Source organism: Coffea arabica, chromosome 8e (genome assembly GCF_036785885.1).
Source record: "Coffea arabica cultivar ET-39 chromosome 8e, Coffea Arabica ET-39 HiFi, whole genome shotgun sequence".
Classification (NCBI taxonomy): Eukaryota; Viridiplantae; Streptophyta; class Magnoliopsida; order Gentianales; family Rubiaceae; genus Coffea; species Coffea arabica.
The window spans coordinates 43,991,149-44,062,639 of record NC_092324.1 but is presented as its reverse complement, the minus strand read 5'-3'; the positions used below and the strand labels follow the sequence as shown (position 1 = coordinate 44,062,639).

The 71,491-nt window shown below is 36.1% G+C and overlaps 6 protein-coding genes and 1 long non-coding RNA gene across 9 annotated transcripts; all 7 read left to right on the top strand.

The window, feature by feature from the left end:
- Positions 1–11,481: 11,481 nt before the first annotated feature.
- Positions 11,482–15,423, top strand: LOC113704837 (uncharacterized). 2 transcript variants are annotated; one of them, XR_011819651.1, is made up of 3 exons: positions 11,482–14,286; positions 14,531–14,999; positions 15,147–15,423. XR_011819651.1 is itself a non-coding variant. In XM_072060580.1 (3 exons), exons 1-2 carry the CDS (start codon positions 11,874–11,876, stop codon positions 14,932–14,934), a joined length of 2,817 nt encoding a protein of 938 aa, XP_071916681.1. In that variant the 5' UTR covers positions 11,482–11,873; the 3' UTR covers positions 14,935–14,943; positions 15,147–15,423. The 2 variants fall into 2 exon arrangements, 1 of the variants encoding a protein (XP_071916681.1); XM_072060580.1 differs by having other exon boundaries at positions 14,531–14,943.
- Positions 15,424–17,753: 2,330 nt separating this feature from the next.
- On the top strand, positions 17,754–18,735 carry LOC140012800 (probable LRR receptor-like serine/threonine-protein kinase At3g47570). Its single transcript, XM_072061112.1, has 3 exons — positions 17,754–17,880; positions 17,945–18,152; positions 18,714–18,735. The coding sequence occupies exons 1-3, from the start codon at positions 17,754–17,756 to the stop codon at positions 18,733–18,735; spliced, it is 357 nt and encodes a 118-aa protein (XP_071917213.1).
- Positions 18,736–19,333: 598 nt separating this feature from the next.
- On the top strand, positions 19,334–23,394 carry LOC140012606 (putative receptor-like protein kinase At3g47110). Its single transcript, XM_072060872.1, has 2 exons — positions 19,334–22,250; positions 22,530–23,394. Exons 1-2 carry the CDS (start codon positions 19,532–19,534, stop codon positions 22,931–22,933), a joined length of 3,123 nt encoding a protein of 1,040 aa, XP_071916973.1. The 5' UTR covers positions 19,334–19,531; the 3' UTR covers positions 22,934–23,394.
- A 6,917-nt stretch (positions 23,395–30,311) lies between these two features.
- On the top strand, positions 30,312–33,124 carry LOC113702720 (uncharacterized). Its single transcript, XR_011819744.1, has 2 exons — positions 30,312–30,556; positions 32,856–33,124. It is a non-coding gene; the product is annotated as an uncharacterized lncRNA (long non-coding RNA).
- Positions 33,125–47,199: 14,075 nt separating this feature from the next.
- LOC113704835 (uncharacterized) lies at positions 47,200–48,363 on the top strand. Its single transcript, XM_027226709.2, has one exon. The coding sequence runs from the start codon at positions 47,200–47,202 to the stop codon at positions 48,361–48,363; it is 1,164 nt and encodes a 387-aa protein (XP_027082510.1).
- Positions 48,364–66,695: 18,332 nt separating this feature from the next.
- On the top strand, positions 66,696–67,999 carry LOC113704833 (uncharacterized). Its single transcript, XM_072061111.1, has 2 exons — positions 66,696–67,879; positions 67,936–67,999. The coding sequence occupies exons 1-2, from the start codon at positions 66,696–66,698 to the stop codon at positions 67,997–67,999; spliced, it is 1,248 nt and encodes a 415-aa protein (XP_071917212.1).
- On the top strand, positions 67,908–70,591 carry LOC113704832 (probable LRR receptor-like serine/threonine-protein kinase At3g47570). 2 transcript variants are annotated; one of them, XM_027226705.2, is made up of 3 exons: positions 67,908–69,417; positions 69,699–70,111; positions 70,330–70,591. In XM_027226705.2, the coding sequence occupies exons 1-2, from the start codon at positions 68,106–68,108 to the stop codon at positions 70,100–70,102; spliced, it is 1,716 nt and encodes a 571-aa protein (XP_027082506.2). In that variant the 5' UTR covers positions 67,908–68,105; the 3' UTR covers positions 70,103–70,111; positions 70,330–70,591. The 2 variants fall into 2 exon arrangements, with proteins under 2 accessions (XP_027082506.2, XP_071916825.1); XM_072060724.1 differs by lacking the exon at positions 70,330–70,591 and having other exon boundaries at positions 69,699–69,802; positions 69,891–70,039.
- Positions 70,592–71,491: the final 900 nt, after the last annotated feature.

Genomic DNA, 71,491 nt, shown 5'->3' with positions numbered 1-71,491 from the left:
GGGGGTCAGTTTGGGTGCTAGTATTTTTAATTTTTAGGTTCTAGAGGTTTTTTCCTTTGTTTTAGTTTGATATTTATCTCATTTTTTGTTTATTTTCTTTTCTTTTTTCTAGTGGTCAGTCTTCATATGAATACCAAGTTTGATGCTGGATTGTTGTCTCTAATTCTGCTATTGCCAAGTTTATTAATAAAAAGGTATCGAGCTGATGTGGTTGAGTTCAGGAACATCTCTCTGGTGAATATCAGTAACTGCTTGACTTTTCTAATTTTTGGTTAACTTTTCTAGGCATAGGGAATGATTGTTGGCATTTTTCATGTAAATTGGTCCAGTTATTAATTTTAGTTCTCCATGTTTGGAAATTTGAGACTGGCTGCTATTATTTTTTGTGTTATTTTTAGTTATCGTGCTATATGGTTGTAAATAAGAGTTGACTGTACTCCGCTAGTAGTTACTACTGAGTAACCGGGGATCTTCACCTAAAGTGTTGATTTTCGCGTCAAAAGGTAGTAGTTGCTATGAGTGCGTGGTCCCGTAACAATTAGAGCTGAGTAACCGGGCTCCTCCATCTGGCAAATGTTGGAGTTCGCGTCAAAAGGCTCTAAGGGCTATAGAGTAAGTCTTTTGTTACTCGAACAAAAAAAAAAGTAAAGTAAAGATTGTGTTAGTATGCAAATAAATCAGCTTGCCGGTTTGTGATCTTAATGTCGAGATTTTGGTTAATAGTTGGACCATTTGCTGATAAATGCGAGCAACCATTCCTTTTTCTTAGATTTGTTTGCTTTAAATTGGAGGAGTTGGTGGTTGGGAAGCTAATCGGGGTGATTTTTCTTGGATCTTAACTTGTGAAGCTTGATATATGTTTTTCTGGATATCTTGGCAATACGGTAGTTGGAGCAACAGTCATTGTCAAATTTTGGTGCTCAATTGTTGTTCTCATGCTTCAGGGCAAGCATGGTTCAGGTGTGGGGGGAATTGATAGAGCATAATTTGTTGTTAATTTTATGGTTAATTTTCCTCTTTGTTCTTGCCAAATATTGTTTTAATCGTTGAAATATACTTATATTTGGTATTTGGCCCTAATTACAGGAAGTGGAGCAAACAAGTGCTAAAAAGGAGACTTTATTGAGATAAACACTCCACACATGGGAAGTTCTAAAAGGAAATACAAGCCGGGCTCCACAGGATGCTACAAAAAGGGATTTCCTATCTTTACGCTGAAAAGGGTGGACTTGTACTAGGAGTCTTACGAGTAAGAGGAAACTAAAAACAAAGACTTTGGCAGAGCTCCAATTCTATGGCCCTTGGACTCTCAATTCAGTGGGGACCACTAGATAGATAGCATTGTGTCATGTTTTCTTTTGGCTTTAAAAGGGACAATCGTAAGAAAGGCTGGGGACAGCTTTTAGCATAGTTTTAGTTTTCTTTTCTTTCTTGGCTCTTTTGATGGCCTGGATCTCAGTTAAATTACTTGGAGATTTTCTCATGAGGCGTGGCTAAGTTTTTCTAGTCGAAGGTCAATTTGAGGACTCGGTGTCGAACATCTGTGAGATCTAATTATTTTATTTATTTCTTTTATTTATTGGTATTTGTACGTTTCCTGATTTAATTGTTTATGATTGTTTTGTTATTTGAATATCAGGGGCCCGATATTCGAATTAACCTAATAATCTACTGTCATATTAATTGATTGAATCCGTAATTGTTCTATCGATTAATACCAGTGGCGACTAGCGTGATTGGTTTCATGTTAGGAAAAACGTATGATCTAATTCAAACAAACCCTCGTAGCGTGTTTGTTAGTTAGGGTTGGGCTTTTCTAATTATTAATGCAGTCAAGTAATTAAATCCTATGGTCGTACCTAGGGTTATTTCTTGGTTAGAGAAATAGTTAACGGTCGTACCTTAACTATCGAGAAATTAAGGAAAGGCTGGTTGTTCATCGCGTGTATGGCAACTATAACCAATCTATTAATGAATAATTGAATTATCTTTGCGTCGATGATCAGTTGCATGGACCGTGTCTGAAAAGTTGTACCTTTGGCTAGAGTCATATTGGTTATTGATTAATTTCTATTTATTTCTATTAGTTGTTTTATTAGTTAGTTAATTAGTTATTTTATATTCTCCAAAAACCCCCCATACTTCGGACTCTGAAAGAAATAAATTATCCCCAGTCCCTGTGGATTCGACCCTGCTTATCACTATCTACAGAAACTATATTTTATTTAAGCAGGTATTTATTATTGCACAGACTCGACACCTTGTCACGCCTCTTCAGGCTGAGAGTCATGAACCTCTCAAGTAACGCAATCAGTGGAAAAATCCCAGCAAACCTGAGCTACTGCTCAGAGTTGGTAACTATTAGCCTAAAGAGGAACAAGCTAGAAGGGAAAATTCAGATTGATCAGCTAAGCAATTTGAGGAAGCTTGAAATTTTTTATCTTCTCGGAAACAATTTGACAGGAGAGATTCCCTCCTCAATTGGTAACTTATCATCGCTGACTCAACTCACTTTTGACTTTAACAATCTGGAGGGAAATTTGCCCATGGAAATGGGGCTCTTAAAAAGGTTTGCTGGATTAGGAGCTGCAGAACATAATCTATCTGGTATAATCCCTGCCTCCATCTTTAATAGTCCAGCCATTACTGTCATTTCAGTGGGCGGCAATTCCTTTCATGGCAGTCTCCTAACCAACATAGGTCTCACCCTACCAAATCTGGAAGGATTATATCTTGGGGCAAACGAGTTCTACGGAAACTTTCCAATTTCAATCACCAATGCTTCTGGCCTCAAGATACTTGATCTTTCCCGTAATAAGTTTGAAGGCCAAGTTCCAGCTAATTTAGGAGATCTGACACAACTCGAAATAGTTAATCGTTATTACAATCTCATCGGCAATAATTCGACAGGAGATTTGGATTTTATTGCATCACTGAACAACTGCAGTAATCTAAGATTTCTTTCCTTGAGTGTCAATACATTTGGAGGTAATATACCTAAAGTCATGGCCAATCTCTCAAATCAACTCGCTACATTGTACTTGGGAGGAAACCAACTGTCAGGAGCCATTCCACAAGGATTTGGAAACTTTGTCAACCTAATTCTACTTGGCCTTGAAGAAAACTATCTTTCAGGGATTATTCCAAGAGATTTTGGCAAATTACAAAATTTGCAATTTCTAAGTCTAGACCATAATGACTCGTCAGGACAGATAGTCTCTACCCTATGCAACGCCACCACTCTATACTATATGGACTTATCATTTAACCAGTTTTAAGAGGGCAATATCTTTGACAATGTTCTTATGAACTGTCAAAATTTGCAACATCTGGATATATCTCAAAATAGCTTCATTGGAATTATAGCACCACATTTTTTGCAGACGCACTCATCACTGATGTACATGAAAATAGGTGAGAATTCTTTCACTGGTTCTCTGCCTCTGGAAGTTGGAAAGCTTATACATTTGGTGGATTTCAATGTTTCCCACAACCAATTTGCTGGAGATATACCGATATCACTTGCTGATTGTTCAAATCTGGCGAATCTTTCCATGCAGGCCAATTTTTTCCAAGGAACAATTCCACCAAATTTGGCTTCTTGAAAGAGCATCCAGAAATTAGACCTTTCAAGTAATAACTTGACTGGTCCAATACCTAGAGAACTTGAGAAGCTTTAGTTTTTGAGCTACTTAAATCTTTCCTACAACGACATTGAGGGCGAGATACCAAACACTGGAATTTTCAGTAATGCAAGTCAAATATCATTGACTGGCAACAAAAAACTCTGTGGAGGCATTGCAGAATTGGAGTTCCCACCTTGCCCAGTGATTAAGGGGAAAAACAGAGGAAAGCTGAAGGTTGTCATATTGCTGTTCATTGTTTTACCAGCAACGCTTCTGGTTCTCGGTGCATTGTTGTTATATTTCTTGGTACATCAAAAAAGAGAAAGAAGAATGGTGGCAGGATTCTCTAGCATGCCTACAAGAGTCAATACGCACTTGCAAATTTCTTACCATGAACTTCATCGTGCAACTTCAGGATTTTCTCCAGAAAACTTAATTGGTTCAGGAAATTTTAGAGCTGTCTACACAGGAAGGCTAGAAAAATATGGCAACAAGCTTGTAGCAGTTAAAGTTCTTGATCTTCAAAAGAACGGAGCTTCGAAAAGTTTTAAGGCCGAGTGCAAAGCATTGAGAAATATTCGCCATTGAAACATCGTTTCTATCGTGAGTTATTGCTCCAGTATTGATTCCGAGGGTGATGAATTCAAAGCTCTAGTCTATGAGTTCATGGAAAATGGAAATCTGGACCTGTGGCTGCATCCTTCAGAGACAACTGATCAGGCAACAAGCTCAAGAAGTCTTAATCTTTCTCAGAAGCTGAACATTGCAATTGATGTAGCTTCAGCATTGCAGTATCTTCAGAACAACTGCGAAGCTGAGATTGTTCACTGTGATCTAAAACCAAGTAACATTCTTCTTGACAATGATCTCGTTGCTCATGTGGGTGATTTTGGATTGGCAAGGCTTCTCCCAAAACCCGTCAACACTTCTTCCGAGCAAAGAACCAGCAGTACTATTGCCATAAAAGGATCAATCGGTTATGCAGCTCCAGGTAATTATAATTTACAACCTTTTTATGGGCAAGATGTTACTTAATTGTGCACAGAAATATAGAACTTTTGGGACATTTAATTCTTTTTAATTTTTTTATTATAATTACTATGAGATCTCTAATCACCGATGCATAGTAGCTAATTTTAATTAAGTCATTTTGTTATAAAAGAAGGTCTCTAACATTTGATTAATTTTAATCACTTAGTTTTTTTTATAGTTTTTCTTTTACCACCCAATAATAACATGTCAAGAAACAAAATCTCAGAGTATGGAATGGGTCTTGCGGCATCAACGGCATCAACTCAGGGGGATGTCTACAGCTACGGTATTCTTTTGCTAGAGATGATTACAGGACGGAGGCCAATAGATGATATATTCGTGGGTGACCTTGATCTACATAACTATGTTAACGGGGCTTTACATGAACAAGTTCCTGAGATCGTGGACCCTTTGCTTTTTCTTGAAGGAGATGAAAACGGAAATATGACTCCTGGAGGGAAAAATAGCAATGGTGGAAAGGAGATGGAGTGCATTATTTCCCCGCTGAAAATTGGACTCAAGTGCTCTGCAAGATTACCAAATGATAGGATGCATATGAATGAAGTTGTCAGAAAATTACATCTCATTAAGGATGTTTTCCTTGGTGTCAGGGTGCATCAAGAAAATTTTGAAGCCTAATATCTACAGGTATACTCAAGAATTCAACACAGCCCACAAGTTGAAGTCTATTTTTTCTATATTAGGTAAAGAATTTTATTCTTGACGTAAGCTTGCAAGCTAACTCGTTCTACCGGTCAAAATCTATTCCAGTCCAAACCAAAAAAAAAAAAGGCAAAAGCTATGTGTTGTGCTTACAAGCATGGAAAAAGATGGCTTCTCATACTAATGCATGAATTCTTGATTTGCAGCTGGTTACAGGTCTGAATCTCCAAGCTGAAGTTGTTAATGGGGTGAGCTAATGAAGAAGACACCTTTGGCTTTTTATTTGAAAATAAAAATAAATGGATGATTCAAACATATTCCTGTAGTCTTTCTTTATAAGAATGATAGGTTGTCGAAACCTGTGCAATAATAAAAATAAACCTAATTGCCAATCCGAATAATCAAAACCCGATTCCAAGTACTGGAGCAGGAATTCTAGGTGTACAATGGGTTACTTGATTCACCCTGTTTTCGAAGAGTTTGTTTGATCCAATTTACCCAAATGGGATGGCTTTTTCACAAATAATTATTTATCTGTAAATAGGGCAAGTAGGGTTGTATCCTCAGGGATTTGAGATATTTGTCTCTTTTTGCTGTTCCGAGTAACAATGGAGGATTTTTTTTATAGCAATGACAATAAGTAAATGGTTCGAATAAAAATAAATAGCCAACAAAAGATTAAATGACAAGTTACTAAAATCAGAGTAATAATAACTAAAGGTCTAGCCAAGAAATAACTTCAGCAATGGTTCACCTAATTGATCATCGATGCAAAGGCAATTCCAATTATTTATTAATAAATAGGTTATAATTGTCAAACAAGCGATGACAGTCAACCCCTCCGTACTGTGTCGATGATTAAAGTATGCCTGTTAATCACTGCTCTAATTGAGAAATAATCCTAGATACGCCCGTAAGATTTAATTTCCCAATTGCCTTACGTATTAAAGGAGCCCTATTCTAACCAAATAACGCACTACCAGAGTTATTTTAGATTAGCCCGCGTATTCCCCTAACACAAATCCAATCATGTCAGTTGTCACTATTTCAGAGTAATTAAACAATTACGGATTTAATGCCCTAATTGACAATAGGTTATCAAATCAATTCGACATCCGGATACAAAATAATCAATTAATTAAATAACCATAAGCACTGCAAGCGGAGAATATACAAATACCGATAAATAAGAGAAAAAAATAAAATTAAATCGATCTCATAATTTTTAGGTGAACCAAAGCCTCCATTATTTGTTGACTAGAAAATAGGGATTTAGTTCATCCCGGATGCGAAAAACCCACGCGAGAATTCAGAGGTAATTCTCACAGACATTGTCTCGGATCGAGAAGAGTTAATTCGTTGGGAAATCAAAAAGAAAAGTAACGCTAAGAAAATCGTCTTCCCTTCGTCTGACATCCAAAGAAAGAAAAGCCATTAAGAGCCAAAAGGAAGAAAAGTCAAAGCTCTCCTAATTGCTCCTGACATGCGGAGGAAAACTACTACCAAAATCCACGAAAGGAAAAGTCAAAGTTCTAAAAGCTGAAAAATGTCCCAAATTGTCTCTTCTCTATATCTCCCTATCTGCGGCTGCCCAGAGGAAGAAAAAAAGAGAGTCCAGGTCTTGTTCCATCTCCTCCCGTTTCAGCAATTCCACAAAAGTAGAAAAGTTCCTCCGTTTACGAAAATGCCCCTGGAATGTGGACTGCTACTTGAACTCCTTTTCTTCAAATTGGCACTTATTATGATATTTTTGTTTTACTTCCTGTAATAAATGTAAATTGCAAGAAGTGAGTATTGCCAGAAGTGAGTAGAATCTGACAATTAATCCACATAAGGTCAGGTAATAAGAGAAATTAATTATAAAATAAATGATAAAATTGCAACCTATCAAAGAATTAGATGTTCTGGGAGGCAGTCAATTGTCTCAATTCTGCTTGAACATCTTAATGCTTCCATATTGTGCTTGGATCTAGTGCTTGAATAATATGCAATACATTATACTTACAATGCATAGTCTTGCTCCCAGTTTCTTTGAATTTTGATTTTGCTACTGTATGAAATTTCAGTTACAATGAGAACAACATAAGGGGATAAAAGTTGAGGATCAATTGTCCAATAATAGGGCCTAGTAAGTAACCTAGGCAATATTGGGTTGAAAGAAAAGTTAAAAAAGGAAGTGAAGAGGAAGGAGAAACGAAAAAAAAAAAAGATAAAATGTTAAATAATTGGAGGAACTGCCAAGAAAAAAAAAATCAGAAGGGAAAAGGATTTTTGAGTGAACAATTTATTTATGTGCAAGTCGCGTCCTCTGGCTCTGGCAGCCCAACTTATGGTCAAAATTCGTGAGAAGCACAAATTCGGTATAATATATTATTAACAAGGTATCAATTGGGAACATTCTACCCTTGTAGTGACAACAGACTCCATTATTAGCAGGGAAAAAGGAAAGCGAAAAAGTGTATAGGGGGCAAAGTGTAATATTTTGACAAAGCTTAGTTTTTTTTTTTTTTTGAGGGAATGTTTTGATAAAATTAGTTTATGAAGCAAAGTGAAATACCAACTTATATGAAGGTGCACTTTGTTGCTTTGATAATATCATTAAGTATTAATCTTTTCTACACTATTAACGTATACATTTACGAGTATAGAGGTATGTCACGTTGTCTCAATTTGAATTTAAATATCAAACTTTGCAAGTATCTAAAACCTTGTAACCTATATACCAGCAATGATTTGTTTGTTAAACAATCTCATTTTTAGCTTGTCAGCTTGAATATAAATATCAAACTTTGCAAGTAACTAAAACCTTCTAACCTATATACTAACAATGATTTGTTCGTTAAACAATCATATTTTCAGTTTGTTTGAAATGACATTGCTATTTAAGCTCTTACTTGTGTTAATTCCACTTTGCACTCTTTACTACGACTATCTTTTTCATCCTTAAACTACACTTTACTCTTTAAACTGTAAATTCCGTCCTACTTAAATACAATTCTCAACGGAATGCTCAAAATTAACAGAATAATTCCCATATCCTGTTAACTTATCATTTTAACTAAAATTAACCAGATGTATTGGGACATATATGTCAATTCAGAAACCCTTAAAACTCTTAAAAATTGAACATTATTTTCTTTTTCTTCCTTTGTTCTTGCATTTCTTCTTATTTCCTTTTCTACTACCAGACAGAAGGTACCACCATCGCCAACAACATACAATCAATAGCTTAACTAAGTCTAGCACCGGAATCAATAACGTGCATGTCTCTCCATCATTGAAAACCAATATCCACATAATCATCCGCTGCAAAACGAATCCAAAGGAAATTAAAGACCATCCATGCTCCCAAAAATGCTTCGATCTCACACTCAACATTACCCACAATTAATACAACCCTCCCTTCAAATCTAACGGCACTCTGCTTCCAATTTCCACTTTCAATTTACAGCAGCAAGTCCAAATATTCTGGAAACCCACAAAACCATGGTTAGACCATAGACAATCCTTTAATCACCCCATATTTAAACCCCTATATCCAAAAAAAAAAAAATCCCAACTAAAAGAATTATTCTCAACCAAAACAACAACGATGGTACTAATGTTGAAGAACAAGAGACATTTGCGGTCAATGTCAAAATTGATTAAAAAAGGGTGTGATATGAAAAAAAATCAATTTTTCCTAACTGCATGTGACTTTTAGAATTCCTCGACTAATTTTTTTTTTGTTTAACCAAATTCACGGGTAATCTAGGTTTGAAAATTCTAGCAGTATCGGTTTCGTGGTTGTCATTTGAAGTCTTCAGTACCCTTGAACCTTAGTAACAGCAACTTTCAGCTCTATAAATCGGACATTAAGAAACTCGCCAGAAAATCACTATTCTGTAGTAGTATTAAAATTTAAAATGCTTTATCTTAGAGTCTAGATCTATACTGGTGGGCAAGACATTGCTTGCGGCTTGGATTTCAACAAATTAGAAATTTTCGGCAATTTTTTGGAGATTAAAATTGAGTTAGAAAGGTGAGAGAGTTAGATTATTGAGTAGATTGGTTAGGAATAGAACTAGGAGAAGGGATCATTAAATTAAGATGAACAAGAACAAGCAGACGAAAGTACAACAAAAGAATCATCATTGGATTGAGAGGTTTTTTTTCTTTTTTGGGGTCTCATGAATTTACATTTTTGTCCCCAAATAATTTTGTTTCATTTTAATTACACTCATATAATTCTAGTATTAATTTTCTTTCACGTTCCATCAAGAATTGCATTGAAGTGGGACGAAATTTATAATTTAGAGAGTAAAGTATTTCATTTTTAAAATTGAAGTTTAAAGGGTGCAAAATGAAATTAACCCTTCTTGCTCCCCACGGTCTTGCTTTCCTGCATCCCCAGCTTAACTCATCGTGCTAGTGTAATAATCCCAGCATCGAACTCTCCCTCTCATATTTCATCAACTATTTATTAACCGATCTCAACTCCGCTCCGGCGGTCCCTTTTGGACGGAAACCTAGACGTTTACCGAAGCTGTATGTATGCATCAATAGACGTTAATCTCTCCATAGATTATCCATGGAAGACAAAGAAACAGAGTTCCTCTGTAAACTCACAGCAAACCATCTCTTTTTAGCCCAATTCGGGTGCCTATGAATGAGATAGCAAGAAAATCAGATCTACTCAAAGATCTGGCATTTACTTCAAATCAGATCTCGGGGTCGGATCCTGTTCTGAGAAGTAAGGAAATTTTTCCTTACTAAATTTGACGCCGGATATGATTTGCTTCGAGCCAGATCCCAGGATCGAACTCACTTTTGAGAACTGAGAAGTTTCTTTTGATTTGATCTGACTTTGGAGTTTGGACTTACGGTCAGATCCTTAAAATTCATTAAAATTTTACCACCAAAGGATGCCTCAACTTTAGACAAAATGTTTCTGATCACTTGCACTCTTATGTAAATACCTATTCACATGAAACAAAACCTTGAAAATTTATTTGATCATTGACTATAAGATACAATTCTTGAATCATAACAATTGTAGCTGTGCAAGATCATGTAAAGGATTGATTTACTGTAGAAAATCATTCTTCACATTTAAGAATAGTTTAAAACTACGCTCTATTGTTCTAATCGGTCTGTTATATTAATGTATATTATAGACAAACAAACTTTGTTTTATCCTGAAAGATATTTATCCTTTGTAATAGATATTAATAGTGAGCAAGTATAGCCCAAAGAAAAGTGGTTACTGCAATTTAGGTTTTTTTTTGAGAACTGTAATTTATGATTTGAAACCTTTTCTATCTTTGTCCATCTCCCTAGTGTTTATACCAAGAGACTAAAGTCTTCGGGTCCATGCAGTGTACTAAAATGCAAGCTTAAAATTATAGACTTAAAAAAGGAAGTCAACAGCAAGTGTTTGGTCGTTCCTAACAAGTAGCTGAGGGAAGTGGACAAGTCATTTAGCAGACTCACTGTCATAGACATGAAAGAATAAATTGTGGAAAATTAGGAAAATTGAAATGTAATTTGGAAAATTAGGCTTTTATGTTTGCTCAATCATTTTATTTTCATTTATTTCTCAGCAAACTGGAAGGATTACATGCAAAATTTCCATCATCTCAAGGTGGATTTCTTGAGAAAAAAAAAAAGAAAAAAGAAAAGCAAACAGAGCAAACTGTCACCCTTGGATTTACATCTGTGATCTGATTTCCAAATTCGTAAAACCATTTTTTCTAATTGGTGTATAGGTCATTTTCCAAATTGATAGACGGTGATACGTAAAGGACCAATAACCATTTTCCCAGCTGCGGACCATAAATGATAGTCTTCACCCACTATTTTTCCGTTTCATTAAAAATCTGGGGACCACCAAATTATCCCTCATGTTTTGGAAAAAAAAAAAACTTTTTCTTGTCTATCACACATTCTAAAATGAAGCAAATTAGCTTCAGGATGACAATCTGATAACATTGGAACGTTACTTTAATTTTTTTCTAAATCTAGCAGACTCCTAATATGCGCATGACATTAAGTCAACATAAAAAGAGAAAAAACTAAAAATTATAACATCAAAAACAAACCCTTCCTTTTTAAAAAAAAAATAAAATTTTTTGAGAAAATGGCATTAAAACAACATAAAAAAGGGAAAATTTGGGAACAGATTAAACAGAACTCACCTAAGCCAACCGACAGATTCTAGCATATCAACATTCTTGTGATTTCTGTTAATTGGGAAGATCATCGAACTTCCCAATACCATGTGGGGATTTCGCTCATCAACATTAGCGAGCATTTTTCTCCTACTTTTCAGTAAGCCATGTTTCAGCTTCTAAAAAATTTCAAAATGAGACTGATCGTCTGGCTCTGCTTGAATTCAAGAAGCAGATATATGATGACCCTATTGGAGTGCTGAATTCTTGGAACCATTCACAGCACCATTGCCGGTGGGAAGGAGTCACTTGTGGTGCTCGACACCAAAGGGTCATTGCCTTGATTCTGAGGCATAAGCAGTTGTCTGGAATCATATCTCCTCATGTCGGAAATCTAAGCTTCATGAGGTCCATCCAACTTGCGGAGAATCAATTCCACGGCGAGATTTCCCAAGAATTCGGTCGCCTCTTCAGGCTGAGAGTCTTTAACCTGTCAAGTAACGCAATCGGTAGAAAGATCCCAGCAAACCTGAGCTACTGCGCAGAGATGATAGTTATTGACCTAACCAGTAACAAGCTAGAAGGGAAGATTCCAATTGATCAGCTAAGCAATTTGAAGAAGCTTAAAGGAATAGGTTTTAGCAAAAACAATTTGACGGGAGAGATTCCCTCTTCCATTGGGAACTTATCATCATCATTGATCGGACTCAGCCTTGGCTTCAACAATCTGGAGGGAAGTTTGCCTCTAGAGATGGGGTTCTTGAAAAGGTTGGTTCAATTATTTCTTGCAGAAAATAAACTCTCTGGTATAATCCCTGCCTCCATCTTTAATAGTTCAGCCATTACTTTCTTTTCAGTGGCCGGCAATTCCTTTCATGGCAATCTCCCAACCAACATAGGTCTCACCCTACCAAATCTGGAAGCATTAGCTGTTGCGGGAAACAATTTCTCTGGAAACTTTCCCACTTCAATCACCAATGCTTCTGGGCTTGAGGTACTTGATCTTTCCGAGAATAAGTTCGCAGGCCAAGTTCCAGCTAATTTAGGAGATCTGACAAATCTTCAATTTTTAAATCTTGAAGAAAACCTCTTCGGCGGTAATTCAACTGGAGACTTAGATTTTATTGCATCATTGACCAACTGCAGTGATCTAAGCGCTTTTTCATTGAGTTACAATAATTTTGGAGGCAATATACCTAAAGTCATGGCCAATCTCTCAAATCAACTCACTGCATTGGACTTGGGAGGAAACCAACTGTCAGGAACCATTCCACAAGGATTTGGAAACTTTGTCAACCTAATTCAACTTGGCCTTGAAGAAAACTATCTCTCAGGAGTCATTCCAAGAGATTTTTGCAAATTACAAAATTTGCAATTTCTAAGTCTAGACCATAATGACTTGTCAGGACAGATAGTCTCTACCCTATGCAACGCCACCACTCTATACTATCTGGACTTATCATTTAACCAGTTTGAAGGGGGCAATATATTTGACAATGTTCTTATGAGCTGTCAAAATTTGCAATATCTGGATATATCTCAAAACAACTTCAGTGGAATTATATCACCACATTTTCTGGAGACGCACTCATCACTGATTGCTATGGTATTAAGTGAAAATTCTTTCACTGGTTCTCTGCCTCCTGAAGTTGGAAAGCTTGTACATTTGGTGAATTTCTCGGTTTCCCACAACCAATTTGCTGGCGATATACCCATCTCACTTGCTGATTGTTCAGATCTGGAGAATCTTTATATGGAAGCCAATTTTTTCCAAGGACCAATTCCACCAAATTTGGCTTCTTGGAAGAGCATCCAGCAATTAGACCTTTCAAGTAATAACTTGACTGGTCCAATACCCAGAGAACTTGAGAAGCTTCAGTTTTTGAGCTACTTAAATCTTTCCTACAACGACATTGAGGGCGAGATACCAAACACTGGAATTTTCAGTAATGCAAGTCAAATATCATTGACTGGCAACAAAAAACTCTGTGGAGGCATTGAAGAATTGGAGTTCCCACCTTGCCCAGTGATTAAGGGGAAAAACAGAGGAAAGCTGAAGGTTGTCATATTGCTGTCCATTGTTTTACCAGCAACGCTTCTGGTTCTCGGTGCATTGTTGTTATATTCCTTGGTACATCGGAAAAGAGAAAGAAGAATGGTGGCAGGATTCTCTAGCATGCCTACAAGAGTCAATAAGCTCTTGCGAATTTCTTACCATGAACTTCATCGTGCAACTTCAGGATTTTCTCCAGAAAACTTAATTGGTTCAGGAAATTTTGGAGCTGTCTACAAAGGAAGGCTAGAAAAATATGGCAACAAGCTTGTAGCAGTGAAAGTTCTTGATCTTCAAAAGAACGGAGCTTTGAAAAGTTTTAAGGCCGAGTGCAAAGCATTGAGAAATATTCGCCATAGAAACCTCGTTTCTATCATGAGTTATTGCTCCAGTATTGATTCCAAGAGTGATGAATTCAAAGCTCTAGTCTATGAGTTCATGGAAAAGGGAAATCTGGACCTGTGGCTGCATCCTTCAGAGACAACTGATCAGGCAAGAAGCTCAAGAAGTCTTAATCTTCTTCAGAAGCTAAATATTGCAATTGATGTAGCTTCAGCATTGCAGTATCTTCACGACCACTGCGAAGCTGAGATTGTTCACTGTGATCTAAAACCAAGTAATATTCTTCTTGACAATGATCTTGTTGCTCATGTGGGTGATTTTGGATTGGCAAGGCTTCTCCCAAAACCCGTCAACACTTCTTCCGAGCAAAGAACCAGCAGTACCGTTGCCATAAAAGGAGCAATCGGTTATGCAGCTCCAGGTAATTATAATTTACAACCTTTTATGGTCAAGATGTTCTTTAATTCTTTTTAACTTTTTATTATAATTACTATGAGATCTCTAATCACCGATGCATAGTAGCTAATTTTAATTAAGTCATTTCGTTCTAAAAGAAGGTCCATTATGCCCCAATCTAACATTTGATTAATTTTAATCACTTAGTTTTTTTTTTATAGTTTTTCTTTTACTACCCAATAATAATATGTCTAGAAACAAAATCTCAGAGTATGGAATGGGTCTTGCGGCATCAACTCAGGGGGATGTCTACAGCTACGGTATTCTTTTGCTAGAGATGATTACAGGAAGGAGGCCAACAGATGATATATTCGTGGGTGACCTTGATCTACATAACTATGTTAATGGGGTTTTGCATGAACGAGTTTCTGAGATCGTGGACCCGTTGCTTTTTCTTGAAGGAGATGAAAACAGAAATATGACTCCTGGAGGGAAAAATAGCAATGGTGGAAAAGAGATGGAGTGCATTATTTCCCTGCTGAAAATTGGACTTAAGTGCTCTGCAAGATTACCAAATGATAGGATGCATATGAATGAAGTTGTCAGAAAATTACATCTCATTAAAGATGTTTTCCTTGGTGTCAGGGTGCATCAAGAAAATCTTGAAGCTTAATATCTACAGGTATACACAAGAATTTAACACAGCCCGCAAGTTGAAGTCCATTTTTTCTATATTAGGTAAAGAATTTTATTCTTGACCTAGGCTTGCAAGCCAACTCGTTCTACCAGTCAAAATCTATTCCAGTCCAAACCAAAAAAAAACAAAAATCAAAAGCATGGAAAAAGATGGCTTCTCAAACTAATGCATGAATTCTTGATTTGCAGCTGCTTACAGGTCTGAATCTCCAAGCTGAAGTTGTTAATTGGGAGAGCTAATGAAGAAGACACCTTTGGCTTTTTAGTTGAAAAAAAAAATAAATGGATGATTCAAACATATTCCTATAGTCTTTCTTTATAAGAATTTGATGTTCTTGGATGCAGTCAATTGGCTCAATTCTGCTTGAACATCTTAATGCTTCCATATTATGCTTGGATCTAGTGCTTGAATAATATGCAATACATTATACTTACAATGCATAGTCTTGCTCCCACTTTCTTTGAATTTTGATTTTGCTACTATAGGTGAGGATCAATTGTACAATACATTCATATGTTCCCTTATTGCCATATCCATATATTGCTCAATTAAGTCACCTTACCTCTTAAATCTATGGATCTAGCCATGGTGGGGCTCATACTTTTATGCCATATCTTGATGATTTTGAATGTAAAATGTTAGTAGGGCCTAGTAAGTAACTTTGGCAATATCAGGTTGAAAGAAAAGTTAAAGAAGGAAGTGAAGAGGGAGGAGAAATTTTAAAAAAAAAAAAGAAAAGATAAAATGTTAAATACTTGGAGGAACTGCCAATAAAAAAAAAAATCAGAAGGGAAAACGGTTTTTGACTGAACAATTTATCTATGTGCAAGTCGCGTCCTCTGGCTCTGGGAGCCCAACTTAGGGTCAAAATTCGTGAGAATCACAAATTGGGTAAGGTATCGATTGGGAACATTCCACCATCACAGTAATAACAGACTCTCCATTAGCAGGGAAAAAGGAAAGCAAAAAAGTGTATGGGGGCAAAGTTTTTTTGGAGGGAATGTTTTTACAAAATTAGTTCATGATGCAAAGTGAAATACCGACTTATGTGAAGGTACACTTTGTTACTTTGATAATATCATTAAGGCTTAATCTTTTTTGCACCATTAATGTATATATTTACGAGTTTAGATGTATGCCACGCTATTTCAGTTTAAATTTAAATATCAAACTTTGCAAGCGTCTAAAATCCTGCTTGTCTATATATCAACAATGATTTGTACATTAAACAATCTCATTTCACTTGTGTTAATTGCACTTTGCACTCTTTGCTCCGACTACCATTTTCATCCTTAAACTACACTTTACTCTTTAAACTGTAAATTTTATCCCGCTTAAATATAATTCTTGACGGAATGCTCATAATTAATAGAATAATTCCCATATTCCGTGAACTTATCATTTTAACTAAAACTAACCAGATGTATTGGTACATAAATGTCAATTCAAAAACCCTTAAAACCTCTTAAAAATTAAACACATTTTCTTTTTCTTCCTTTGTTCTTACATTTTTTTTTTCATTTCCTTTTCTACTACCACACAGAAGGTACCACCATCGCTGCACCATACAATCAATAGTTTAGGCCAAGTCTAACACCGGAACAATAATATGCATATCTCTGTATCTCCATCATTGAAGACCAATATCCACATAATCATCCGCTACAAAACGTATCCAAAGGAAATTAAACTCCTATATCCAAAAAAAAAATCCCAACTAAAAGAATTATTCTCAACCAAAACAACAACGATGGTATAGCTAATGTTGCAGTCAACGTCAAAATAGATGAAAAAGGGTGTGATATGAAAAAAAAAACAATTTTTCCTAACTGCATTTGACTTTTTGAATTCATCGATTAATTGTTTTTATTTAACCAATTTCATGGGTAATCTTTTTTTTTTCAACAAACGGATTTCATGGGTAATTTAGGTTTGAAAATTCCAGCATCGTTAAATCAATTTCGTGGCTGTCATTTGAAATCCTAGTACCCTTAAAGGTAAATGATAGCAACTTTTCATCTCTGCAAGTTAGATGTCAAAAAACTGGTCGAAAAAACACTATTCTATAGTAGTACTAAAGTTTAAAATACCATCGTCATTAAGATCTAAGACAACAGGATGACTACGGAGTTTACTTCTTGTACAAGGAGGCCCATAGTCATTAAGATTTAAGACATCAACATTAAAAACAGCAACTATCAACTACGGAGTTCACTTCTTGTACAAGCAGGTCTAAACAATGGCCCATAGTCATTAAGATTTAAGACATTGCACAGTACATCTTTTTTGACTTGGTAAGAAGACCTTTAAACCGGCATTTCAGATTAATCCCATTGGAAAGCGCATAATTCGCGAAATACCCTTTTTTTTTTTGACAGATGGCAACTATCCTTCTAAATCTCTCATACAAGCATATATATATATATATAACGTAATATACATACTCGTAAAGTCTTTAAAATAATTTATGAAACTAATAAGATTTAAAAGAAAATTTTTATTGTGAGTTTGGAACTTACAGGTGCCTAGTTGTCTGTTTGATTGACAGTGACGTCTTCTGCCGGCTCTAGTTCTAAGGAAATGACGATAATGAGAAATAAGAGTATCGTTATTTCTTTAAACCCTTAGACAGATATTTTAGATCCTTAATACTACCCACTACCTGGTGGTTTAGATAAGAGTTTTAATTGGTTGTGAACTCTTATCCCATCTTATCTCCTTCCTAACCTCCAATTAACCCTTTAATCTTTTTACTTTTTTTTATCCGAAGGAAATTACCACTTAAATTTAAAAAAATGAATAAAAAACATGTGTTTTACACCAGTATTGATTCCAAGGGTGATGAATTCAAAGCTCTAGCCTATGAGTTTATGGAAAATGGAAATCTGGACGTGGTTGCATCCTGCATAGACAACCAATCTGGCAACAAACTCAAGACGCCTTAATCTTTCCCAGAAGCTGAACATTGCAATTGATGCGGCTTCAGCATTGCAGTATCTTCACAACCACTGTAAAGCAGAGATTGTTCATTGTGATCTCAAACCATGTAAAATTCTTCTTGACAATGATCTTGTTGCTCGTGTGGGTGATTTTGGATTGGCAATGCTTCTCCCAGAAACCATCAACAGATCTTCCGAGCAAGGAACCAGCAGTAATATTTGCTGTAAAAGGATCAATCAGTTATGCAGCCACAGGTATTTTCAAATTTTTATGGTCAAGATGTTATTGGCAGTTGAACTCACTCTGTTTTTCATTGTGAGGCAGAGTACTCAATTCTGTTTTCCATTGTGAAGCAGAATATAGAACTTTTAGGAGGTACAATCACTGTTGTCTTTTTTTTTTCCCTTCTCAATTTTGTCATGTCACACTTTCTCTCCGCTCATATCATTTAGCGTATTTGGAATAAATTTTTTGAATCACTTTTAACTCATTCTTCAATTATATATATATATATATGCATATATGTATATGTGCGTGTGTGTATATAGATTTATATATATGTATGTATAAGCTGGAAGTTATTGCTTCTATATTTTAGAAAAGCAATTTCATTCTTGATATAGTCTTATAAGCTAACTCATTCTATTATTCAGAATATATTTTAGCCAAAAGAAATAATAAAACAAAACAAAAGTTATGTGTTGTGCTCAGTAGCATGGAAAAGGATGTCTTCTTGCAGGTACTAATGCATGGAAAAGAATGTCAATATGCCTTAATCCTTTTTCCTTAAAAGGATGTCTCCTTTCTTCTTGCAGGTACTATGCTTTATTGTTCTAACCGGTTTGTCATATTAGTAAATATTGTAGATAAAAAAATTTTGTCTTATCGTACAAGATATAGAGTCCACCTAAAAAAAAAAATACCAGCTCTCTCTAAATAGAGTCCACCTATAAAAAAAAAAAAAAAAGACTCCAAATCATGACATTTCTAAACAATAAATAAACTATGAAAATTCCTAAAATTAACATGAAAATTATATGGATGCAAAATGGTAAACCACAAAAATATCGACCTGAGTGCATGAAATACGATGAATTTATCTAATATGAACAGTTGAGTAGCTATTAAGTCATGATTGCTTTGTCATTAACAATGAATAGAAGTTCCCATGGCTAAGGGTCTCCGGTATTGGAAAATGCTTCATCAACAGTACACAATGAATATTTGCACTAATCACGATCATGATGAATATTCAATGAATTTCTAATTTTTATTGAGAAAGAATTTGTGCACGAGGAAGAAAGATGATCGAGCAAATTCTTTCCGTTTCATTAAAGATCTTGGGACCACCAAATTGTTTCATCTCTCATGTTTTGAGAAAAAAAAAAAACTTTTCTGACCATTTCTGTAAATTAGTCATGGTCGATATGCGTAAATTGCAAGTTGGTGGAAGCTTACTGACCATTTCTGTATTAAGTTCTGACAACGAGGTTTAGCTCATTTTCCGCAGAAAATTAGTTCCAATTGTGTGGGCTATACACAAGATTCTATAACAGCTCAAACATTATTGTTCCCATTCCGCAGAAACTTTTATCATTCAATCATCAGTTTGTAGCCAATCCCAACAAAGACCATGTGGGGACTTCGCTCATCGACATTAGCAACCATTTTTCTCCTACTCTCAGTTGCCATGACCTTTTCAGTAAGCCATGTTTCAGCTTCCAAAAAATTTCAAAATGAGACTGATCGCCTGGCTCTGCTTGAATTCAAGAATCAGATATATGATGACCCGTTTGGAGTCCTGAATTCCTGGAACCATTCACAACACCATTGTCAGTGGGAAGGAGTCACCTGCAGTACTCGACATCAAAGGGTGACGGCCTTGACTCTAAGGGATAAGCAGTTGTCTGGAACCATATCTCCTCATGTCGGAAATCTCAGCTTCATGAGGTTCATCCAACTTGGGGAGAATCAATTCCATGGTGGGATTCCCCAAGAATTCGGTCGCCTCTTCAGGCTGAGAGTCTTGAACCTGTCAAGTAACGCAATCAGTGGAAAAATCCCAGCAAACCTGAGCTACTGCTCAGAGTTGATAACACTTAGCCTAAGGGAGAATAAGCTAGAAGGCAAGATTCCTATTGATCAGCTGAGCAATTTGAAGAAGCTTGAAAAGTTAAATCTTTTATCAAACAATTTGACGGGACAGATTCCCTCTTCCATTGGGAACTTATCATCATTGATCCGAATCGGTCTCGACTTGAACAATCTGGAGGGAAATTTGCCCATGGAGATGGGGCTCTTAAGGTTGGTTCTGTTAGCAGCTGCTGAAAATAAACTATCTGGTATAATCCCTGCCTCCATCTTTAATAGTTCAGCCATTACTGTCATTTCAGTGACCGGCAATTCCTTTCATGGCAATCTCCCAACCAACATAGGTCTCACCCTACCAAATCTACAAATGTTGTATGTTGGGGGGAACAACATGTATGGAAACTTTCCAACTTCAATCACTAATGCTTCTGGGCTTGAGGTACTCGATCTTGCTAGAAATAATTTTAAAGGCCAAATCCCAACTAATTTAGGAGATCTTACAAATCTTCAATTATTAAATCTTGCTCTTAATTTCTTTGGGAATAATTCTACCGGAGACTTGGACTTTATTGCATCAGTGACCAACTGCAGTAATCTCAGAAATCTTTCCTTGAGTGGCAATAAATTTGGAGGTAATATACCTAGAGTCATGGCCAATCTCTCAAATCAACTCACAGAACTACTCCTGGGGGGAAATCAACTGTCAGGAACCATTCCAGAAGGGTTTGGAAAATTTGTCAACCTATATCTCCTTGGCCTTGAATTAAACTCTCTTTCAGGGGTCATTCCAAGAGATTTTGACAAATTACAAAATTTGCAATTTCTAAGTCTAGACCAAAATGAGTTGTCAGGACAGATAGTCTCTACCCTATGCAATGCCACAGGTCTATACCGTCTGGACTTATCATTTAACCAGTTTGAAGGGGGCAATATATTTGACAATGTTCTTATGAACTGTCAAAATTTGCAATATCTGGATATGTCTCAAAACAACTTCACTGGAATTATATCACCTCATTTTTTGCAGACGCACTCATCACTGATGTACATGAAAATAGGTGAAAATTCGTTTAGTGGTTCTCTGCCTCCAGAAGTTGGAAAGCTTATACATTTGGTGGATTTCAATGTTTCCCACAACCAACTTGCTGGAGGTATACCCATATCACTTGCTGACTGTTCAGATCTGGAGAATCTTTATATGCAATCCAATTTTTTCCAAGGAACAATTCCACCAAATTTGGCTTCTTTGAAGAGCATCCAGCAAGTAGACCTTTCAAGTAATAACTTGACTGGTCCAATACCAAAAGAACTTGAGAAGCTTCAGTTTTTGAGCTACTTAAATCTTTCCCACAATGACATCGAGGGTGAGATACCAAACACAGGAGTTTTCAGCAATGCGAGTCAAATATCATTGATTGGCAACAAAAAACTCTGTGGAGGCATTCCAGAATTGGAGTTCCCACCTTGCCCAGTGATTAAGGGGAAAAACAGAGGAAAGCTGAAGGTTGTCATATTGCTGTCCATTGTTTTACCAGCAACGCTTCTGGTTCTCGGTGCATTGTTGTTGTATTTCTTCGTTTGTCAAAAAGGAGAAAGAAGAATGGCGGCAGGATTCTCTACCATGCCTACAAGAGTTGATAAGCTCTTACAAATTTCTTACCATGAACTTCTTCGTGCAACTTCTGGATTTTCTCCAGAAAACTTAATTGGTTCAGGAAATTTTGGATCTGTCTACGAAGGAAGGCTAGAAAAACATGGCAACAAGCTTGTAGCAGTTAAAGTTCTTGATCTTCAAAAGAACGGAGCTTCGAAAAGTTTTAAGGCCGAGTGCAAAGCATTGAGAAATATTCGCCATAGAAACCTCGTTTCTATCGTGAGTTATTGCTCCAGTATTGATTCCAAGGGTGATGAATTCAAAGCTCTAGTCTATGAGTTGATGGGAAATGGAAATCTGGACCTGTGGCTGCATCCTTCAGAGACAACTGATCAGGCAACAAGCTCAAGAAGTCTTAATCTTCTTCAGAAGCTAAATATTGCAATTGATGTGGCTTCAGCATTGCAATATCTTCACGACCACTGCGAAGCTGAGATTGTTCACTGTGATCTAAAACCAAGTAACATTCTTCTTGACAATGATCTTGTTGCTCATGTGGGTGATTTTGGATTGGCAAGGCTTCTCCCAAAACCCGTCCACACTTCTTCCGAGCAAAGAACCAGCAGTACCATTGCCATAAAAGGATCAATCGGTTATGCAGCTCCAGGTAATCATAATTTACAACCTTTTTATGGTCAAGATGTTACTTAATTGTGCACAGAAATATAGAACTTTTGGGACATTTAATTCTTTTTAATTTTTTTATTATAATTACGATGAGATCTCTAATCACTGATGCATAGTAGCTAATTTTAGTTAAGTCACTTTGTTATAAAAGAAGGTCCATTATGCCCCAATCTAACATTTGATTAATTTTAATCACTTAGTTTTTTTATAGTTTTTATTTGACTACCCAATAATAACATGTCTAGAAACAAAATCTCAGAGTATGGAATGGGTCTTGCGGCATCCACTCAAGGGGATGTCTACAGCTATGGCATTCTTTTGCTAGAGATTATTACAGGAAAGAGGCCAACAGATGATATATTCGTGGGCGACCTTGATCTACATAACTATGTTAATGGGGCTTTGCATGAACGAGTTCCTGAGATTGTGGACCCGTTGCTTCTTCTTGAAGGAGATGAAAACAGAAATATGACTCCTGGAGGGAAAACTATTAATGTTGGAAGAGAGATTGATTGCATTATTTCCCTATTGAAAATTGGACTCAAGTGCTCTGCACGATTACCAAATGACAGGATGCATATGAATGAAGTTGTCCGAAAATTACATCTCATTAAAGATGTTTTCCTTGGTGTCAGGGTGTATCAAGAAAATTTTGAAGCTTAATATCTACAGGTATACTCAAGAATTTAATACAACCCACAAGTTGAAGTTCATTTTTTCTTTATTAGGTAAAGAATTTTATTCTAGACATAGGCTTGCAAGCTAACTCGTTCTACCAGTCAAAATCTATTCCAGTCCAAAAAAAAGAGAAAAAAAATCAAAAGCTATGGGTCGTGCTCACTAATGCATGGTAAAAGATGGCTTCTCATACTAATGCATGAATTCTTGATTTGCAGCTGCTTACAGGTCCTTTGGCTTTTTATTTGAAAAAATAAAATAAATGGATGATTCAAACATAGTCCTATAGTCTTTCTTTATAAGAATTAGATGTTCTTGGAGGCAGTCAATAGGCTCAATTCTGCTTGAACATCTTAATGCTTCCATATTATGCTTGGATCTAGTGCTTGAATAATATGCAATACATTATACTTACAATGCATAGTCTTGCTCCCACTTTCTTTGAATTTTGATTTTGCTACTATATGAAAATGTCAGTTACTATGAGAACAGCATAAGGGGATAAAAGGAGAGGATCAATTGTACAATAAATTCATATGTTCCCTTACTACCATATCCATGTATTGCTCAAATAAGTCACCTTGCCTCTTAAAGCTATGGATCTAGCCATGGTGGGGCTCATACTTTGATGCCATATCTTGATGATTTTGAATGTAAAATGTTAGTAGGGCCTAGTAAGTAACCTAGGCAATATCGGGTTGAAAGAAAAGTTAAAGAAGGAAGTGAAGGGGAAGGAGAAATTAAAAAAAAAGGATAAAATGTTAAATAATTGGAGGAACTGCCAAGAAGAAAAAAAATCAGAAGGGAAAAGGATTTTTAAGTGAACAATTTATCTATGTGCAAGTCGCATCCTCTGGCTCTGGCAGCCCAACTTAGGGTCAAAATTCGCGAGAAGCACAAATTGGGTAAGGTATCAATTGGGAACATTCTACCATCGTAGTAATAACAGACTCCATTAGCAGGGAAAAAGGAAAAGCAAAAAAGTGTATAGGGGGCAAACTGCAATGTTTTAACAAAACTTTGCTTTTTTTGGAGGGAATGTTTTGACAAAATTAGTTTATGAAGCAATGTGAAATACCAACTTATATGAAGGTGGACTTTGTTGCTTTGATAATATCATTAAGTATTAATCTTTTTTACACTGTTAATTGTTAATGTATGTATTTACGAGTTTAGATGTATGTCACATTTATCTCAGTTTGAATTTAAATATTAAACTTTGCAAGTATCTAAAACTTGCTAGCCTATATACCAACAATGATTTGTTCGTTAAACAATCGCTTGTCAGTTTGAATTAAAATATCAAACTTTGCAAGTATCAAACCTTCTAACCTTTATACTAACAATGATTTGTTCGTTAAACAATCCCATTTTCAGCATTGCTATTTAAGCTCTTACTTGTGTTAATTCTACTTTGCACTCTTTACTCCAACTATCATTTGCATCCTTAAACTACGCTTTGCTCTCTAAACTATAAATTTTGTCCAACTTAAATACAATTCTTCCCGAAATGCTCAAAATTAACAGAATAATTCCCGTATTCCGTTAACTTATCATTTTCACTAAAATTAACCAGATGTATTGGTACCTAAATATCAATTCAGAAACCCTTAAAACCTCTTAAAAATCAAACATTATTTTCTTTTTCTTCCTTTGTTCTTGCATTTCTTCTTATTTCCTTTCTACTACCAGACAGAAGGTACCACCATCGCCTGCAGCATACAATCAATAGTTTAGCCAAGTCTAACACCAGAATCAATAATATGCATATCTCTCCATCATTGAAAACCAATATCCACATAATCATCTGCTGCAAAACGAATCCAAAGGAAATTAAAGACCATCTATGCTCCCAAAAATGCTTCGATCTCACACTCAACATTACCCACAATTAATACAACCCTACCTTCAAATCTAGCGGCACCCTGCTTCCAATTTCCACTTTCAATTTACAGCAAAAGGTCCAAATTTTCTGGAAACCCACAAAACCATGTCCAAAAAAAAACCAAGAAATGTTGATAATGTTGAAGAACAAGAGTCATTTGCGGTCAATGTCAAAATTGATTGAAAATGGGGTGTGATAAATTTTTCCTAACTGCATCTGACTTTTAGAATTCCTCGACTAATTTTTTTTGGTGTAACCAATTTCATGGATAACCTAGGTTTGAAAATTCTAGCACCGTTAGATTGGTTTCGTGGTTGTTATTTGAGATCCTCAGTACCCTTGAACCTTAGTGACAGCAACTTTTCATCTCTGCTAGTTGTATGTCAAGAAACTCGTCCAGAAATCACTATTCTAGACACTGCTAAAATTTAAAATGCCTTATCTTAGAGTTTGGGCCTATATTGACGGGCAAGACACCGCTTGCGGCTTGGATTTCAACAAATTAGAAATTTTTGCCAATTTTTTGGAGATTAAAATTTGAGTTGGAAAGGTGAGAGAGTTAGATTATTGGGTGGGCTGGTGAGGAGTAGAACAAGGAGAAGGGATCATTAAATTAAGACGAACAAGAAAGAATGAGTAGACGAAGGTACAACAAAAGAATCGTCATTGGATTGAGAGGATTTTTTTTTTTGGGTCTCATGAATTTACATTTTTGTCCCTAAAATATTTTGTTTCATTTCAGTTACACTCATAAGTCAACGGAATGTGATAATTATTATTCTAGTAGTATCAGTTTTCTTTCGCGTTCCGTCTAAGAATTGCATTGAAGTGGGACGGAATTTATAATTTAGGGAGTAGAGTGTTTCATTTCTAAAATTGAGTTTAAAGGGTGCAAAATGAAATTAACCCTTCTTGCTCCCCTTCGTTCTTGCTTTCCTGCATCCCCAGCTCAACTCATCTTGCTAGTATAATAATCCCAGCATCCAACTTTCCCTCTCATATTTCTTCAACTATATATTAACCGATCTCAACTCCGCTGCGGCGGTCCTTTTTGGACGGAAACCGAGACGTTTACCGAAGCTGTATGTATGCATCAATACCTGTTAATCTCTCCATAGATTATCCATGGAAGACAAAGAAACAGAGTTCCTCTGTAAACTCATAGCAAACCATCTCTTTTTAGCCCAATTCGAGCCACTTCGGGCGACTTTACGTAGTCTCCGAGTCCGAAGCCCGGAGCTTGCCCGATCAATTTTGCAAACAATTGTAGCCAAAGGTGGCCGCTTCGACTCAGTCCTCTGGTCTCACCATTCCTGCCCTTCCCCATCCCTCCTCGCCTTTTTGTCAACCCTCGAACTTTTGCAATTCAATGAACCCGTTCTGGGGCTCTGGTCGTTCGACGAAAATAGCTTGAAATTGAGGGCTGAGTTCTTGTTGTATGTGCAAATTGTAAGTTACAGGGTGGTGGAGAGTGTTAAAAAGCATGTAGAGTTGAATGGAATTCAGGGAAATGAAGGCGGCTTTAGAAATTTCAATATCCCGGTTGAGTTTTTGGCGAAAGAGGACGGTTTCAGGATTTTGGACGAGGAAAATGGTAAGTGTTTGTGGGTTTTGGATAGGATTTCTAATGTGGGTTTGAGCCGATTGAGGCCGGACATGATGGTAGTAGAGGGAGAGGGGGAGAGGGAGGGGGTTGTAGAATCTGTTGAGGAGATTGGGGAAGAGGAAATGATGGTTTTGAAGAGGGTAATTTTGGAAAATGCAGAGGTTTTTGATGTGTTGTGTGTGAATATTGAGAAACAGCTGGGTATGATTCAGAAGGATGATTCAGGGATGGCAATTACATTGAGGACGGAAGGGAAACGAATGGAGGTGGAGGATAGGGTGTTTAGGTTGGCGCAAAGATGTGTCCAGATTGTGCTTTTAGATGCTATGAAGGAATTATTGGACAAGAATGAGCTGGATGGGGTGGTTTCTCATTTATTTGGATTTTGGTGTGGCGGGTGATAGGGTGTTAATTGCTAGTAATTTTGTTGTTAATTTCCCCTTTTATTCTTGCCAAATATTGTTTTAATTATTAATATTTACTTATATTTGGTATTGGGACTTAATTTCAGGAACAAAGCAGAAAATTACCAAAAAGGAGGGACTTTTATGGGAAATGGAGACTTCTAAGGACCTTGGACTCTTGAATTGGTGGGGACCACAAGCTAGTGAAAGGCATTTTTTCATTTTGGCCTTTCAAAGAAAGCAACGTAGAGAGACTTGGACCAAGAAGTAATTTGGAGGCTTTGTCCACATGTGTGGGAACCACAGGAAATAGCTTTTAGGCTTCTTTCTTTTGGCTTTTTAAGGGAAGACGTACAGAAGCAAAAGAAGATCTTTCTTTTTTTTAGACGGCTCTAGTTTAGCTTTCAGGATAGCTTTAGTTTTTCTTTCTTCTCACTGGCCTCTGACACACGCCAGGTGTTTGACAATATTTTCCAACAGGAAAAACACCATTTATCCCTTGTTTTCTGGTAAAAAACCGCAATGCCTTTGCAATCCATTAATTCGTGTGGTGATTTAATTATGCGGCGTGGTTAAGCTTTCCTTCTAGCCGAGGGATCAACTGACGAATTGGTTAACGTTTACTGTGAGATCTAAATCGTTTTTAATTATTTTCTTCATTTATTAGTAGTTATATGTTCCCTGATTTTAATTGTTATAGCCTTATGTATGATTGATTAGTGCGCAATAATTGATTATTCACGTAAGCTATTTTGCTAAATTGAGGTAATTGAATCCGTAATTGTTCGTTATCTCTACCTCAGTAGCAACTGGCGTAATTGGGATTATGTCAGGGGAGCATATGATCTAGTTTAAACAAACCCTCGTAGCGTGTTTGTTAGTTAGGATTGGGCCTTTCTAATTATTAATGCAATCTAGAAATTAAATCCTACGGTCGTACCTAGAATTGTTTTTGGGTTAGAGAAATAGCTAACGGTCGTACCTTAGCTATCGATAAATTAAGGAAGGGTTGGTTGTTTAGCGCGTGCGAGACAACTATAACCAATCTATTAATAAATGTTGGAATTATCTGTGATTCGATGATCAGTGCATGAACCATTTCTGAAGTGTACCCTTGGCTAGAGTTTCTCCAATTATTTCTTCAAATTAATTATTTTCTGCAGTTACTTTATTTTTAGCATTTAACCGTGAAAACCCCCATTTGTCTTGATTCGAAAAGGAATAAATTTCTCTCCAGTCCCTGAGGAGACGACCCTGCTTACCACTGTCTACTAGTTAGTGAATTCAGTTAAATAATTAATTCAAGTATATCGGATTAAGCAAACTCTTTGGGAACAGGATGAATCAAGTAACCCATTGCACACCTAGAGTCCCTGCTCCAGTACTAGAATTGATTATTGACTGCTTCAGGTGGTAGTTAGGTTTTATTTATTATTATTGCACAGGTTCGGCACCGGTCAGCGGACATGGACTACTGGTATGTGCAGTTGTGATTTTACCAATATGGTTGATTTTTTTTTTTTAATAATGTTGTAATCTTTATTTTCCTTTAATGTTTTATCGAGATTAATTGGAGTTTATGCTGGTGATTTTTGGTTGAATATGATTTTGATTGAAAATCAGAAGTAGAAAGTGGAATTTTGTTGGCTCTGGTAGATGATCACATTAATCCATTTTTGCCTTCTCAGCTCATCGAAATTCCAAATACCATGTGGGCATTTACGTGAGAATTTAATAGTCACAAATTGTGGTTCAATTTTTCTATTAGATAAACGATTTTTTTTTATTGACCAGTCTTGCAAGCTAACTCAGTTCTACTATTCAGAATCTATTTTAGCCAAAAAAAAAAAAAAGTTATGTGTTGTGCTTCGGAAAATGATGAGTTTGTTTGGATAAGAGTTTATTTGGATGATTTATTTGAGATAATTACTATAGCACTTTTTGTAATGTGATATATATGAAATAAAAAGATGATTGGAAAGATAAAAAAGTGGTTGGAATTTGTGAAGTAAATTATTTTACTTCAAATCTTCTTAATCCAAACACGCCCGATGTCTTCTTGCAGGTACTAATGCATAAAATCTGGATTTGCAGCTGTTTGTTGGTTTGAATCTCCGAGCTGAAGTTGCCAGTTGTGTGAGCAGATAAAGAAGACACCTTTGGCTTTCTTTCTAGGAACTGGATGTTTTGAAAGATGGTCAATTGGCTCAATTCTGCTTGAACATCTTTTTACTCCTGTATTCTACAATAAATCTTATGTTTCCATAGTATTGATTTTGCAATGTTGAATGTTGATTTTGCAATCATATGAAATCTTAGTCACAATGTGGACGACATAAAGGGGGTAGAAGGCAGGAATCAATTGCACAATAAAGCCATATGTTCCCTTGCTAGCACATCCATACATTGCCCGATCAAGTTAAGGTGGTCATAAAAAAAATCATTTAGTATTAAATTACATGATAATGATATCCATCATCACCTGCATAATCAGTCAGTATGTACTAACCTTTTTTATTTTTGTTCCTATTTTGTTGGGGGTGCTCAAAAAGGTTATGCAATAATAGTAAATACCTCATTTTGCCCATTTTATTCAATTTCATTGATACGCACGACGGATCTTTTGTGCTACTTTCTGTTTCACTTTTGACAGGTTGTCGAAGCCTGTGCAATAATAAATACCTGCTCAAACTAAAAGTAATTTCTGTAGATAGTGGTGAGCAGGGTCGAATCCACAGGGACTGGGAATAATTGTTTCTTTTCAAATTCACTAGAATCAAGATAATACTAATTAAAGATCTAGCCAAGAGATAACTTCAGCAATGGTTCACCTAATTGATCATCGATAAGCAAAGGCAATTCCAATTATTTACTAATAAATAGGTTATAACTGCCAAACAAGCGATGACAGTCAACCCCTCTGTGAGGACCCATAATTTTATTATTTCAAAATATTGTTAAATTGGTCATTTTAAAAATATTTCGTACTCGAGTTACCCAAAAAAAAAAATAAATAAAAATAAAATAAAATATACTAAAGTACATGAATTTCTCGAAAATAAATTTTTCCGCTTGGTTCTTTACGCGCATATTATTTTAATGCCCAAATTTATTCAAGATGAATTGCTTATCGTGATTTTTATTGTTATATATACATACTTGGATTATCATATTTTAGAGTTTTAGAATCGAATAAGTTGAATTTCCAAGTTCAAACAAGAAAACCCTTAAGTTTGACCTTTATACGCGCGCGTGCCGAAAAGGCACCGACAGGCACATTAATTTGATTAATTGGAGATTTTAAGAACATGATATTAGACTACTAGTAATATACTATTAATGTACTAGGGAAATTACCTCAGAGGTTTAGTGCACAAAAGTTGCAAACGAGCGCGAAAATTGGACACGCAAAGACCCTAAACGGACCTAGCATGAGTTGACACTTAGACTTAACCATTAAGTCACCAATTCTCTCCACTTTCATTACAATACCTGATTTCACTCTCTCTCCTCTCGTCACTCTCTAGTTGGCCGAAGATGGGAAGAAACAAATCTAGCCAAAATCCTCACAAACTTGCTTCAATCCACTTCCAAATTTCATCATCCATTAGAGGGCTTTGATCCTAGCTTGGAAGAGGGGGCTGTTCATCGGTTTTCTTGGAGGAATTTCAGTCAAGATTTCTGCCCTAAAGCTGTCCAACTAAGTTCTTGAGGTAACTCACCCACCCACACTTCAATCTTGCAAAATTATAGCTCAAATGGAGCGAAAGGTAGCATGGGTTTGCAACCTATGGCAGAATTTTGGTTGATTGGTTGATTAATTATTTGATTGCAATTTCATGACATGTTGGACGGCTTGAGGATGCTTATTGGTGGCTGATTTGATGAATTAACATGTTTTGGTTGCTGATATTGTGCTATGTTACATGTATATAGAATGATTGATGGAATGAAGTTGGAAGAAAGTTAGAAATTTGGAGAATGTACTGTCTGAAATTTCTGACTTGCTGCCGACTTTCTTGTTTGCTGCTGCCCTGTAATTTCGAAAATTTTCTGGTGCAAATTGAGCTTCCAAATTGGTGTAGATATGTTGTGCTATGTGTATTGTGGATGTCTACCAAAAATCAACCGAAATGGTTGGTTAAATTTTGAGTTACAAGTAAAGAAGCAAAACTGGAACAAGCTCCAGAATTTTCTGACCAGCAACATTTGTGTAGCTATAACGTTTTGCTCGTTGATCGAAATGGAGTGCCATTTGTGGCATTTGAAATTAGACTCTTAGAGCTTTAAAATGGTACCAAGCTCATTTTCTAGTTCGTCCCGAGCGATTCGTGGCGAGTTTTGAAAGTTGGCTGCCTGTTTATTACTGTTCATCCGAGACTGTCCAGAAAATTCATTTTGTTGCTTGATTTTGAACCGCTTATGTCTGGATTTTGGAAATGATTTCTTCTACACAAATATAGCCTTGTAAACCTAGTTTCTAAAGCCACCAGCCATTTTCAATTTCACTGAGAATCGAGTGAGATACGGCCTAATTAGCGAAGTGCTTTAAATCTGGAAAATTTCTGGAAAGGCCAACAGTCCAGGAATTTTAGCGAACTTCAACTTTTTATTTCTTGAGCTAGGAACATCGGAATCGAGTTCCGTTTTTTTTATTTGAAACCTGGATTGGAAATTTACATGCATGTCAAATTTCAAAGGCTGGTTTTGATTCTATGATTTTGGCAAAAATTCCAAAGTTATTGGAAAAACTTGGACTGTTTTGACCTATCTTCAATGCATAGTAAACTTTCTTGGAGAAATTGACTTGTTTCTGAGTTGATTCTTGGAAAGTGACCCTCTGTAAAGTTGTTATGCTTCGAATGAAGTTTTTGACGGTGTAAAATTTTCCATTTTTAGACTTTCCGAACTTCCGGATTGATTTTTCTAAGAATGACTCGAAAAGTGAAAATTTCCAATTTGAACCTAAATGTTCTTTTAAGGGCCTAGGTTACATTTTTACAACTCTTAGAGCATTTCAAACCTATTTTCATGGTGAACTTGAGTTCACCTATCACTTGAGACCTCATTTGAAAGTCGGTTCCTTATGAACTGAAATACTTTGGAAACTGGAATATTGGAGTCAAAATTGACTGTTTCTTTTCTTTACACGAATATTGTATGGCCTGGAATTTGATATACAATGCATTATTGCATACCTTCAGGATCTCAAGAGGACTTCGAGGGAACTCCCGGCGAAGCGTCTTAGAGCTAATTTCTCAAACTTTGATTTTTGATACTTGATGAGTATCAAGTGCATGTGAAGTGTATAAATGAAATGATTCTTGTACTTGCTAGTTAATGAGGCTAGGGCGTACTTTATCGCCCTTGTCCTATCTTTCATGAAATTGCTTGCTTGATAAGTGATACGTGTTACATGTGAATGCAAATTAAAGTGTTTTTCGTGAGCATTGAGCGGCAGAATGTATCATGCCCTTTTAGGGTAGGAGGTACCGCTCATCCCGTCTCAATGCTATGACCAAATCTTGTCGATTGGAGCTTCGTCTCATCGACCTAAAAGTGAATGGGGGGGACGCCCCAACCCATTGGCTAGCCTTGTAACTCGAGCCGGCAAGGGCTTGGTCGAGAAACTTGGTGAACCTTGGGAAGTGTTATAGCTTGATCCAAATAAGGGATCTTGCTAGGTATACTTGTTAAGTGATACCACCTACATGCTTGTTTGGTTACGGATCCAAGAGGGTGTCATGGTGGCTGGAGGTAGTAAGTGGAGTTCTACATGGATAACTGTGAAAGTTGACGGAGGGTCAACTACCTGAGCTTGGATCGCATGTGGATTAGCTCCTGAGAGCTCCCGTATCCTTTTATTGTGATTAAATTCCCTAATTGCTTAATGTTTCGCAGTTACTTGTTACTCGAGTTATTGCTTCATATTGTGTCTTTGCTAGCATGCTTGCATGTTTTTCCCTTGGCCTCACTGAGCGTTAGCTCACCCCAATTTGTTTTCCTTAACAGGTTTGGAATTGGAAGTTCTGAGGCTTAATTAGTGACCCCCAAAAATAATTTTTCCCCATAGGGCACGAGGCCAAAGAAAGCGCTTGTATTAAGTTATTAGTGCCTGAAGGGATATCTCATATATAATTTGAATTCGATTCACTTGATAAGTATTTGATGTAATTATTTGAGAGCTGAGGACTTTTGTCTTATTCGGGGAATGATACCCTTACTTGAGATTTGTAATGTATCTTATCTCATTCTAAGTTTAAAAAATGTTATTTTGTTTATTCTTGAGGTTGTACCCTATGTTATTGGATGTGAGTGATGTATTTTAATTGAGAACTGTAGTGAGTCCCGGCGAGAGTCCCGGCGAGAGTTGGGCAGGCGGTCCGCCAAGTCCTTTGGTTCGCCTTAGGGGGAGGTGGGGCTGTCACACCCTCCTTACTGTGTCGATGATTAAGGTACGCCCGTTAATCACTGCTCTAATTGAGAAATAATCTTAGGTACGCCCATAGAATTTAATTCCCCAATTGCCTTACATATTAGAGGAGCCCTATTCTAACCAAATAACGCACTACCAGGGTTATTTTAGATTAGCCCGCGTATTCCCCTGACACAAACCCAATCATGCCAGTTATCATTATTTTGAAACAATTAAACAATTACGGATTTAACACCTCAATTGATAATAGATTATTAAATTAACTAATTATCCGGATCCAAAACAATCAATTAATTAAACAACCATAAGCACTGCAATCAGGGAATATGCAAATACCAATAAATAAGAGAAAAAGATAAAATTAAATCGATCTCACAATTTTAGATGACCCAAAGCATCCGTTGTCCAACTAATTATCCGGATCCAAAACAATCAATTAATTAAACAACCATAAGCACTGCAATCAGGGAATATGCAAATACCAATAAATAAGAGAAAAAGATAAAATTAAATCGATCTCACAATTTTAGATGACCCAAAGCATCCGTTGTCCCTTGACTAGAGTGAGAGAATTAGTTCATATTTGATGAACTAAACCCACAAGAAATTGTAAAGAGAGCCGCAGCTATTGTCCCTTGAAATTGGGGAAATTCAATCCGTCCAACTCAATGAGAAAAAGCATGCTATAGAAAAGTAATTACTAGTCTTCCTATGGCTCACGGAGGAGAACTACTACCAAAAAGCAAAAGAAGGAAAAGTCAAACTCTATGCTACCAAGTGTCTCTACTAAAAATGAAGAAGAAAAGTCAAAAGCTAAAAACTCCAAAGTATTGCCTCCTCTCCTGTGCGGCAGCCTCCCCTCAAGGGGAAGAAGAAGCTCCCTTTTTTCCTACGCAATTTTCCTATATAAAGTAGTGCTTCTTGCGGCGGCTCCTGTGCGGAAAAATGAAGACTTCGTCCCAATTTGCCCAACAAGGGCTCACGTTTTTGTTGTTCCAAAAATGCCCCTAGGACAAGCTCTATCATCTGGACTCTTTTTCTGTCAAATTAGAACCTGTTATTATATTTTCGTTCTACTCCCTGAAATAAATGCAAAATACTAAAAGTGAGTAGAATCCCGCAATTAATCCACATCAAATCAGGTAATAGAAGAAATTAATTATAAAATAAATGATAAAATTCCAACCTATCAATTCCCCCCACACCTAAACCATGCTTGTCCTCAAGCATAAGAATAGTAAACGAACACCAAAATTTGATAGTGACTATTGCTCTATCCAACAAATTGCCAAGATACCAAGAAAAATAATAATCAAGCATCAATGGTCAAGTCCAAGAAATATCACTCCGGTTAGTTTCTAAACCACAAACTCCTCTAATTTCAGGTTAGCTAATCTAAGAAAAAGGAATGACGCACAACATTTATCAGCAAATGGTCCAACTATTAACCAAAATCTCAACATTAAATCCATAATTCGGCAAGCTGACTTTTATTACACACTAACACAACCTTCACTTTTTTCACATTTTTTTTTCTACTTTTCTCTCTTTTTTTTTTTTGATTCTCTTTTTTTTTTTCTCAATAGTAACAAAAGACTTAGTCGCTAGCCATTAGAGCCTTTTGACGCGAACTCCAACATTGGCCAGATGAAGGAGCCCCGGTTACTCAGCTTCTATCGCCACGTGACCACGTACTCATAGGAATTACTACCTTTTGACGCGAGAATCAACACTTTTAGGTGCAGATCCCCGGTTATTCAGTAGTAACTAATAGCGGAGTACAGTCAAGTTTATTCATAGCTAAAAATCACAAAAACTCAATATAACACAAGAACCAAAAGAAAACTTGCATCAGCTAGCCTCATTTTCAAACATGGAGAACTAAAGTTAATAACCGGACCAATTCACATGAAAATGCCAATAATCATTCCCTATGCCTAGGAAAGTTAACCAAAAATTATAAGAGTAAAACAATCATCGATATTTACCAAAGAGATATTTTTGGATTCAACCACATTAACTTGATACCCTTTTATTATTAAAATTGGCAAAAGTAGAAATAGAGACAATAATCCAACATCAAACCTTGGCATGCACTTACGAGCCAATCACTAAAAAGAAAAAAAAAAATGAACGAGAGGTGGACAAATAACAAACTAAAAATAAAGAACTAGTATAGCTGTCCCCCCTACACCTAGATCCTACATTGTCCTCAATGGAGGGATTAAAGCAATTAAAGAGAAGAGGGCAACGAAACTTCCCTCCCGAGTGGCGAAAGGGTAGGCTGGAATGGTGCACGGAAACTGATGTGATAGAAGTACGCGGCCAAGGTCTGAGACATCTCAACTCAATTCAACCAGCAAATGCAAAACTCTGTCCACCCAAAATCTCAACAAAGCCTCCAAGTAGACAGTTAATTTCTCAACTCAAAAGCAGCAATTCCAGTAATAGCAGTATAGAAGTTGGAGAATAACCACACAATCACAATCAGGTAGCCAACTAATTGAAAATAACAAATGCTAATCAAAATACCCCCAACCAGTACCACTGGTGCAAAACGTAGTCCAAAATCAATGAAATTGCTATAGCAGAGTAGAGCAGTAGTAAAGCAATAGCCCCAAGTGTTAATCTAGTCACAAGAAAGATTCTAAACCTCTAAAAAAGAGCAATAGGCGACTAGAATTCCAATGAATAGAGCAAGTAGAGGAACCGTAGGTGGGAACCCAGTCCACCGAAGTCAATAAACAAACCCAGGAAACAAATAAGTCCGCAAATGAGTCAACAAATTGCACAAATGATCAGACCAAAATCACAGACACTGTTCCTCCAAATCAACAATATAAACCAACATCCAAAATGTCCTCAAAAACTCGATTAAAAACTACTAATGCCAACAAGGAATGCAGTTGCCGAATTAAATCAACCAAAATTTCAACAAGCACAACACTGGCCGAGATTCTTCCCCAAAATATCACAGACAATTGTTAAAATTCCAGCCCACCCAAGAACTTCAACAATTGCACCCAAAAGCTCAACAATTGCCCCCAGCAGTCAACAAGTCAACAAGTCAGGCAACAGTAGTGCAGTGATTCGGCAATAACGACTCAAAATATACCCTCAACTGGCAATCAGGCATCTACCCAAAAAAGCAAGTGAAATTATCTCAACGACCTAATGGTTCACCACACAGAATTCACTTCCACCCAACAAAATAGTTGAAGTTACTAAGATGAACACGTTAGTTAACCGTCACAGAAAATTCTAACAAGCAAACCAGCTCCTAACAGGGCAAATTAAGCAGCACAAGCTCCTGATTCAATAGGCAATATTAGAAATAACTCAACCAGAATCCCAAAAGAAACCTCAACGAACTTAGTAGTTGAAAGCAATGGTCAGAATATTTCTCAGCAATTCAATTAGATGCACCCAACTGGAGGAAGCAATGTAAATAGCATAGAAACTTCCCAATTTAACAAACAAGTGCAATATTTCAGCTTACCCAAAATTTCAACAAATGGCTCCAGTCGGCCAATTAATTGCATAATTTCACCCAACCCAAAAGAAATAGCAATTCCAAGCAAGAATAGTCCAACCAGTACCCCTGGTGGAAATCACACAATTGAAGAAATAGCCCCCAATAGTCAACAATACTACTATTAAGCAACCCCAAGCAATATCAAGAAATTTGGGAGACAACTGCCAAATACCTTCACCGTAGAGGGTAGCCTAACGAAATGGGACAAAAGCGGGGAAGGGCCGAGGGAGGCGCGCCTCGTGTTCTGAAGCGGCAATGGCGGTGGGGGCGGCGTGGCTGCTTGAGTGGCGCTGTGGTGCTCGGCGTACGGTGGAGCTGGCGGACTGGGCAGCGGCGGAGCGCCTGGGTTGGTGACTGCTGGTTGGAGATTGTTGAAATTAGTGCTGCAGTCCCGCGCGCTTGGATGTTTGGCCGCGCGCATCAGCGGCGGCGGCCAGCGGTGATGGATCTGCTGGTAGGAGCGACTGAGCGACGGGCGAAGTCGCGGGATGTACGAAGAGGCTGAGCCCATACCAGTGGCTGCCGAGCTGGAGCAGTAGGGAGATGCGGCGCGCGCGAAGAGCTTGCTGCGGCAGCAGCGGCGCGCGGCGGTGGGGGAGAACCGGTGGTGGAGAGAGAGCTGGTGGCAGACAGCAGCAGAGAGAGAGAGATGGTCGCGGCTGTGAAGTGGAAAGGTGGAGTGCGCGGCGCAGCAGCCATGGTGGCGTGCGGGCTTCGGCCGACACAGAAGGAACAGGGGAGAAGGAAGAAAGAAAGAAGAAGAAAGAAAGAAAGAAAAAAGAAAGAAAGAAAAGAAAGAAAAGAAAAAGAAGGAAAAAGAAATTTTTTTTTTTTTTTGGAAAACTGAGCTACGGTGAAAAAGGGGAAAAAAAAATCTTTTTTTTTCATTTTAGATTTTTTTTTTTCAGGGAAAGACTCCCCCTCTTTTTTTTTGGTGGAAAATTTTTTCATATATCATCTCTTTTTTTTTTTATTATTGACAAAATTTATTTTTGAAATTCAAAAGCAGTGATTAACAGGAAATCAATAAATCGTTCTTGAGTTTCTTTGAATACTTACCTTTCCCGCGAACGTGACGCGGGCACGTCAAGAGAGCAAGAGAGCTCCCAGAAGTTTCTGGTCGTGAGCTTCCTGCACATCACCACGAGGGCGCGTCATGAGGGCAAGAGGGCTCCCAGAAGTTTCTGATCGTGAGTTTCATGCACGTCACCACGCGGGCGCGTCATGACTGAAGGGCACCTATAAATCAGCAAAAACGAAAACTGAAACCCAAAATCAGTCGAATTCAAGGAGAGCACATCTAAACTACCACACGAAAATGAACAAACAATTAAAAGGAACAATTGGGTTGCCTCCCAAGGAGCGCCTTTCTTTAATGTCTTTGGCTAGACATTATCATGTTTTGCTCATGGATGATAAAATCCTGTGGCTCGTTTTACTGCTTCATCCTCTATATAGTCCTGATAACCCTCGTAAATAGAATAATCCTTGAGCATACGAGCTATGGGCTTCCATGGACTAGTGAATGGCGCCAAACGAGTCGATGATAATTTACCTTCTCCATTCACTCCTCCCCCACTTACATTTATTGGTTCAAGATATCTCGCCATCGCCACTCTTAATCTATTCCTGTCATGAAATTCAAAATTGTCTGGTATAATAAAGTCAATTTCGTTAACAGGAATTGAAGAGTAAGAGTCAGGAGAATATTGATGAAGGAGTGGAGGAGATGTCACCGCATTTGGAGATTGTTCACTGGATTCTTTCACTTGAATGGGTTGCGGTTGGGGTTCCATTTCTTCCTTTTCAGCTTCTTTTTCAACTGCATCTGTAGATTTCTCATTTTGGCACTCTTGCATCTCCTCATCACCAGTCAAGCAAATTGCACTCTCATTTTCTTCTAAATCAACAACGGTTTTTGAGGGCAATTCTTCCATTTGAGAAGCCTATCGATTCATTCTGGATGTCAATAGACATAGTTGATCTGCCAGATAACTCATTGCATCCTTCATCATCTCATTCCTCATTTGTGTCTCCTGTTGGAATTGGTATGTATTAATAAATAATTCACCCAATTCCTGAAAAGACATACCTGACATGGACGATGGTTGTTGAGACTCTTGCTGTTGAAAATCCATTGGCCCGGTCGCATAATCAAAATTGGAATTATCCCACCTTCCTTGATCATACCCGTTTGAATAAAGGTCATGCTGCGTTTGATATTGGGGTGAAAAATCTCCCAAAGTATCAATTGGAGCACTTAGATTATCTTGAAATGCGGGGCATGTGTCAGTTGAATAACCTGAGTCAAAATAAGTTCCACAATTTGCAACAACCCATTGATCATTAGGGAAAACATGAGTCTCATAACCCCATTCAGGAACAAAGTCCAGTCTATCATCAAAATATGGAATGTTAGCAGCCATAAAAAATAATAATAAAAAAAGAAAAAATAAGAGAAAAATAAATTAAAAAAAATGAACACAAGATAAACTCAAAAAAAAAACAAATTAATCAGGCACCAGTCCCCGGCAACGGCGCCAAAAATTGACAGGTTGTCGAACCCTGTGCAATAATAAATACCTGCTCAAACTAAAAGTAATTTCTGTAGATAGTGGTGAACAGGGTCGAATCCACAGGGATTGGAAATAATTGTTTCTTTTCAAATTCACTAGAATCAAGATAATACTAATTAAAGATCTAGCCAAGAGATAACTTCAGCAATGGTTCACCTAATTGATCATCGATAAGCAAAGGCAATTCCAATTATTTACTAATAAATAGGTTATAACTGCCAAACAAGCGATGACAGTCAACTCCTCCTTACTGTGTCGATGATTAAGGTACGCCCGTTAATCACTACTCTAATTGAGAAATAATCCTAGGTACGCCCATAGAATTTAATTCCCCAATTGCCTTACGTATTAGAGGAGCCCTATTCTAACCAAATAACGCACTATCAGGGTTATTTTAGATTAGCCCGCGTATTCCCCTGACACAAACCCAATCATGCCAGTTATCACTATTTTGAAACAATTAAACAATTACGGATTTAACACCTCAATTGATAATATATTATTAAATTAACTAATTATCCGGATCCAAGACAATCAATTAATTAAACAACCATAAGCACTGCAATCAGGGAATATGCAAATACCAATAAATAAGAGAAAAAGATAAAATTAAATCGATCTCACAATTTTAGATGACCCAAAGCATCCGTTGTCCCTTGACTAGAGTGAGGGAATTAGTTCATATTTGATGAACTAAACCCACAAGAAATTGTAAAGAGAGCCGCGGCTGTTGTCCCTTGAAATTGGGGAAATTCAATCCGTCCAACTCAATGAGAAAAAGCAAGCTATAGAAAAGTAATTACTAGTCTTCCTATGGCTCACGGAGGAGAACTACTACCAAAAAGCAAAAGAAGGAAAAGTCAAACTCTATGCTACCAAGTGTCTCTACTAAAAATGAAGAAGAAAAGTCAAAAGCTAAAAACTCCAAAGTATTGCCTCCTCTCCTGTGCGGCAGCCTCCCCTCAAGGGGAAGAAGAAGCTCCCTTTTTTCCTGCGCAATTTTCCTATATAAAGTAGTGCTCCTTGCGGCGGCTCCTGTGCGGAAAAATGAAGACTTCGGCCCAATTTGCCCAACAAGGGCTCACGTTTTGTTGTTTCAAAAATGCCCCTAGGACAAGCTCTATCATCTGGACTCTTTTTCTGTCAAATTAGAACCTGTTATTATATTTTCATTCTACTCCCTGAAATAAATGCAAAATACTAAAAGTGAGTAGAATCCCGCAATTAATCCACATCAAATCAGGTAATAGGAGAAATTAATTATAAAATAAATGATAAAATTGCAACCTATCAACTTTTTATCATATTATTTTTTTCTCCTTTATAACATCACATTTTAATTCTTTTTTTTTTCCTTAAAATCTAATAACTATTAATTAAATAATACAAAATTTAACACATTTCTATATGTAAATGGCTTAACCGGACGAAGACAATAGATGAAAATGTCTCTGAGTAAGATACCGTATTAAATCTGGGACCTTTTAATCAGTGAGATAAAGGCAGACATTAGACGAATGGGAAAGATGAGGCATCTAAGCTAGGCTAAATGATCAAATCGAATTGGGTAAAAAAAAAAATCAAGTGAACAAAATAAGAAATTTTTTAAAAACGTTCAGCGGGTATTAGTATAGTTTGCCCAATTTAGTAACTCTGCTAACTGGGACATTGGCAAAGAGCCCAAACGCCCAAGGGGTCCCTGTGTTATTTACGATGGTTTTCTTGGTCTCAGGACATATCAAAAAAAAGAAAAAAATTCTTGAATCTTGATGGCCACAGCTACATATAAGAATTTAATACGGTTCACAAGTTGGTAGTTCATTTCTTCTATATTTTAGAAAAGCAATTTCATTCTTGATAGTGTCTTATAAGCTAACTCATTCTTTTATTCAAAATCTATTTTAGCCAAAAGAAAAAAGAAAACGAAACAAAAGTTATGTGTTGTGCTCACTAGCATGGAAAAGGATGTCTTCTTGCAGGTACTAAGGCATAAAATCTTGATTTGCAGCTGTTTGTTTGTTGGTCTGAATCTCCGAGCTGAAGTTGGTAGTTGGTGAGTTGATCATGAAGACGCCTTTTGCTTTTTATTTGGAAAAATGAATGGATGACTCCAACGTATATCTAGTCTTTCTTTATAGCTATATTTTCAAACTCGGACCGAGTATCGACTTGGTCGAGCTCAGGGGTCAATGGGTTTGATCGGAGTTGAATCAGATGACGTCATAAATAAAAATTATTTAAAAATTAAAATCTTATATATAAAATACTTAAGAGCATGTTAATATTAATGAAGTATATTCATATATATTTGATGTTTCAAATATATTTAACAAGAAAATATAAAGAAATTAGAATGATCAAGTAGCAATTTATATTATTCAATGAACATTAACGAGTTTAGAATTAAAATTATGGATTTAATTGAAAAATAACACCAACTTTGGGGCAACATTTATAAAGTATGAAATATTTGAGCTATATTAATAATTCTTTACAAATTAGGGGTCAAAACATAATATTAAAAATATTTTGACCTTTAAAAGAACTATGACACAAATCGGACCCTTTTTTGATCAAATCTGGTCAAACTCAATTTTGACCGAGTCTTTATCCTCTGGTTTTTTAGTAAAGCTCGGATTGGATACATGGCTAGCGACAGGTCCAGTCCGAGTTTAAAAATATAGCTTTATAGGAACTGGATGTTTTGAAAGACAGTCAATTTGCTTCATTCTGTTTGACCATCATTATGCTTCCATATTATGTTTGGATCTTATGCTTCCATAATGTGTACATTATACAATAAATTGTACTTTATTACAAAGGCATACTCTTTCCTCTATTAATCATGCCTTCTTTTGAATGTTGATTTTGCTGCCATATAAAATCTTAAGTCCTGTTTGATAATCCAGTTCAACACTTAAACTTAATAGATTCAAATTTTAACATATTCAGACTGTTTGATAACAAAAAATTAAATATCTGAATTAATTGAGTGACACTAATTTTTCTAGGCAAAATTTGCTCCCAAAATTAAGTGATAAACTATTCACTTATCATTGAATGTAATATACACTCAAATGTATTAAATTTAATACTTAAAAATTTAATAATTAATGGAATCAAATTTCAAATTTCAGATTTTAATTTTATCAAACGCACTTTTACTTGTGATGATAACAGCACCAAGAGATAGAAGATGGGAATCAATTGTACGAAAATTACCCTGAAACATTAGGAGATGATGGGATGCCCATGAGTGAGATACCAAGAAAATTAGATCTACTCAAAGATCTGGCATTTGCTTCAAATCAGATCTCGGGCTCGGATCCTGTTCTGAGAAGTAAGGAAAATTTTCCTACTAAATTTGACGCGGGATATGATTTGCTTCGAGCCGGATCCCAGGACCGAACTCACTCTTGAGAATTGAGAAGTTTCTTTTGATTTGATCTGACTTTGGATCCACGGTCGGATCCTTGATAACAGTTAAAATTCTTTAAACTTGTTTCGGCACCTTTTATGATTCGAGTGGCTATTTTACCACCAAATGATGCCTCGAATTTACAATGTTTCTGATCACTTGCACTTCTTATGTAAAAACCTATTCATATGAACAAAACTTTGAAGAATTGTTTGATGATTGACTATAAGATACGATTCTAATTGTACAAGATCACGTAGAGGATTGATCTACTACGGAAAAATTATTCTTCATATTTATTAGTTTGTTTCTATCGACTAAGGGTCTGTTTGGTTGGAAGTAAAATGTTTTCCTTGGGAAAATATTTTCCGTGGAAGTAATTTTCCATGAAAATCATTTCCCTTTCATCATTTTCAGGTGTTTGGTTAGCTTATTGAAAATATTTTCTTACTTCATTTTTCTGGTGTTTGTTTAACTTTTGAAATATTTTCACTTTTATCTCTATCTTTACTTTCTACACATTATAACTACATACTTCTTCCCATGCAAAATAAGAAAATTTATCTCATTGTTTAACTTTAAAAAATCTTGGAAAAATGTATATATAAATAAAAAATATCTCCTTAAGCAATAAACAAATTGCTGGCCATTTAGTGTCAAATATCAATCACATGCAATGCTTATTGTGACATATATCTTGCACTCTCACTGCTGAAAGTTTCTTTAGAAAAAAATGTCCCTATTATACATAATTAATTACTAGCATAGGATGAGTAGGATGAGGTTTTTTTTTTTTATTTTGAATATACTAGGGGGAGGGTTGGGTTGGGTGGTACGGGGGAGGGAGTGTAAGGAAGAAATCTTGGGTTCGAGTCCTCCTGTTTATACTAAAAAAAAAAAAAGAACATACTACAAGATGTTTTCAGTAAGTTTAGAACATACTACAGCCTGGATGCATGCATTTCGGAAAACAACTTCAGTAAGTTTGGAAGGGAAGTTGTTTTCCATGAGATGAGTGAAAATATTTTACATAGGAAAATGTTTTCAGTAACTTTTGTGCAACCAAACACGGGAAATTAGGAAAATATTTTCCTGGAAAACATTTTCACCCGAAACAAACGGACCCTAAGTCGTTGTCATTTGGTATAGGATTTTTCCTTCAAATTATCATGAGTGTTAGTTAATTTAGAGTATTAACAATCCTATACTACTATCCTCTCGATTACATCAATTTATTTTAGTGAGGGGTTAAATCTACACTCCTTCCATACTAAATGCGCACCTTATACACGTGTTAGACACTTGTGTCCTTAGCCTTTAAGCATCAAGTCAAAACTTTTTATAGTAATATCTTTTCTAAAGGAATATTCACATCCTAATCTTTATTGCAAGTTTTATATAGCCATTCCGATTTTTTTTTCCAACATTTATTTTTCTCTAAAGTTTCTTTATAATTTTCCTATTTTCTATTACGACTTTCTACCTTTATTTTGTTAAACTTTTTTTGATAGGTAGCAATTCTATTACTTATTTTATTATTAATTTCCCCTATTATCTGACCGGATGTGGATTAATTAGTAGATTCTACTCACTTTTCGTAAATTGCATTTATTTCAGGGAGTAGAACGAAAATATGATAACAGGTGCCAATTTGACAGAAAAGGGATTCAGATGATAGAGCTTGTCCAAAGGGTATTTTTGGAAATGAAGATATTACGCCTATTTTGGTAAATTCCGCGAGGGAAGGACAGCTTGGAGGGCTTGGTCCTGTTGATGTGCGCCGCAATTAAAAAGAAAGAGAGGAAGGAAGTTCGAGGGCTGGCGGGTTCTTGGTCTTCCGTCTGTAGCTTAGCGGAAAGGCTTGACTTTTCCCTTGGACCTACTTTTAGCTTTAGAAAAAACTTACGGCTGTGAGGAGGAGGCATTTTGTTAGCTTTGAGCTTTGACTTTTCCTTTTCCTTTTTTTTCCTTTTCTTTTGAATCCTGCGCATGGCAGGAGCATTGGAGAATTGCTTCCTTTGAATTTTCTTCTTTAGCTTGAGACGAAGTGAAAACTATGAACTTTTGTAGCTTTTCTGTTCATTCGATATATTGAGACGAATTGGATTTTGCCGAATTTCAACGGACATGGCCGCTGGTTTCTTTTCAATTTCCCGTGAATTTAGTTCATCAATTATGAGCTAATTTTCCAATCCTAGTCAAGGAGCAACGAAGGCTCTGGCTCGCCTAAAAATTGTGATATCGTTTTAATTCAATCTTTTCCTTTTATTTATTGGTATCCGCATATTTCTTGATTGCTATGTTTATGATTATTTAATTAATTGATTGTCTTGGATCCGGATAATTAATTGATTTGGTAACCTATTATCAATTAGGGCATTAAATCCGTAATTGTTTAATTGTCCTGAAATAGTGACAACTGGCACGATTAGATTCGTGCCAGGGGGATACGCGGGCTAATCTAAAATAACCCTGGTAGTGCGTTATTTGGTTAGAATAGAGCTCCTCTAATACGTAAGGCAATTGAGAAATTAAATCTTACGGGCGTACCTAAGATTATTTCTTAATTAGAGCAGTGATTAACGGGCGTACCTTGATCATCGACACAGTAAGGAGGGGTTGACTGTCATCGCTTGTTTGGCAGTTATAACCTATTTATCAGTAAATAATTGGAATTGCCTTTGCTTATCGATGATCAATTAGGTGAACCATTGCTGAAGTTATTCCTTGGCTAGATCCTTAATTATCACTCATTTGATTTTAGTAATTTGTTACTTAATTTTTAGTAGTTTTTTAGATTTTATTTGAATTTCTTTTATTGTCACCTTTTGCATAAAAACACCCCCCTTGTCACTGTGAATTTGAAAAGGAACAATTACTCCCAGTCCCTGTGGATTCGACCCTGCTCACCGCTATCTACAGAAATTACTTTTAGTTTGAGCAGGTTTTATTTTGGCGCCGTTGCCGGGGACTGGCGTTATTATTTGTTTCTTTTTAAATTCATTTTTTTTGTCCTAATTTTCTGGTTTTCTTCTAGTGTATGCATCGATCTTCTCGTACAGGTGATTTGATTTTTTGACCCTGAGGTAGAGAAGACCGCGCGTAGAACGAGAAAGGAAACCAGACAGCTCAGAGAGGAGCACTCCAGTGCTACATCTCAGAGACCTGAGTCAGGAGTTGAACCAACAGATTCATTTGGTGACACTTCGAGTGACTCGGAGCAAGAAGAAATTCCCATGGTTAATGCACGAACATTAAGGGAGTTGGCTGCCCCTAATTTAAATCAGCAGCCTTTGTGCATTACTTTCCCGAGTTTGAGTGAAAACACTTCATTTGAGTTAAAATCTGGTCTGATTTCTCTTTTACCCTCTTTTCATGGTTTACCAGGTGAAGAGCCGTATAAGCATCTGCAGGAATTTGATGTCGTGTGCAACAGTATGAAGCCCCCGGGGATTACAGAAGAGCAGATAAAAATGAGGGCATTCCTCTTTTCCTTGAAGGATTCTGCAAAGGACTGGCTGTGCTACCTGTCATCAGGTAGCATCACCACGTGGGACCAATTGAAGAAAAAATTTTTGGATAAATATTTTCCTGCGTCCAGGGCTGCAAGTCTAAGAAAAGAAATTTGTGGGATCAAGCAGCATCCAGGGGAGTCGCTCTATGAGTATTGGGAACGGTTCAACTTCTTGTTGCACAAGTGTCCCCAGCACCAGATAAGTGAGCAGTTGCTCATTCAGTATTTTTATGAGGGGCTCCTTTTTAGAGACAGGAGCATCATTGATGCTGCAAGTGGAGGGGCACTGGTGAACAAAACCTCTCAGGAAGCACGGGAGTTAATAGAGGGGATGGCAGAGAATTCACAACAATTCGGTACAAGAGAGGATGTCCCAATACGTAAAGTGAATGAGGTAGAGACACCCTCTATGCAGCAGCAGCTAACTGAGTTGACCGCGTTTGTTAGGCAACTGGCTGTGAGAAATGCATCACAAGCCAGGGTATGCGGGATTTGCACTGGTATAGGTCACTCTGCAGACATGTGCCCAATGATTCAGGAAGAAACTGCAGAACAGGTGAACATGGCTGACCACGCGCCCGCGCCAAGGAAGCAGTACGACCCTTACTCAAGCACCTACAACCCAGGGTGGAAAGATCATCCCAACCTCAGTTATGGAGGGAATAGGCAATCCAACTTTACACCGAACAGGCAGTCTAACTTTGTGCCAAATAAGCCACCAGGGTACCAGCAGCAATACCAACCCCGACCACCTCCGCCCCCAAGCTCTGGTCCATCTTTGGAGGAGATGATGAAACAAATGATGACAACCATGGCGCAAAATCAGCAAAGAACGGAGGCAACCATTATGCAAAATTAGCAAAGGACGGACTCCGAAATGCAGGATATAAGTAATCAGATAAGTCAAATGGCCACAACAATCAACCGTTTGGAGTCCCAAGTAAATGGAAGATTGCCATCCCAACCTGAACTGAACCTGAAGAACGTAAGCGCAATGACTTTAAGGAGCGGGAAGGAAATTCAGGGGCCTGAACCTATGATCCCTAAGGATAAGGATGAGGAAAAGATCGAAAATGAACTTGAGAGGGAGGACAGCAATGGTGCAGATCTAAAGGTACTTCCAGACCCAGTATTTACAGTTAAAACTAATCCCCCTCCATTTCCTTGCAGGTTGGAAAAATCGAAGAAGCAGGACAAGGAGAAAGAGATCTTGGAGGTGTTTCGCAAGGTAGAGATCAATATCCCCCTACTAGACGCCATCAAGCAAGTGCCGAAGTATGTAAAATTTTTGAGGGACCTATGTGTCAATCGAAGGAGGCTGAGGGGAGATGAAAGAGTTATTGTTGGGGAGAATGTGTCAGCAGTTCTCCAAAGAAAGCTACCACCAAAGTGTGGGGATCCAGGTAGGTTTACTGTCCCATGCAAGATAGGTAGTACTCTGATTAGAAATACCTTGCTGGATTTAGGAGCATCGATCAACGTAATGCCAAAATCTATGTATGCTTCTCTGAATCTCGGTCCATTAAAAGAAACCGAGATAATAATTCAATTAGCTGACCGAACAAATGCATACCCTGATGGGTTGGTCGAGGATGTGCTGGTTAAAGTTAATGAATTGATATTCCCGGCTGACTTTTATGTACTTGACATGGATGATGATCATTCCCCTGATCCCTCACCTTTGCTACTAGGTAGACCCTTTTTGAGCACAGCACAGACAAAAATTGACGTTAATAAGGGTACATTGTCCATGAAATTTGATGGAGAACTAGTCCACTTTAATATTTTCGATACAATGGAACATCCTGTTAACTCTCATCCTGTATTTGCTATTCATGCTATTAATCCCTCTGTGCAAGAATTTTCTGAGTTTGCTTGTAGGGATAAATTCAAACTTACTGAGAACAAGTATAAGGGGATGAAAGCACTGTATGAGGTGAAAAGAAGTAGAAAATTAAGAAAGAAGGCTGCACTCAAAGGCTATTTGGATCCTGGAGGAGGGCTACCGATTTCCAGGAAAATTGAGTTACACCCACATTGAAGAGTGGTGTTCAATGTCTAGCCAAAGACATTAAAAAAAGGCGCTCCTTGGGAGGCAACCCAATTGTTCCTTTTAATTGTTTGTTCATTTTCGTGTGGTAGTTTAGATGTATTTTCCTTGAATTCGACTAATTTTGGGTTTTAGTTTTCGTTTTTGCTGATTTATAGGTGCCCTTCAGTCATGACGCGCCCGCGTGGTGACGTGCATGAAGCTCACGATCAGAAACTTCTGGGAGCTCTCTTGCCCTCATGACGCGCCCGCGTGGTGATGTGCAGAAAGCTCACGACCAGAAACTTCTGGGAGCTCTCTTGCTCTCTTGACGTGCCCGCGTCAAGCAAGGATTTTAAAAAAAAAAAGTTGAAAAAAAGAAAAAAAATATATAATATATATATATATACTAGTTATACTGATAATGAAATAATTTTCAAAAAAAAAAAAAATCATCATCACCATGGCTTAAATGGAGCCTGGAGAAGAGAAAAAAGAAACAAAACAATTTCTGTTTTTTTTTTCCTTCTTTTCTTTTCTTTCTTTTCTTTCTTTTTGTTTCTTTCTTTCTTCTTCTTTCTCTTTTCTTTCTTTCTTCTCCCCTGTTTCTTTTTCTTCTCTGTCGACCGAAGACCCCCTGTCCGCCGCCCACTGGCGCACCTCCTCCGCCACCAGATCTGCTCTACGGCTAAAACCTATTCATATGAACAAAACTTTGAAGAATTGTTTGATGATTGACTATAAGATACGATTCTAATTGTACAAGATCACGTAGAGGATTGATCTACTACGGAAAAATTATTCTTCATATTTATTAGTTTGTTTCTATCGACTAAGTCGTTGTCATTTGGTATAGGATTTTTCCTTCAAATTATCATGAGTGTTAGTTAATTTAGAGTGTTAACAATCCTAGACTACTATCCTCTCGATTAAATCAATTTATTTTAGTGAGGGGTTAAATCTACACTCCTTCCATACTAAATGCGCACCTTATACACGTGTTAGACACTTGTGTCCTTAGCCTTTAAGCATCAAGTCAAAACTTTTTATAGTAATATCTTTTCTAAAGGAATATTCACATCCTAATCTTTATTGCAAGTTTTATATAGCCATTCCGATTTTTTTTTCAACATTTTTTTTCTCTGTAGTTTCTTTATAATTTTCCTATTTTCTATTATGACTTTCTACCTTTATTTTGTTAAACCTTTTTTTTTTTTTACCGCTTACACATAACCAAATGTAACCAAATAGAGATGTTTAAGTCACCAATGCTTCTTATGTAAACACCTATTCACATGAAGCAAAAAACTTTGAAGAGTTGTTTGATCACTAACTATAGGATACAATCCCGAATCACAACAATTCTAACTGTACAGAATGACGTAGAGGATCGATTTACTACAGAAACCATTTTTTATATTTTAGAATACTCTAAAACTACGCTCCATTATTCTAACCCTACACTGATTTGTCATATGTGTATAATGTGGATAAACAAACTTTTTCTTATCCTAAAAGATATTTATCCTTTGTATTAGACATTAATAGTGGACAAACATAGCTTACAGAAAAGTGATTACAATACACCATTTGAAACCTTTTCTTTCTTCGTTCATCTACACCGGCAGACTCGAGTCTTCTAATCCTTGCAGAAAAGACAAGTAGTGTACTAAAATACAAGCTCAAAATTATAGACTTAAAAAGTAAGTCAATAGCAACTATTTGATCCTTTCTAACAAGTTTTTGAGTGAAGTGGAGACTTAAAAGCAAGTCACTATCAATAATTTGGTCCTTCCCACTTATCGTAGACAAAAGTCATTCAGTAGACGGACGGCCATAGACCTGAAAGAGTAATCAATTGTGGCCACCAACATAGCAATTGTAAGTATTCGGATTGGTAAATATTGACGACCCAATTGAAAAGAGCCTTAAAAGAGTCTCTCTAATTATGAGTGTTTAATTTCTTTTAGGCCAGGAGGGTCTGAAAATTGAATAATCTCATTTTGTTGAAAAGCGTAAGAAGAGAAATTTCTTTGTTGCTTCTTCCATGCCCATTAAATGAAATTCTTAACTGTCATGATTGCAGACTGAAGTGTGATAGGTTGCAATTTTATCATTTATTTTATTATTAATTTTCCCTATTACCTGACCCGATGTGGATTAATTATTAGATTCTACTCACTTTTCGTATTTTACATTTATTCCAGGGAGTAGAACAAAAATATCATAATAAGTGCTAATTTGATAGTTGTTAGGAAAGAGTTCAAGTAGCAGACATCCAGGGTATTTTTGAAATATCAATACGCGACCCTCTTTGGTAATTTGCGGAAGACAGCATAAAAGAAGAAAAGAAACGAAGGGCTGCCGCACATCCAAGAGAAGCAGAGGATAAAAACCAAACAAATAGGAGAGGAAGGGGACGTTCTGGCTGGTCCCTTAGTTTTCCATTTTGTTTTAGTTTTAGCTTAAGACTTTGACTTTTCTTTTCTTGGAATTGGTAGTAGCTTCTTTTACCCCTTGTATGTCAGACGAAGGAAAGGTCATCAATTACTACTTGTGGCTTACTATCTATTCAATACTTGGACGATTTGAATTCTCCAAATCTCAAAAAGGACGATGACCGCTGCTCTCCCTTCAATTGTGCGTGGGTTTTTCACCTCAAGTATGCACTAATTTTTCCACTCTAGTCAAGGAAAAATAGAGGCTTTGGTTCGCTTAAAATTGTGAAATCGATTTAATTTTACCTTTTTTTTTATTTATTGGTATTCGCATATTCCCTGATTACAGTGCTTATGATTGTTTAATTAATTGATTATCTTGGATCCAGATAATTAGTTAATTTAATAATCTATTGTCAATTGAGACGTTAAATCCGTAATTATTTAATTATCTCAAAATAGTGATAACTGGCATGACTGGATTTGTGTCAGGGGAATACGTGGGCTAATCTAAAATAACCCTGGTAGTGTGTTATTTGGTTAGAATAGGGTTCCTCTAATACGTAAGGCAATTGAGGAATTAAATCTTACGGGCGTACCTAATATTATTTCTCAATTAGAGCAGTGATTAACGGGCGTACCTTAATCACCGACACAGTAAGGAGGGGTTGACTGCCATCGCTTGTTTGGCAGTTATAACCTATTTATTAGTAAATAATTGGAATTGCCTTTATTTCGATGATCAATTAGGTGAACCATTGCTGAAGTTATTCCTTGGCTAGATCCTTTGATTTTAGTAAATTGTTATTTAATTTCTAGTTGGCTATTTTATTTTTATTATTTTACTTTTAGTTGAATTGCTTAAATTGTCACCCCTGAGATAAAAACGCCCCCTTGTCACTGTGGATTCCTAAAGAAATAATTACTCCCAATCCCTGTGGATTCGACCCTGCTCACCGCTATCTACAGAAATTACTTTTACTTTGAGCAAGTTTTATTATTGCACAGGCTGACGACCTATCAAAGTGGAAAGTGGGGGCAAAGACCAAAATAAAGCTAAACGGACAAATTTAATGTCATCCCAAAGTATTGTCTTGAGTGTAATTTATATCAACAAAAACCAGTGCCTTGCTCTAGTTTAAGTCATGATCAGGGTATGCAAGGAACAAAAAAAGTAAAATTGAATAAAATGAAAAAATTTCTACTCCCTCTAGTCATATCATGAGTCTTGGATAATTTAGTGTTAACTAGTCCAGACTATTATTCTATCCATTAACTCAATCCATTTTATTGCATTTCAAATAATAAGCTATATGAATTAATATCAACAATGGTAAAGGCTACAAAAATAAAACATCGTTTGAGTTATGGTGATAGATAAACTGAGATAACAATCTCCACTATAAGAATAACTAGTTGACAAGGCCTGATGCTGCCCTGGTTTTACTTGTGAAATGTACGAGGACTGGCGGAAGTTGGCTAATGATATGGTTAAACGCATCAGCCATAGAAAATATTCAATATCTTAAGAACTTGAATGAATATCCCCCTAAGGTATAACCACTTTTGCACTTTGTCCCTAACATTATATTTTCTCTTTTTATCTTCTAAACCGTTAGTCAACTTTAATATTGTGTAATGATGATGTCAAAAAGATATTTATACCCCTAAGAATTAACTGTGATAAATTGCTTTAAAGTATAACTTGTTTTACACTTTATCTCCTAACATCATTTTTTATCAATTTGTTTGTTTGTTACTATAGTCATTAGTGAACTTTAATATTTGATAACTCCTAGGACAATTAATATCTAAAAAATCAATATTCCTAGCATAATAATAAAAAAATAGTTTTATATATATTTGGTTCAAGTTAAATTTCATTCCATAATTTCACTTTTTTTAAGATTAAGGAGAATATCTTGCTAATTTGATTTAATAATGGGAAAGACAAACAAAAATTGTTATTAAAAATTAAAATGTGAAAATATTTTTAAAATCCAAAATGAATGGGATATTGTCAGTTTCTCTTTGGAAATATACATACATCTAACCGTTTCTATTAGTAGCTAGATTTGGAGTTCAATGTCCTTTCGACATTTTTGTTATGCAGTGTTAGAGTTGACTAATTGTTTAGGGGGGTAAAGTGAAAAAAAAATAATGTTAGAAAGAAAAGTGTAAAACTTGTTAAATCTTAAGGGAAGTTATTGTGATTAACTCTTTATTATATGATCGACAATATCAGATGTTAGTAAAAAATAATGATTTAAAAAATATTTCTCTCATTTCCCCAACAGACCATATTGATCTAGGTTTGTCAGGTGATATAAACAAGGTGCAAAAATGCCTTGATTCGATCTTTCAAGTTGGACTGGGATGTTCCAAAAAAATCATCCAAAGATCGCATGGACATGCAAGAAATCACAAGGAATTACATCCCATCAGAGATGCCTTTCAAAAATGTTGACTAGATACCAGCAGTCAGTGGAGCTTTTGAAGTACTTCTAGAGTCAAATTAATACTGATAAATTGCAATAAAAACTTGGATAATATATATGCGTTAGTGCAGTTTGAAATGCATAAAATGCATCAATGTTTTGATCATTGCGGAACTTTGATAGATGAAGATTTTCCTTTTCCGTCTATTTTTCTGGTGCAAAAGCAGCCGATAGTCTAGTGAAACAACAGCAGCTCCGGAATAAGCTCAATTCACTAAAGCAGTGACTGGAAACAAAGGAAAGTCTAAAAATTAAGGATAAAATACATATAACCCCCTGTGGTTCATCTATTGCCACATGACCTTCATAACATTTTAAAATATCCACTTCACCCCTATATTTATATAAAGTGAAAACTTGACAAAAAGTAGCTTGTGTAAATCGTTAGTTGAAATACCAATAGTATCATTATTTAATTATTAAATCAATTAATAACTTAACTACCTTGTGTAAAAGTATAGGGAGATTATGCGTATATATACATAAATCACAACAGGGTAAACTAAATATTTATAAACCATAAGGGAGTTACATGGATGTTAAGATTTTATCACACACGTTTTTAAAGCATGTTTGATATAAATGTTGTAACTAATTGCACATTCTATCCATTTTTCACTTTACATAAAATCACAGAGGAGTTATGTAGCTATTTTAAAACCTTAGAATAATAAGTAATTTATCCAAAAATTAATCATCTATAAAATTGAAAAAGATTACCGAGAAAATCACTTCTTAAATTATTTTATATCTATAAAGAAGAACTCCAGTGAGATTTTTGTTATTGATGAAGATTTACATCAGGGATTTCAAATCTCACCACTACGCATATGAGTTGTCAGTTAATTGGGATAATTTCAAAAACCTCCCCTGAGGTTTGTAGGAATATCACTTGGTACCCTTGAACTTTGAGAAATTTTACTTATTTCCCTTATTTTTAAATTTTTGTAACATTATCAACCCATTTAAAAACAATATTATTAAGAAATTCATATTTGGAGAGAGGAAATGTTTTCATACCAAAATTGCCCTTGTGTTGTCCTAATATTTTTCCAAAAGTGAACATATACTACAAAAGCTTGAAAATAAAGACAAATAGTGTTAAAGCATATGTACAATAGAATAAATTATACCCAATAGGTTTTTCTAAGGCACAAAAGATCACTATTTAAGAGTAAGTTTGACGTACTTTAGAAATATATATATATATTTCATTCACTGTAAAATGATTTTGTTAATTTGAGGAGTTTTATAAATTTTAGAATTTTGAACTTTCTAAACTTTTTGTATAAACATTTGACTTGAACATTAGAAACAAAACAATGTCTAAAATTATATTTACAAATTCATTTGAGGTATTTTTAAAAACATAAAAGTAACTTTCTTTATTACGAAGTATTTTTGGGATGAATTTAGAATTTTTTTTTTAATGTTCTAACTTTTTTGTCCAAATTAATGGCTTGAAAACAAGAGAAAGAAAAATTATTAAAAATATATTTAGAAACTTATTTGAGTATTTTCAAGGTGCAAAATGTTATTTGTTTATAATTGTAACAATTTTTCCTTTTACATTTATTTATTGATTTAGTGGCTAAAATTAAAATTTCAAGAATTAAAAATTTTTGGTTTAATTCTTTCTTTTGCCCTTTTTTATTACTTTTTAAATCCTGTCACTTCCCCGTCTCTCTGCTAAGACAGTAATAAAATAAAGGGTTAATTACATTTACCTCCCTGAGGTTTGACCATATTACCAATTAATCCCTGTAATTTGTCCAAATAACGGTCTCACCCTTTGAATGATCAAACATTTAACAAAAACTCCCTTAATGCCGAAAATGCTAAGACAGTAATAAAATAAAAACACGTTTAAATTGGCGCTTCAGACTAATCCTATTGGGGAGCACATAAGTCAGGGAATTCCTTTTTTGTTCTTCTTCTTTTTCCTTGTTTGGCACATCATCACAATGCTTTCGATAATATTTTAAAGCACTAGTCTAAGCCTGGCCAGAAACCTGTTGACCATCTCTGCATTTAACGCATAGAGATGAAGTTTATCTCATTTTCCTAGAAAATATGCCAACAAAATTAAGTCCCATTAAGACCCATGGAGATGGGGCTCTTAAAAAGGTTATCTTTTTTTGGAGCTGCAGAAAATAAACTATCATGGCAATCCCTGCCTCCATCTTTAATAGTTCAGCCATTACTACCATTTCAGTGGGCGGCAATTCCTTTCATGGCAATCTCCCAACCAACATAGGTCTCACCCTACCAAATCTACAAGTGTTGTATGTCGGGGGCAACAACTTCTAGGGAAACTTTCCATCTTCAATCGCTAATGCTTCTGGGCTTGAGATACTTGATCTTCCCTATAATAAGTTCGCAGGCCAAATTCCAACTAATTTAGGAGATCTGACAAATCTTCAAAGATTAAATCTTGACACAAACCTCTTCGGCGGTAATTCAACTGGAGACTTAGATTTTATTGCATCATTGACCAACTGCAGTGATCTAAGCAATTTTTCCATGGGTTACAATAAATTTGGAGGTAATATACCTAGAGTCATGGCCAATCTCTCAAATCAACTCGCAGCATTGTACTTGGGGGGAAATCAACTGTCAGGAACTATTCCAGAAGGGTTTGGAAACTTTGTCAACCTATATCTCCTTGGCCTTGAATTCAACTATCTTTCAGGGGTCATTCCAAGAGATTTTGGCAAATTACAAAACATGCAAGGTTTGAGTCTGTACCAAAATGAATTGTCAGGACAGATAGTCTCTACTCTATGTAACGCCACCGGTCTATACGAGCTGGACCTATCAATCAACCAGTTTGAAGGGGGCAATATATTTGACAATGTTCTTATAAACTGTCAAAATTTGCAATAGCTGGATATATCTCAAAACAACTTCACTGGAATTATATCACCACATTTTCTGCAGACGCACTCATCACTGATGCATTTGTCCTTAGGTGAAAATTCGTTTAGTGGTTCTCTGCCTCCTGAAGTTGGAAAGCTTATACATTTGGTGGATTTCAATGTTTCCCACAACCAACTTGCTGGAGATATACCCATATCACTTGCTGAGTGTTCAGATCTGGCGAATCTTTCCATGCAAGCCAATTTTTTCCAAGGAACAATTCCACCAAATTTGGCTTCTTTGAAGAGCATCCAGCAAGTAGACCTTTCAAGTAATAACTTGACCGGTCCAATACCCAAAGAACTGGAGAAGCTTCAATTTTTGAGGTACTTAAACCTTTCCTATAACGACATCGAGGGTGAGGTACCGAACACCGGAATTTTCAGCAATGCGAGTCAAATATCACTGATTGGCAGCAACAAACTCTGTGGAGGCATTCCAGAATTGGAGTTCCCACCTTGTCCACTGATTAAGGGCAAAAACAGAGGAAAGCTTAAGGTTCTCATATCGCTGTCCATTGTTTTACCAGCAACGCTTCTGGTTCTCGGTGCACTGTTGTTATATTTCTTGGTATATCATAAAGGAGAAAGAAGAATGGTGGCAGGATTCTCTAGCATGCCCGCAAGAATCGATGAGCTCTTACGGCTTTCTTACCATGAACTTCTTCGTGCAACTTCTGGATTTTCTCCAGAGAACTTAATTGGTTCGGGAAATTTTGGATCTGTCTACAAAGGAAGGCTAGAAAAACAGGGCAACAAGCTTGTAGCAGTCAAAGTTCTTGATCTTCAAAAGAACGGGGCTTCCAAAAGTTTTAAAGCCGAGTGCAAAGCATTGAGAAATATTCGCCATAGAAACCTCGTTTCTATCGTGAGTTATTGCTCCAGTATTGATTCCAAGGGTGATGAATTCAAAGCTCTAATCTATGAGTTCATGGAAAATGGAAATCTGGACTTGTGGCTGCATCCTTCAGAGACAACTGATCAGGCAACAAGCTCAAGAAGTCTTAATCTTCTTCAGAAGCTAAATATTGCAATTGATGTGGCTTCAGCATTGCAATATCTTCACGACCACTGCGAAGCTGAGATTGTTCATTGTGATCTAAAACCAAGTAACATTCTTCTTGACAATGATCTTATTGCTCATGTGGGTGATTTTGGATTGGCAAGGCTTCTCCCAAAACCCATCAACACTTCTTCCGAGCAAAGAACCAGCAGTACCATTGCCATAAAAGGATCTATCGGTTATGCAGCTCCAGGTAACTATAATTTACAACCTTTTTATGGGCAAGATGTTACTTAATTGTGCACAGAAATATAGAACTTTTGGGACATTTAATTTTTTTTTAATTTTTTTTGTTATAATTACTATGAGATCTCTAATCACCGATGCATAGTAGCTAATTTTAATTAAGTCATTTTGTTATAAAAGAAGGTCCACTATGCCCCAATCTAACATTTGATTAATTTTAATCACTTAGTTTTTTTTATAGTTTTTCTTTTACCACCCAATAATAACATGTCTTGAAACAAAATCTCAGAGTATGGAATGGGTCTTGCGGCATCAACTCAAGGGGATGTCTACAGCTACGGCATTCTTTTGCTAGAGATAATTACAGGGAGGAGGCCAACAGATGATACATTCGTGGGTGATCTTGATCTGCATAACTATGTTAATGGGACTTTGCATGAACGAGTTTCTGAGATCGTGGACCCGTTGCTTCTTCTTGAAGGAGATGAAAACAGAAATATGACTCCTGGAGAGGAAACCATTAATGGTGGAAGAGAGATGGAGTGCATTATTTCCCTATTGATGAAAATTGGACTCAAGTGCTCTGCAAGATTACCAAATGGTAGGATGCATATGAATGAAGTTGTCAGAAAATTACATCTCATTCAGGATGTTTTCCTTGGTGTCAGGGTGCCTCAAGAAAATTTTGAAGCTTAATATCTACAGGTATACTCAAGAATTTAATACAGCCCACAAGTTGAAGTCCATTTTTTTAATATTACGTAAAGAATTTTATTCTTGACTTAGGCTTGCAAGCTAAACTCGTTCTACCAGTCAAAATCTATTTCAGTCCAAACCAAAAAAAAAAAAGGCAAAAGCTATGTGTTGTGCTTACAAGCATGGAAAAAGATGGCTTCTCAAACTAATGCATGAATTCTTGATTTGCAGCTGCTTACTGGTCTGAATCTCCAAGCTGAAGTTGTTAATTGGGTGAGATAATGAAGAAGACACCTTTGGCTTATTATTTGAGAAAAAAAATAAATGGATGATTCAAACATATTCCTATAGTCTTTCTTTCTAAGAATTAGATGTTCTTGAAGGCAGTCAATTGGTTCAATTCTGTTTGAACATCTTAATGCTTCCATATTATGCTTGGATAGTATGCAATACATTATACTTACAATGCGTAGTCTTGCTCCCACTTTCTTTGAATTTTGATTTTGCTACTATATGAATTTTGATCAATTGTACAATAAATTCATATGTTCCCTTATTACCAGATCCATGTATTGCTCAATTAAGTCATCTTGCCTCTTAAAGCTGTGGATCTTTCCATGGTGGGGTTCATACTTTTATGCCATATCTTGATGATTTTGAACGTAAAATGTTAGTCGGGTTGAAAGAACAGTCAAAGAAGGAAGTGAAGGGGAAGGAGAAATGAAAAGAAAAGATAAAATGTTAAATAATTGGAGGAACTGCCAAGAAAAAAAAATCAGAAGGGAAAAGGATTTTTTAGTGAACAATTTATCCATGTGCAAGTCGTGTCCTCTGGCTCTGGCAGCCCAACTTAGGGTCAAAATTCGCGAGAAGCACTAATTGCAATTGGGTAAGGTATCAATTGGGAAATGGGAACATTCTACCATCGTGGTAAAAAAAGACTCCATTAGCGGGGAGAAAAGGAAATCAAAAAAGTGTATAGGGGGCAAACTGCAATATTTTGACAAAACTTTCCTTTTTTTTTTCGAGGGAATGTTTTGACAAAATTAGTTTATGAAGCAATGTGAAATACCAACTTATATGAAGGTGGACTTTTTTGCTTTGATAATATCATTAAGTATTAATCTTTTTTACACTATTAACTGCTAATGTATGTATTTACGAGTTTAGATGTATGTCACATTTATCTCAGTTTGAATTTAAATATCAAACTTTGCAAGTATCTAAAACCTGCTAGCCTATATACCAACAATGATTTGTTCGTTAAACAATCCCGTTTTTAGCTTGTCAGTTTGAATTAAAATATCAAACTTTGCAAGTATGTAAAACCTTCTAACCTATATAGTAACAATGATTTGTTCATTAAACAATCCTATTTTCAGTTTGTTTGAAATCACATTGCTATTTAAGCTCTTACTTGTGTTAATTCCACTATGCACTCTTTACTCCAACTTAAACTACGCTTTGCTCTCTAAACTATAAATTCCGTCCAACTTAAATACAATTCTTCCCGGAATGCTCAAAATTAACAGAATAATTCCCATATTCGGTTAACTTATCATTTTAACTAAAATTAACCAGATGTATTGGGACATAAATGTCAATTCAGAAACCCTTAAAACCTCTTAAAAATCAAACATTATTTTCTTTTTCTTCTTTTGTTCTTGCATTTCTTCTTATTTCCTTTTCTACTACCTGACAGAAGGTACCACCATCGCCAACAACATACAATTGATAGCTTAGCCGAGTCTAACACCAAAATCAATAATATTCGTATCTCTCCATCATTGAAAACCAATATCCACATAATCATCCGCTGCAAAACGTATCCAAAGGAAATTAAAGGCCATCCATGCTCCCAAAAATGCTTCGATCTCACACTCAACATTACCCACAATTAATACAACCCTACCTTCAAATCTAGCGGCACCTCTGCTTCAAATTTCCACTTTCAATGTACAGCAGAAAGTCTAAATATTCTGGAAACCCACAAAACCATGGTCAAACCGTAGACAATCCTTTAATCACCACATATTTAAACCCCTTTATCGAAAAAAAAAGAAAAATCCCAGCTAAAAGTATTATTCTCAACCAAAACAACACGATGGTGATAATGTTGAAGAACAAGAGTCATTTGCGGTCAATGTCAAAATTGATGACAATGGGGTGTGATATGACAAAAAAAATCAATTTTTCGTAACTGCATCTGACTTTTAGAATTCCTCGACTAATTTTTTTTGGTTTAACCAATTTTATGGATAACCTAGGTTTGAAAATTCTAGCATCTTTAGATTGGTTTCGTGGTTGTTATTTGAAATCTTCAGTACCCTTGAACCTTAGTGACCGCAACTTTTCATCTCTGCTAGTTGGATGTTAAGAAACTTGTCCAGAAATCACTATTCTAGACACTGCTGAAATTTAAAATGCCTTATCTTCGAGTTTAGGCCTATATTGACGGGCAAGACACTGCTTGCGGCTTGGATTTCAACAAATTAGAAATTTTTGCCAAATTTTTGGAGATTAAAAATTGAGTTGGAACGGTGAGAGAGTTAGATTATTGGGGGGGGGCTGGTGAGGAGTCGAACAAGGAGAAGGGACCATTAAATTAAGACGAACAAGAATGAGTAGACGAAGGTACAACAAAAGAATCGTCCTTGGATTGAGAGGATTTTTTTTTTGTTTTTTTGGGTCTCATGAATTTACATTTTTGTCCTCAAATAATTTTGTTTCATTTCAGTTACGCTCATAAGTGAACGGAATGTGATAATTATTATTCTAGTAGTATCAGTTTTCTTTCGCGTTCCGTCTAAGAATTGCATTGAAGTGAGACGAAATTTATAATTTAGGGAGTAGAGTGTTTCATTTTTAAAATTGAAGTTTAAAGGGCGCAAAATGAAATTAACCCTTCTTGCTCCCCTTCGTTCTTGCTTTCCTGCACCCTCAGCTTAACTCATCTTTGCTAGTACAAAAATCCCAGCATCCAACTCTCCCTCTCATAATTCTTCAACTATATATTAACCGATCTCAACTCCGCTCCGGCGGTCGTTTTTGGACGGACGTTTCCCGAAGCTGTATGTATGCATCAATGCCTGTTAATCTCTCCATAGATTATCCATGGAAGACAAAGAAACAGAGTTCCTCTGTAAACTCACAGCAAACCATCTCTTTTTAGCCCAATTCGGGTGCCTATGAATGAGATAGCAAGAAAATTAGATCTACTCAAAGATCTGGCATTTGCTTCAAATCAGATCTCGGGGTCGGATCCTGTTCTGAGAAGCAAGGAAAATTTTCCTTACTAAATTTGACGCCGGATATGATTTGCTTCGAGCCAGATCCCAGGACCGAACTCACTTTTGAGAATTGAGAAGTTTCTTTTGATTTGATGTGGCTTTGAAGTTTGGACTTACGGTCAGATCCTTGTTAACGGTTAAAATTCATTAAAATTTTACCACCAAATGATGCCTCAACTTTAGACAATGATTCTGATCACTTGCGCTTCTTATGTAAATACCTATTCACATGGAACAAAACTTTGAAATTTTTTTTGATCAATGACTATAAGATACAATTCTTGAATCATAACAATTCTAACTGTGCAAGATCACATAAAGGATTGATTTACTGCAGAAAATCATTCTTCACATTTTAAAACTACGCTCTGTTGTTCTAATCAGTCCGTTATATTAGTGTATATTATAGATAAACAAACTTTATCTTATCTCAAAATATATTTATCATTTGCAATAGATATTAATAGTGAACAAGTATAGCTTAAAGAAAAGTGGATACTGTAATTTATGATTTTTTTTTCAGAACTGTAATTTATGATTTGAAACCTTTTCTATCTTTGTCCATCTCCCTAGTATTTATAGGAGGAGACTAAAGTCTTCTGGTCCTTGCAGAGTAGACATGATGCAGGGTACTAAAATGCAAGTTTAAAATTATAGACTTAGAAAGTAAGTCAACAGCAACTGTTTGGTCCTTCCTACCAAGTGGTTGGATGAAGTGGACAAGTCACTTAGTAGACTGACTGTTGTAGACATGAAAGAATAATAAATTGTGGTCCACGAATATAGAAATTGGGAGAGTATTTAGAAATATTGACGACCTAAATGAGACGCTAGAAATACTTTGAGAAAAGTCTAAGAAAGTGTCTCTAGTTTCAAGAGTTTTAACTTTTTTTAGGCGTTGAGGGTCTACAAATTGAATAATCTCCGTGTGCTCAAAAATTGTTGGTAGAAATTTGAAAAATCTCCGTATGCTCAAAAATTGTTGGTAGAAAATTGAAAAATCTCCGTATGCTCAAAAATTGTTGGTAGAGAAATTTCTTCGCTGCTTCTCCCAAACACACAGTTTGTTTGGATAAGAGTTTATTTGGATGATTTATTTGAGATAATTACTGTAACATTTTTTATGATATGATATATGTGAAATAAAAAAGTGATTGAAAAGATAAAAAGATGATTGAAATTTGTGAAGTAAATTATTTTGTTTTAAATTATCTCAATCCAAACACACTGAGATTCTTAACTGAAGTAGAAAGGGAGGCAAAGGACCAAAACAAAGCAAAACGGACAATGTCATCCCAAAGTATTTGTCAGACTGTAATTTATTTCAATAAAATCCAGTGCCTTGTTCAAGTCATGCTCATGGCATGCAAGGAACAACAAAATTAAATAAAATGAAATAACAAAAGTACCAACTCTCTCTAAATAGGGTCTACCTACAAAAAACGATTCTAAATTACGGCATTCTTAAGTAATAGGTACAAATACAAAATTTTCTAAAATCAAGGAAATGAACAATCTATTAATTTATTTCTGTTGGTTAAGTCGTTGTCGTTTAGTATAGGATTTTCCCTCTAAATATATCATGAGTGTTAGATAATTTAGAGTGTTAACAAGTCTAAACTATTATCCTCAATGTGTTAGACACTTATGTCCTTAACTTTTAAACATCAAATTAAAACTTTTTATAGTAATATCTTTTCTAAAGAAAAATATTCACACCCTAATCTTTATTGTGACTTTTATATAGAAATTCCTATTTTTTTAACGTATCTTTTATATAGAAAACAATTTCTTATACTACAGGGGCGAGGCGAAAGACCAATGATAAGATAACAGGTGATTATCACTTCTCATGTAAGAAACTTGCGAAAATTTGTTCATTAGCTTGCCAAGTTACTTTTCAGGTCAATAGGAATTGTTTGGTCCTTCCTAACAAGTCGTTGAGTGAAGTGGACAAGTCATTTAGCAGACTCACTGTCATAGACATGAAAGAATAACAAATTGTGAGAGTATTCGGATTGGTTAATATTGACGAAGTAAATGAGGGGTTAGAAAAACTTTGAGAAAAGTCTAAGAGAGTCACTCTAATTGAATATTTTCTGTATGTTCAAAAATTGTTGATAGAGAAATTTCTTTGTCACTTCTCCCATACATACACATTGAGATTCTTAACTGAAGTAGAAAGAAAGGCGAAAGACCAAAACAAAGTAAAACGGACAATAATGTCATCCCAAAGTATTTGTTGGAGTGTAATTTATTTCAACAAAATCCAGTGCCTTGTTGAAATAATGCTTAGGGTACGCAAGGAACAAAAAAATAAAGTAAAATGAAATAATAAAAATATCAACTCTGTCAAAATAGAGTCCACCTACAAAGAAGTCACTTCAAATCACGACATTTTTAAACGATAAATACAAACAAACGTGAAAATTCCTAAAATGAAGAAGGTGGGTGAATTATCCATTAGTTTGTTTCTATTTGAAACCTTTTCTTTCTTTGTTCATCTTCGTGGTATTTACACCAACAGACTCAAGTCTTCTAATCCTTGTAGAAAAGACATGCAATGTACTAAAATACAAGCTTAAAATTATAGACTTAAAAAGTAAGTCAACAGCAACAATTTGATCCTTTCTAACAATTTTTTGAGTGAAGTGGAGACTATTTTTTGAGTAACTTTTTTTTAGACATTATTTGTTTTGAGTGGTACAAAATATTAGAATTGACTAATGATTTTAGGGACAAGTCGACAAATTAACAGAAAGATGATATTACAGGGTGAAGTTCAAAATAACTATACCTTAAGGGGATTTACTGCAATTAACTCTCAAGGGTATCAATATCTTTTTGACATTTTCGGTACGCAATGTTAGAGTTGACTAACAATTTACTCATAAAATGAGAAACAAATAATGTTAGAACGTGAAGTGCAAAAGTGGTTAAACGTTGAGGGAAGTTTTTGTGATTAACCCTTTATTATATGATCGACAATCTTGGATGTTAGTCAACAATAATTATTCAAAAAATATTTCTCTCATTTTCCCAACAGACCATATTGCTTGAAAACCATGGTCCTGATCTAGCATCTAGCAATCAAATGAGGAACGTTAACCAGAAATCAAGTTGCACACCAAGTGCAAGTACTAAGTGTGGTCTCGAAGGAATCCTCAATTAATCACTTTTTTCTATGATTCTAGTCGAAAAGTAGTCAGTTAACGGATTCTGGAAATTATATGGATGCAAAATGGTCAACTACAAAAATATCGACTTGAGAGCATGAAATATGATGAATTTATCTAATCTAAACAGCTGAGTAGCTTTTAACTCATGATCACTTTGTCGTTAATAGGAGAATAGAAGTTCCAGTGGCTTAGGATCTTCTGTACCTGAAAATGATTCATCAACAGTGCACAATGAATAATTGCACTAATCACGATCATAATGAATATTCCATGAATTTCTAATTGTTATGAGAAAGAATTTGTGCAGCTGCGGGCCATGTGTTACCAGGCAGCCTTAGTCAACCATATATGATAGTCTTCACCAATTATTGTTGTTGGGTAGTGCTGTTCAATGTGTTATGATTTTTTAGGCACAAAATACATAAATGTTTTGATCATTTGCAACCTTTACAAACCAGAATTCTCTTGCGGTATGGTAACTGACAGCTAATACATGAATTGGAGCGTTCCTTTTCTATCTGTTTTACCTGCTGTAAAAGCAGTACTAAATTTTCTTCTGGGATAACGCGATTTAAAAATTATCTTGTGATTTACAGCTGCTCCACAACACAAACATGTGAAGAACTTGTGACCAAATACTACTATGTTTGGCTTCATTGCAGGGTTATTACCATCATCATCGGGGAAAACAAAATACATCAAAATTCTGAAAAAAAAAACCTGTCTAGCAGTGATACGTTACTTGGAAAAATTTCTGCTTTGAGTTTACTGCAGAGTGCGGAGTTGTTTGCTAAATGAGAATGAGGTTATGATTTAGTGGATCATTAATGCATGTTTCAAGATTTAAAACAGTAGGATTTTGACTACAAACTGACCCTTTCTTTATTGATGAACAAAAAAAAAAAGAAAAAGAAAAAGAAAAGAACTTTGTTATTAATTCTAAGTTTTAACTGGTTTCATGGACTTTATTGTTCAATTAAGAGGAAAAATTAAAAAATGAACAAAAAAAAAACATAAATAGAGATGCAAAATGGTTAACCACAAAAATATTGACCAGAACGCGATGAATTTATCTACTCTGAACAGCTGAGTAACTTTTAACTCATGAGCACTTTGTCGTTAATAAGAGAATAGAAGTTCCCGTGGCTAAGGATCTTCTGTACCTGAAAATGATTCATCAACAGTACACAATGAATAATTGCACTAATCACGATCATAATGAATATTCAATGAATTTCTAATTGTTTAATGAGAAAGAATTTGTGCATGAGGAAGAAAGATGATCCAGCAGCTGCGGACCATGTGTGGCTTAAATGATAGTCTTCACCAAGTAATTTTCTGTTTCATTAAAAATCTTGGGACCACCAAATTGTTTCATCTCTCATGTTTCTTTTTTTTAAAAAAAAAAAAAAACTTTTTCTTGTCTATCACACATTCTAAAATGAAGCAAATTAGCTTCAGGATGACAATCTGATATAGATTTTAGGGATAGCATTGGAACATTACTTTAATTTTTTTTTTTCTAAATCTAGCAGACACCAGATATGCACGTATTACATTAAGTCAACATTTAAAAAAAAGAAAAAACTAAAAATTATAACTTAAAAAACAAACCCTTCTTTTTTAAAAAAAATTAAAAATTTTTGAGAAAATGGCATTAAAACAACATATAAAAAGGGAAAAATTGGGAACAGATTAAACAGAACTCACTAAAGCCAACAGACAGATTCTAGCACATCAAGATTCTTGTGATTTGTGTTAATTGGTAATCCACACAAATGAAGGCTTCCTGTTAATCATCATCTATGGTAGATGATCACATTAATCCCAGCTTTGAAAAGTATTAGTCATGGTCGATATGCGTAAATTGCAAGTTGGTGGAAGCTTACTGACCATATCTGTATTAAGTTCTGACAACGAGGTTTAGCTCATTTTCCGCAGAAATATACCAAGAAAATTAGTTCCAATTGTGTGGGCTATACACAAGATTCTATAACAGCTCAAACATTATTGTTCCCATTCCGCAGAAACTTTTATCATTCTATCATCAGTTTGTAGCCAATCCCAACAAAGACCATGTGGGGACTTCGCTCATCGACATTAGCAAACATTTTTCTCCTACTCTCAGTTGCCATGAACTTTTCAGTAAGCCATGTTTCAGCTTCTAAACAATTTCAAAATGAGACCGATCGCCTGGCTCTGCTTGAGTTCAAGAATCAGATACATGACGACCCGTTTGGAGCGCTGAATTCATGGAACCATTCACAGCACCATTGCCGGTGGGAAGGAGTCACGTGTAGTACTCGACATCAGAGGGTCATTGCCTTGACTCTAAGGCAGAAGCAGTTTTCTGGAACCATATCTCCTCAGGTCGGAAATCTAAGCTTCATGAGGTCCATCCAACTTGGGGAGAGTCAATTCCATGGCGGGATTCCCCAAGAATTCGGTCGCCTCTTCAGGCTAAGAGTCTTGAACCTGTCACATAACGCAATCAGTGGAAAAATCCCAGTAAACTTGAGCTACTGCTTAGAGTTGATATATATTAGCCTAACGGGGAACAATCTAGAAGGAAAAATTCCGATTGATCAGCTGAGCAATTTGAAGAAGCTTAAGCGAATAGGTTTTAACAACAACAATTTGACGGGAGAGATTCCCTCTTCCATTGGGAACTTATCATCGCTGACTTCACTCAGTCTTGCCTTTAACAATCTGGAGGGAAATTTGCCCATGGAAATGGGGCTCTTAAGAAGGTTATCTTTTTTGGCAGCAACAGAAAATAAACTATCTGGTATAATCCCTGCCTCCATCTTTAATAGTTCAGCCATTACTGCCATTGCAGTGGGCGGCAATTCCTTTCATGGCAGTCTCCCAACCAACATAGGTCTCACCCTACCAAATCTACAAGCGTTGTATGTCGGGGGGAACAACTTCTATGGAAGCTTGCCAACTTCAATCACCAATGCTTCTGGTCTTGAGATACTTGATCTTCCCAATAATAAGTTCGCAGGCCAAATTCCAACTAATTTAGGAGATCTGACAAATCTTCAAAAACTAAATCTTGACACAAACCTCTTCGGCGGTAATTCAACTGGAGACTTAGATTTTATTGCATCATTGACCAACTGCAGTGGTCTCAGAATTTTTTCCTTGGGTTACAATAAATTTGGAGGTAATATACCTAGAGTTATGGCCAATCTCTCAAATCAACTCGCAGCATTGTACTTGGGGGGAAATCAACTGTCAGGAACTATTCCTGAAGGGTTTGGAAATTTTGTCAACCTATATCTCCTTGGCCTTGAATCAAACTCTTTTTCAGGGGTCATTCCAAGAGATTTTGGCAAATTACAAAATTTGCAATTTCTAAGTCTATACCAAAATGAGTTGTCAGGACAGATAGTCTCTACCCTATGTAACGCCACCACTCTATACCTTCTGGACATATCAATCAACCAGTTTGAAGGGGGCAATATATTTGACAATGTTCTTATGAACTGTCAAAATTTGCAATTTCTGCAATTATCTCAAAACAACTTCACTGGAATTATATCACCACATTTTTTGCAGACTCACTCATCACTGATGCATTTGTACTTAAGTGAAAATTCGTTTAGTGGCTCTCTGCCTCCTGAAGTTGGAAAGCTTATACATTTGGTGGATTTATATGTTTCCCACAACCAACTTACTGGAGGTATACCCATATCACTTGCTGATTGTACAAATCTGGAGATTCTTTTTATGCAATCCAATTTTTTCCAAGGAACAATTCCACCAAATTTGGCTTCATGGAAGAGCATCCAGAAATTAGACCTTTCAAGTAATAACTTGACTGGTCCAATACCCAGAGACCTTGAGAAGCTTCAGTTTTTGAGCTACTTAAATCTTTCCTACAACGACATTGAGGGCGAGATACCAAACACAGGAGTTTTCAGCAATGCGAGTCAAATATCATTGATTGGCAACAACAAACTCTGTGGAGGCATTCCAGAATTGGAGTTCCCACCTTGCCCAGTGATTAAGGGGAAAAACAGAGGGAAGCTGAAGGTTATCATATTGTTGTCCATTGTTTTACCAGCAACGCTTCTGGTTCTCGGTGCATTGTTGTTATATTTCTTGGTATATCATAAAGGAGAAAGAAGCATGGCGGCAGGATTCTCTAGCATGCCCCCAAGAATCGATGAGCTCTTACGGCTTTCTTACCATGAACTTCTTCATGCAACTTCTGGATTTTCTCCAGAAAACTTAATTGGTTCAGGAAATTTTGGATCTGTCTACAAAGGAAGGCTAGAAAAACATGGCAACAAGCTTGTAGCAGTTAAAGTTCTTGATCTTCAAAAGAACGGAGCTTCGAAAAGTTTTAAGGCCGAGTGCAAAGCATTGAGAAATATTCGCCATAGAAACCTCGTTTCTATCGTGAGTTATTGCTCCAGTATTGATTCCAAGGGTGATGAATTCAAAGCTCTAATCTATGAGTTCATGGAAAATGGAAATCTGGACCTGTGGCTGCATCCTTCAGAGACAACTGATCAGGCAACAAGCTCAAGAAGTCTTAATCTTCTTCAAAAGCTAAATATTGGAATTGATGTGGCTTCAGCATTGCAATATCTTCACGACCACTGCGAAGCTGAGATTGTTCACTGTGATCTAAAACCAAGTAACATTCTTCTTGACAATGATCTTGTTGCTCATGTGGGTGATTTTGGATTGGTAAGGCTTCTCCCAAAACCCATCAACACTTCTTCCGAGCAAGGAACCAGCAGTACTATTGCCATAAAAGGATCGATCGGTTATGCAGCTCCAGGTAATTACAAATTACAACTTTTTATGGTCAAGATGTTACTTAATTGTGCCCAGAAATATAGAACTTTTGGGACATTTAATACTTTTTAATTTTTTTTTATTATAATTAATATGAGATCTCTAATCACTGATGCATAGTAACTAATTTTAATTAAGTCATTTTGTTATAAAAGAAGGTCCACTATGCCCCAATCTAACATTTGATTAATTTTAATCACTTAGTTTTTTTTATAGTTTTTCTTTTGCCACCCAATAATAACATGTCTAGAAACAAAATCTCAGAGTATGGAATGGGTCTTGCGGCATCAACTCAAGGGGATGTCTACAGCTACGGCATTCTTTTGTTAGAGATGATTACAGGAAGGAGGCCAACAGATGATATATTCGTGAGTGAACTTGATCTACATAATTATGTTAATGGGGCTTTGCATGAACAAGTTTCTGAGATCGTAGACCCGTTGCTTCTTCTTGAAGGAGATGAAAACAGAAATATGACTCCTGGAGGGGAGACCATTAATGGTGGAAGAGAGATTGATTGCATTATTTCCCTATTGAAAATTGGACTCAAGTGCTCTGCAAGATTACCAAATGATAGGATGCATATGAATGAAGTTGTCAGAAAATTACATCTCATTAAGGATGTTGTCCTTGGTGTCAGGGTGCATCAAGAAAATTTTGAAGCTTAATAGCCACAGGTATACTCGATAATTTAATACAGCCCACAAGTTGAAGTCCATTTTTTCTATCTTAGGTAAAGAATTTTATTCTTGACCTAGGCATGCAAGCTAACTCGTTCTACCAGTCAAAATCTATTCCAGTCCAAACCAAAAAAAAAGGCAAAAGCTATGTGTTGTGCTTACAAGCATGGAAAAAGATGGCTTCTCATACTAATGCATGAATTCTTGATTTGCAGCTGCTTACAGGTCTGAATTTCCAAGCTGAAGTTGTTAATGGGGTGAGCTAATGAAGAAGACACCTTTGGCTTTTTATTTGAAAATAAAAATAAATGGATGATTCAAACATATTCCTGTAGTCTTTCTTTATAAAATTAGATGTTCTGGGAGGCTGTCAATTGGTTCAATTCTGCTTGAACATCTTAATGCTTCCATATTATGCTTGGATAGTATGCAACACATTATACTTACAATGCATAGTTTGCTCCCACTTTCTTTGAATTTTGATTTTGCTACTATATGAAATTTCAGTTACAATGGGAACAACATAAGGGGATAAAAGGAGAGGATCAATTGTGCAATAAATACATATGTTCCCTTATTGCCATATCCATATATTGCTCAATTAAGTCACCTTGCCTCCTAAAGCTATGGATCTAGCCATGGTGGGGCTCATACTTTTATGCCATATCTTGATGATTTTGAACGTAAAATGCTAGTAGGGCCTAGTAAGTAACCTAGGCAATATCGGGTTGCAAGAAAAGTTAAAGAAGGAAGTGAAGAGGAAGGAGAAATTAAAAAAAAAAAAAGTTAAAATGTTAAATAATTGGAGGAACTGCCAAGAAAAAAAAGATCGAAGGGAAAAGGATTTTTGACTGAACAATTTATCCATGTGCAAGTCGCGTCCTCTGGCTCTGGGAGCCCAACTTAGGGTCAAAATTCGTGAGAAGCACAAATTGGGTAAGGTATCGATTGGGAACATTCTACCATCGCAGTAATAACAGACTCTCCATTAGCAGGGAAAAAGGAAAGCAAAAAATTGTATAGGGGGCAAAGTGTAATATTTTGACAAAACTTAGTTTTTTTTTGAGGGAATGTTTTTACAAAATTAGTTCATGAAGCAAAGTGAAATACCGACCTATATGAAGGTACGCTTTGTTGCTTTGATAATATCATTAAGGCTTAATCTTTTTTGCACCATTAATGTGTATATTTACGAGTTTGGATGCATGCCACGCTATTTCGGTTTGAATTTAAATATCAAACTTTGCAAGCATCTAAAAACGTGCTTGTCTATATATCAACTATGATTTGTTCATTAAACAATCTCATTTTCAACTTGTTTAAAATAACACCATTATTTTAGCTTTTACTTGTGTTAATTGCATTATGCACTCTTTG

Excerpts from the sequence above, each read along its gene's own strand:
- LOC113704837 (XM_072060580.1), top strand. The coding sequence starts at position 11,874 with ATGAGGTCCATCCAACTTGCGGAGAATCAATTCCACGGCGAGATTTCC. Across the intron at positions 14,287-14,530 it reads AATCGGTTATGCAGCTCCAG|AGTATGGAATGGGTCTTGCG; the intron begins GTAATTATAATT and ends ACAAAATCTCAG.
- LOC140012800 (XM_072061112.1), top strand. The coding sequence starts at position 17,754 with ATGAATAAAAAACATGTGTTTTACACCAGTATTGATTCCAAGGGTGAT. Across the intron at positions 17,881-17,944 it reads CTGCATAGACAACCAATCTG|CATTGCAGTATCTTCACAAC; the intron begins GCAACAAACTCA and ends ATGCGGCTTCAG. Across the intron at positions 18,153-18,713 it reads AATCAGTTATGCAGCCACAG|GTACTATGCTTTATTGTTCT; the intron begins GTATTTTCAAAT and ends TTCTTCTTGCAG.
- LOC140012606 (XM_072060872.1), top strand. The coding sequence starts at position 19,532 with ATGTGGGGACTTCGCTCATCGACATTAGCAACCATTTTTCTCCTACTC. Across the intron at positions 22,251-22,529 it reads AATCGGTTATGCAGCTCCAG|AGTATGGAATGGGTCTTGCG; the intron begins GTAATCATAATT and ends ACAAAATCTCAG.
- LOC113704835 (XM_027226709.2), top strand. The coding sequence starts at position 47,200 with ATGCAGGATATAAGTAATCAGATAAGTCAAATGGCCACAACAATCAAC.
- LOC113704833 (XM_072061111.1), top strand. The coding sequence starts at position 66,696 with ATGTGGGGACTTCGCTCATCGACATTAGCAAACATTTTTCTCCTACTC. Across the intron at positions 67,880-67,935 it reads TCAGGAACTATTCCTGAAGG|GGGTCATTCCAAGAGATTTT; the intron begins GTTTGGAAATTT and ends ACTCTTTTTCAG.
- LOC113704832 (XM_027226705.2), top strand. The coding sequence starts at position 68,106 with ATGAACTGTCAAAATTTGCAATTTCTGCAATTATCTCAAAACAACTTC. Across the intron at positions 69,418-69,698 it reads GATCGGTTATGCAGCTCCAG|AGTATGGAATGGGTCTTGCG; the intron begins GTAATTACAAAT and ends ACAAAATCTCAG.